This window comes from Mustela putorius, unplaced genomic scaffold (assembly GCF_011764305.1).
Source record: "Mustela putorius furo isolate JIRA1106 unplaced genomic scaffold, ASM1176430v1.1 tig00000224_pilon_pilon_pilon, whole genome shotgun sequence".
Classification (NCBI taxonomy): Eukaryota; Metazoa; Chordata; class Mammalia; order Carnivora; family Mustelidae; genus Mustela; species Mustela putorius.
The window spans coordinates 9,582,392-9,653,447 of NW_025421321.1; the positions used below are offsets into that span (position 1 = coordinate 9,582,392).

The 71,056-nt window shown below is 40.7% G+C and overlaps 2 protein-coding genes, 1 long non-coding RNA gene and 1 other non-coding gene across 7 annotated transcripts; 3 read left to right on the forward strand and 1 right to left on the reverse strand.

Annotated features, from left to right (window-relative positions):
* Window positions 1-3,515: 3,515 nt before the first annotated feature.
* On the forward strand, window positions 3,516-30,950 carry RNF149 (ring finger protein 149). 3 transcript variants are annotated; one of them, XR_006606002.1, is made up of 7 exons: window positions 3,516-4,117; window positions 14,835-15,085; window positions 15,965-16,033; window positions 20,145-20,227; window positions 22,931-23,027; window positions 25,357-25,520; window positions 26,666-26,760. XR_006606002.1 is itself a non-coding variant. In XM_004753045.3 (7 exons), exons 1-7 carry the CDS (start codon window positions 3,661-3,663, stop codon window positions 29,736-29,738), a joined length of 1,209 nt encoding a protein of 402 aa, XP_004753102.1. In that variant the 5' UTR covers window positions 3,519-3,660; the 3' UTR covers window positions 29,739-30,950. The 3 variants fall into 3 exon arrangements, 2 of the variants coding, with proteins under 2 accessions (XP_012911834.1, XP_004753102.1); XM_004753045.3 differs by lacking the exon at window positions 25,357-25,520 and adding an exon at window positions 29,683-30,950 and having other exon boundaries at window positions 3,519-4,117; window positions 26,666-26,861; XM_013056380.2 differs by lacking the exons at window positions 20,145-20,227; window positions 22,931-23,027; window positions 25,357-25,520 and adding an exon at window positions 29,683-30,950 and having other exon boundaries at window positions 3,517-4,117; window positions 26,666-26,861.
* A 600-nt stretch (window positions 30,951-31,550) lies between these two features.
* LOC106005832 lies at window positions 31,551-39,554 on the forward strand. Its single transcript, XR_001179498.2, has 4 exons — window positions 31,551-32,297; window positions 34,106-34,249; window positions 36,503-36,722; window positions 39,406-39,554. It is a non-coding gene; the product is annotated as an uncharacterized LOC106005832 (long non-coding RNA).
* On the forward strand, window positions 32,375-32,489 carry LOC123391434. The gene has a single exon (XR_006606114.1). It is a non-coding gene; the product is annotated as a small nucleolar RNA SNORD89 (small nucleolar RNA).
* On the reverse strand, window positions 34,531-54,473 carry CNOT11 (CCR4-NOT transcription complex subunit 11). Of its 2 annotated transcripts, none has more exons than XM_045077689.1 (7): window positions 53,865-54,473; window positions 50,885-51,049; window positions 41,214-41,366; window positions 39,562-39,764; window positions 38,208-38,410; window positions 36,759-36,855; window positions 34,531-35,514 (listed from the first exon to the last, which is right to left on the reverse strand). In XM_045077689.1, exons 1-7 carry the CDS (start codon window positions 54,382-54,384, stop codon window positions 35,476-35,478), a joined length of 1,380 nt encoding a protein of 459 aa, XP_044933624.1. In that variant the 5' UTR covers window positions 54,385-54,473; the 3' UTR covers window positions 34,531-35,475. The 2 variants fall into 2 exon arrangements, with proteins under 2 accessions (XP_044933624.1, XP_004753103.1); XM_004753046.3 differs by lacking the exon at window positions 34,531-35,514 and adding an exon at window positions 35,594-36,677.
* Window positions 54,474-71,056: the final 16,583 nt, after the last annotated feature.

Here is a 71,056-nt window from a genome sequence, read left to right on the forward strand (position 1 = left end):
TTATCTATACCTTCTGACTTTTTTTAAACAATGAACATGTATTATTATGATTAATGGAGGCGGGTGGAAAGCCAGGGCACAGATGTGGTCTCTAAAGAGCATTTCCTACTAAAAGGAAACAAGCGTCCTCAGAGAAATGGCTGATGCTCTGCTAACTACAGAAAGCAGGATAGCTATCAGAGGAGTCAAATGGATTTAGGAGCCGATCTAAAGAGGTTCCCGAGGGCTAGCGATAAGAGAATGAATATGGGCTTCAGTAAGAAGAATAACAGCAAAGGATTGAAACTCATCAAGTATGCATTAATGACGATTTTTTTTTTTTTTTTTTTTTTTTTTGTCAGAGAGAGTGAGCACAGGCAGACAGAGTGGCAGGCAGAGGCAGAGGGAGAAGCAGGCTCCCCGCTGAGCAAGGAGGCCAATGTGGTACTCCATCCCAAGACGGTGGGATCATGACCCGAGCCAAAGGCAGCAGCTCAACCAACTGAGCCACCCAGGCATCCCATTAGTGACGATTTTAAAAGAATTCTCTTGTCTGGCTCTATCATGCAGTGGACAGCACATTGAACTTCTAAAAATAATTCTCTTTGAGGGGAAGTTAGGGATTCATTATTCTGAAAACCGATAAGTAAAAGAAACATTTAATCTGGCTCTTCTAAATAAATAGGGTAACCCCTATTTGGTGAGGGGAGGTGTCTCTTTATAAAAGTATTTCAGTTGATAAAATGAAGAAGGAATGGGGTGCCTTTGTGGCCCAGTCAGTTGAGTGACCGACTCTTGGTTTTGGCTCAAGGTCATGATCTCAGGTTCCTGGCATCTAGAGCTCAGAGTCAGGCTCTGAGCTCAGCAGGTAGTTTGCTTTTCTCTTACTTCTCCCTGTCCCTCTCCCTGTGCCCCTCCCTGTGCTCATCCCTGTGCCCCTCTTCTCTCCACCCACGCTCAGTGCTGGCGCGTGCTCTCTCTCTCTCTCAAACAAATAAATCTTTAAAATGAAGAAGGAATGATAGAGTATCACCATTTTGCAAACAATGAAACAGTAGATTTCGGTAATGATAACATTAACAGCAACCAACATTGCAATAAAAGAAAAATCAAATCATCTAATTCTTTAAAAAGGTAAAAGAAAAAAAAATGATGAAAAAAAGAAACTTGAGAGACATTTCCAGCAAATGCAATGTGTGAATATTTGAACTTTGGTCCAAACAGACTGAATATAAGATACTATTCGGGAGACAATGAAAAAATTTATGCACTAACTGGATATTTGACATTAAAGTATGGTGATAATACTGTGATTAAGGTTTTACTTCTAAAGGTATATATGAAAATGTTTACAAATAAAATACAATGTCCAGGATTTCCTTTACAATAATCCAATAGGGCCCAGTGGAAGTGGCTTAAGGGTATACTTGAAATTAGTCATGGGTTGATCATTGTTGAATTGAAGTTATCAGTGCATAGAGCTTCATTACATTAGTCCCTCTACTTTTGGAAACATTCAAAATTTTCTGTAATAAAACAAAAGAAAAAATAATGAAAGTTGCACCCTATCCTCCTCCCCTCTAAAAAGTGTGGTGGGGATGAGGCCTGTCAGCTTTTCTTCTTAGGGCAGTAGGGAAGGGGCATTGAAGACACTGAGTAGCACTTGAACTAGTGTAGGGATGAAGGTCCTAAGGGTCTGACCCAGTGGCAGTAGCCTTGGAATCAGCTGCAGCCTGAAGCTGGTGATGAAGAAAGGAAAACCAAGAAGCTGGATTGAGCCTCAGGGGCTTAAAAGCTGCAGGGCCTTAACCTGTTTAACTTTTTTGAGCAACAAGCCTGTAAACAATCATAAGTCCTTAACTCTGCAACAGAAGAGAAAAAAAAAGAGCTGTTTTGCTCATTTAATAAACATGGGTTACACACACGACACTGTGCTCGCTGAGGTAGCAAAGACAAAGACAAAGCAAAGACACATCCTTGTGGTCATGAAACTTCCAGTATTGTAAGAAGACTAAAAAAACCCCTCGGTTTGGAAAGCAGTATTGCTGGTGTAACGTTAAGGTAGAAGCATAACATACACAAGCAACATGGAAAACAGGAGGGGAATCTAAGTTTGTCTTCAGGAACCAGAGACTTCAGAAGAAAGAGCTTTTGAGATAAAATTTGAAGACTAAGTTGGTGTTTGCCAGGACGAGAGCCAGGAGCAAGCAGATTTCAGAAAGAGGGAAAGGAATTTGCAAGACATAACATGAAACTACAAAGGCATATTCTGGGAACTACAAGTGCCTCTTTTGCTGGAGCACAATGTAAGTGTCCTAGGACCTGTTTTCCAGCCTGCCATGAAGAGGATAACTTATCTCCCTTATTCTAGACCTGGGACAAGGGGACCGCCTTAAGCATTCCTTTAAGTTTTTAAAACTGGTTTCCTGTTGGGAAAGGGAAAGGACATCCCACTTAGAGGGGAGCTATGGATTGTGGGCCTGGCTGCATTTTAGAGCAGTTTTAAAATGCAGTCCAAGAGAGGCTGATTAACAAAAAGGAAAAATGAGAAGGTGTTTTATTTTTTTAAGATTTTATTTATTTGAGAAAGAGAGCAAACGGTGGGGAGAAGCAGAGGGAGAGGGAGAAACATACTCCACGCTACTTGACTGGATCCCAGGAACCTGAGCCTCGGCAGAGCCTCAACTGAGCGCGCCGGAAATTCGAGAAGGTTTAAGGCCCAACAGAAACCCTTTCTGTGAGCTGGCAACATTCTACTTCCTTCAATTATAGATCCTTGTAGAAGGAGGAAGATGAGTCAGTCAGAAATTAATGGTCTCAACTTTTTCTGCAGTGGTAAGGCTTTGTATCCACGGCAGTTTTAAATGGCCTACCTACCACCCAGCATTCATTTCCAAACAAATCCCTTTCTCTTTATTTATTTATTGCTGTACAACGTAAGCGCTCATCTAAATAGGTAGTTTGATGCACGTATTTCAAAACTACTGATTATACATAAAATACCATAATAGAAAAGGTTGCTGTTGAGTACAGTGCTGGAGAGAAGTGACAAGAAATCAATTAGCATTACAAAATCGGTCCCAAAGCGTGTGCAGAAAACAGCAGTAGCTTGGTTCTAAACAAGCAAGGCCTGTGCCATGCGCCTGGAATTGCACTGTACATTCTTCATAAAGATCGGCTGAGCGACTTTACATAACCGTGCTCCCACGCCTCTCGACCCGCTCACGGAGGAGCTTCCCGTTTCTCCGACAGCCACTTCCCCTTACTTGGGAGGTGTGGGGGGGGGGCTCGAGGTCAGGTTACACAAGCTCGACCCCTGGCCACCGCGCCCTGCCTGGCTCGAAACGACGCGTGAGCGACTAGCACCCGGTCTCTGCGTCCGCTGGACCCTCGGGGTCGCGGACCGCCTGCCGGCGTAAGACGAGTAGAACACAGGCACCAGAGCCAGGGGGCAGTCTCCAGCCCGCGCACATAGCGCCGGAGGGGCCAAGGAAGGCCCCGCCCCACTCTCCGCCCCCTTCCTCGCTCCGCCAGGTGCGCGTGCGCCGCAGCCCCGCCCGCCGACCCGCCTGGCTCTTATCCCGCTCGGCGGCAAGCGCCTGGTTCTTAACTCCCTTCCGTGGCCTCGCACGCGCGCGGTTCCAGCCCCGGCCTCCTCCTCGTCTGGCCGGCGGGGGGGCCATGGCGTGTCGGCGGCGACCCGAGGCTGGCGTCGGGGCCCGCGGCGCGCTGGCGCTGCTGGCGCTGGCTCTGAACGTGCCCGGGGCCAGGGGCCGGGCGCTCGAGTGGTACTCGGCCGTGGTGAGCACGGAGTACGTGGACCCGCACACGAACCGCACCGTGTGGAGCGTCTCGGAGAGCGGCCGCTTCGGCGACAGCTCGCCCAAGGAGGGCGCGCAGGGCCTGGTGGGCGTCCCGCGCGCGGCGGACCGCGACCCCGAGGGCTGCGCGCCAGACACTCGCTTCCTCGTGCCAGCGCCCGGCGGCCAGGGGGACGCGCCCTGGGTGGCCCTGGTGGCGCGTGGGGGCTGCACCTTCAAGGACAAGGTGCTGGTGGCGGCGCGGAGGAACGCCTCGGCCGTGGTCCTCTACAACGGGGAGGGCCACGGGAACCTCACCACGCCCATGTCCCACGCGGGTGAGCGGAGGCCGGGGGACGCGGGGAGGCGGCGGGGGGGTCCTCTGTAGCTTAGTCAAGGGCGGCAGCCCTCTCGACCTCGGCCTTGATTCCCAGGGGGACGCCGCGAAGGGGCTTGGGGCGCGACTCTGATGGCTTCTGGAGGTCAGGAACTGGGAGGGAAGCTCGATGGGCGCGCCGTGACACCCTCGGGGCTTTTTGGGGCCTTAGGCGGGCCTGATTAGATCTTCGCCTTGGGCCCTTCAGGTGCAGGGGGGGTGCCCTCTGGAGGCCCTTCAGGTGTAGGGGAGAACGAAAGAAATAAACACCCACCCGAAGAGGATTGTGGTGGAAATTCTCATGATTGCTCAATCGTGGGTCCCTTTCCATTCATCGTTTTCACAAAGTCAAGTGAGGTAGGAATTGAAGCTCGCTCCTAGCTCACTCCCAAGGTCTGGCAGTCCCTTCACCAATGTCAAGTGGTGGTTTGGTCGGGCTCTGGTTTCTCCACTTTCATAAAACGTGTGTGTATTCTGAACTTCTGAGTCAGAAAAGCTGGATTTAAGTGCGGATATGCTTTCTCACTTTCTACATGTAAGGTTGTAATAACCGGCCCTACTGCTAGCCCTCGAGTCTTGAGTTTAGATGAAATTTTCCAGGTTGTGTTCATTCAGGAAAAGGTCTTGCTCTTTGCCAGGAGACGCTTCCCACACACCTATTCTCCAGGGCAACAGGTTGCGTCTTCAAGCCCTGGTGACAATTTGAGAATCTAATTTTGCAAGATGCCCTCCTCAGAACTGAAATCCGAGTGCTATGGGACCTGAACCCAGCAGAGTGAACATTTTTCTGTTACGATTTTTAAGATCATGACTCATTCTGAATTTATTGTGATTAAAGTCTTTTTTAAACGTTGCTGCTGCTGCAAGTCAGACATCCTATTTCCTGTACTTTTGTTTTTCATTCTGCTTTGACTTCTCAAAAGCAAGTTCGAACTTAACTCTGGTGACAGAAAAGAGACTTTGGATTTGGTCTGTTTTAGCTGCGATGGGAATAGAAATCAGTTGAGAGGTGAGAAAATGGAGAATGTTAGAACAATTCTTTCAAGAATTGAGAGAATTCAGTTCTTTCAAGCACAGCTCAAGATGTGCTGAGAAGTGTGCAGAAACTATGGGACAAGGGGGGGTTAGGGTGGATGATGGTAGGGCATATTGAAATTGGATGGTAGTGATGTGGTAGAGATCCAGCAGTGAGGAGAAGTAACCCCAAGAGTCCACTCTTAAGAAGGCCATGTCTAGGATACTTCGGAGGGGTTGGCCTTAGTAGAGGGAAATTCTCAGTTGCAACAGAAGGAAGTGGTTTTGGAAGAGGAAGTAGGAGCAGAGGCCTGTGTGGTGGCATTGGGTGAGGTGCCACCTTTGGTGCAGCTATTCCAGTGATTACAAGTCTACCAAATTGTCTTTGTACCCAAGCCGTGTTTCCATAAAACTACCATGAAAAGCCCTGTCAGATTTCAGAGACCATTCCTGATACATCCTATTGATGATGTTTTCCCAATTTTAGTAGTTCTTTTTTTTTTTTTTTAAGATTTTATTTATTTATTTGACCAAAAGAGACAGAAAGAGCACAAGCAGGCTGAGAGAGAGGGAGAAGCAGGATCTCTGAAGAGCAGGGAGCCCAATGCAGGGTTAATGCCCAGCACCCTGCGACCGTGATCCGAGCTGGAAGCAGATGCTTAACTGATCAAGCCACCCAGGTGCCCCCAATTTTAGTAGTTCTGTCAAAGAAAAGAGGTTAGTGTGTCAGGATTGTCTGAGTCTGGGTCCTTGCAGTCTCTTCTGAGTCTACAACATCTTCATTTGGACCTTTTCTTTTGAATGGCTGGCGCAGGGACTACAATTTCCTAAATCTGTTTACTGCATTTTTTGATAATGATGTTAGCATTTTTCCAGGGTACTAGCACTTGCTCTAATCATGGGTCAGCCACCTTGCTTATGTTATTTGACATAATTTAGCCAGGCCCCAAAAAAAACATCGTTGATGTTTATTTTAAATCCTCGTGAGTTTCTCTTCTGTTATCAACGTCCATTCTAGTCTTTTTACCCTGAGAATCATTCTGTTTGAGAAAAGAGATAAAAGTAACAGCTTTAGCAATTTTTTTTTAATGTGTGGAAGTTCCCCAGTGTGTAGGGAGTGTGCTCAATGCTCTCCATGCAGTGGTTCCCTTAATCCTCCTGACAGCCTTTTAACACAGGTGCTTTAACCCCATTCTTTGGATGAGGAAACTGGTCCATGGTAAGGGGAGGGGGGAGAGTATGCATTGCCAGATCATTCTTTGTTGTGGGAGGGGCTGGCTGTTCTGTGCATTAATGGGATGTTTAGCATCCCTGGTCTCTGCCTACTAGATTGCAACAGTACTTACCCAATTGTGACAACCAAAAATGTGTCCAGATAATACCAAGGGGGGGGCGGTTACTGATGACAAAGTCATCCAATGTTTTGAACCACTGACTTAAAGGGAGATTAATTTGGTAGCATTGTGACCAGCAGTTTAAACAGAGAAAAACCTGCAGAGACGCTAGTCCATTGGGCTGATCCACGGAGAAATAAAATTGACTCTTGAACAACACAAGGCTTAGAGGTACCAACCCCCTGTGCAGTGGAAAAGATTTTCTGTATAACTTTTGACTCCCCCAAAACTTAACCACTGATAGCCTCCTGTTGACTGGGCATTTTACCAATAACATAAACAGTAAACACGTTTTATATGTTATTATGTATTGCACATAATAATATAAGTTAGAGAGAAGGAAATATAATATAAGCTAGATTCTTATAAGCTAGAGAGAAGGAAATGTCATATTAAAATCAAAGAGAAAATACATTTACTATACTGTACTGTATTGGGGGGGAAAATCCTTGCATAATTTAACCCACACATTTCAAACCTGTGTTGTTCAAGGGTCAACTGTATAAGGGCCAATACTGTAGCAGTGACTATAGGAATGGAAAGGTATGACCTTCACAGAACTTGGCCCAACTGGGAAAAAAGGTACAGATGTATCATGACTTTTTGACAATGAAATAGCATTAAGAATTGGAATGAATTAAGTCAGAAGACAAACTGGCTTTGACATACTTGAATTTGAAATGTTACATAGAACCTTGAATGTAGCTCAAGTTAGGTTTCTTGGATTTTGTCAGAATGTGGCTGGCGGCAGGAAAGACCACAGATTTCAGTGGTTTTGATGTTCCTGTGTAGCACTCGTGTTCTGCAAAACAGATAAGAGATGGCTGCTTGTAAAATTGAATCATGAGTCTTTTCCCAAATCTCAGGGAGAATTTCTGCAGTTTTTCTTAAGCCTGTTGCTTGGCTGTACTAAATCCAGTACAAGATACTTTGGGTATAAATCAGTGTTTTATTGTGTTTCTAAAAATCATGATTTTAAGATAATCTGTGAGAACAACTATAAGGACTATTAATTAATCTTAGTTAATTCTCTTTACTTTAGCAGACAGAATAATGAGTAGCCACTTTGGGCTAAGTATTGTGCTTGCTCAGGTATAGAAGTACATGACACATGCCTGCCTTTGAGGAGTTTGTGACCTGGTGGGAGTGATAAACAACTTTCCAGACAATATGGTTTGAATATTGATGGAATTAACACACATGGTCGCTTAGGAAGCATAAAGGAAGGGCATCTAAAACACATACTGCAGGGATGACTAGAAGTTAGTTTGACTAAGATGAGTAAAAATTGATACAAGTCAAATCATTAAAACAAAAGTTCTTAGGGATCCCTGGGTGGCTCAGTTGGTTAAATGTCTGCCTTCAGCTCAGGTCATGATCCGAGTTCTGGGATAGAGTCCCTGCTCCTGAGCAGGGAGCCTGCTTCTCCCTCTGCCCTGCCACTCCCTCGCTTGTGTGCACTCTCTGTCTCTGACAAATAAATAAAATCTTTTTAAAAAAAGAAAGGAAAAGAAACTTGAAAAAAATAAAAGTTTTTTAGAGCCTTGGCCTTACTTAGTTTGATTATTGTTGGTTAACAAATAGGATGATCCTTTAGCTGAAATCTTGGCATGTCCTTTTAAGCATAGATTCATTCATTCACTCTGTGTATGTTAACTTCATTCATTCTGTTAATAGCTGTTTACTGAGTGCCAACTACTGGCAAGGCTTAGAGCTATGTTTGAAGAAGGGGCCAGAGTTGGGTGGAGGAAAATGACAAAAATGTAGAAGTCCCTAGTGTTATAGAAGATGTGCATTTTGCATTTGCAGGGCATGATAAATAGTTTATGAATAATAAATTTTTGACGTGTATTAACATGATGATGATGTGCTGTACTCAAAACGATCTAAAAATGTGGATTTTAATTATGTATTTTGGTGCTGTAGGAAAACAGAAATGGCACCTCACAACCACACGTAGAAGGTAGGTTTAACTAAGATGGTTCCCAGAAAGATCGAGTTTTGAAGGATATGTTGGTGGAGAGGGTGTGTCTGAGCGTGAAAGGGGGGGGGGGTTGGTCTATAGGCATTCTTGGTGGTGGGAATAGCATTGCAAGAGACTGAAGCCCTGAGATAAAGTAATGCATTTAGGAACCCTGCAAAGAGTTGTATATTCAACAAATACAAAATATTTTTGAGCAAGTCAAATTATCCAAAACATAATTTAAATTTCCAAGAAAAGAATTAAACATTTGTTTTTTGTGCCCTCCCAACACTCCCTAGTCAACCATAAAAACATTTCTGTTTCGCATAATAGCTTCAGATCTCAGAGACATTTGCATTCATATTGGGTGTACCATTTCTATTAATATTCTCTGTATTGGGGCATTTCAACTAGAATACAGCCAATTTTTCAGATAGATTCATGCATACAGAAACTCTTCTATGGGTCACCACTGCATGATACTTGGCTACAAAAACTAAGAAATAAGAACAGGTAGTACTTGTCTAGTGAGGGAGAGAAACCTATAAAGAAATTCTAGTAGGTGTATAAAACACCTACTAGAGCTGTATCTAAAAGGAACTGATGCATTGCAGGCACAAAGGGGTGGGTGGTGCTGAGAAGCCCTGTGTTGGGTTTGTGCTGAATCTTGAAGATTTGACCACAGTTTTTCCAGGTTTGGGGGCAGAAGGTGGAGAGGGCATGGAATTTATGAGAAAGAAAGAAAACCCAAAATTTAATGGGATTCTTTTGCCGGGACTCTTAACATGTATTTCTTGCTGCCTGAATTAGTTTTCTAGAGCAGAAATCTAATCCACCACTTTAAATATTTCAGTAGTTCCCACTCCCTTCAAAGAATGCTGAAATCTAAATAGTTTCCTTTGGGAGGAGAGAAATGGTACACTAGACTTACATGTAACCTCTAGAATTTTGAACCTATTGACCAAGACAGGATTTCTTACTTCTTTGTTTTTGAGCAAGTGGGAAGAGAAACACTGACATCTGAAAGGAAACAGAAATATATGCAGTTTTATTTCTGGCACGGAAGAGTTTTATATTACAGACAGTTTGGCTTGCTAAAGAGTACTATATTTGGTATTTATTATTTGACAAGTAGGTTTATGACCCTGTACTCTGTACACAGACATTGTGCTAAGTAAGACAAAAATAAACTGCCTTCGAGTTTTCCTGTCTAATGGTGAGAGGTATAGATTCTTTGGGGGAGGGAAAGGGATTGCACAAGATGACCATTTTTACAGAAGCATGACTGGTAACAGTGTTAAGGACTAGGGAAGAAAAGTCCTAAGAACTTTTTCTCTTCTCCCAAGTCTTTGCATATCTGTATGTCCTTTGAAGAAACTCAGCTGTGTAGTTGGGAAATAAGCTGTGATTTGCTCTCATGTGTACCTGAAGTTCTACAGGATTGGCCGGGGGAGGTGGCAATGCATGATGAAGTAAGGGCAGGGCCAGGTGAAGTGCCTGTACTTGGTATCCCTTCCAGTCATGCACATGGTGACCCCAAGCTAGTGCATTTTTACTCAGCTGCCGTATCTCCAGTTCATCCTTAAAAGATGTTCTAGAATATCAGTGAGTCTTCATCCTGCATTTTATTAATTTAAAGAAGTTAAAGAAGCAATCTTGCTGCTGTAATTAGTATAGCAAATGGTTTAGCTGTCATCCTAGACACAGTATTTTTTTTTATGATTTCTTTTAAATCAGCGAACTGTTTTAGTTTCCTAGGTGAAAAATTTCAAGTTAATATTGCAAGTGTTTTCAGTTCAGTGGATCCCTCTGACAATCACTGTGTCAGTTGCCCCTTCCTTTGAAAATTTTGGTGTTCAAGAACCTCTCTAGTCTCAATTCTCTTCCACCTCTCATTTATTCATTCATTTATTCAACAAATATTTATGGAACACTTCAGGTTCTAGGTAAGGCACTGGGGATAAAGAGATAAACAAGATACCTTTACATATACAGTAGTCACCCCCCTTATCATGGTTTCAGTTACCCAAGGTCAGCCTCGGTCAGGAAGTAGACCTTTCTTCCGACTTAGAGTCAGAAGGTTAGTAGTAACCTAACGTTAGGTCATAATGTCTACGTCATTCACCTCAATTCATCTGATCACATGGGCATTTTATCATCTCACATTGTCACAAGAAGGGTGAGTATAGTACAAAGTATTTTGAGAGACCACATTCATGACTCTTTTTGCAGCATGTTGTACAATTGCCCTACTTTATTATTAGTTGTTAATCTCTTATTGTACCTAATTTATAAGTTAAATTTTATCATAGGTATGTATAGGAAAAAACAGCATATATATAGCATCCGTTGCTATTTGCAATTTCAGGCAGTTCCTGGAGGTCTTGGGATGTATCCTTTGTGATAAGGGGGACAACTGTATTTTAGTCACTAACCAGATTGGACCTCACTATCCCAAATATGTCTTTATGATGATTTCACAGCCTAAAAAGCCTCCCTTTGTTTGCTTGGTAAACTTTTCCTGTCCTTCAACATGTAGCTCAAGTGTGCTTCCTAGGGAAAGCATTCTCTCCACCTAAGACAAAATTATCACTTCATTTCTGCAGCACTTTGTATTCCACTTTCTTAGTAAATAAGAAATAGTCCAAAATAGAAAAATTCTCATTCTCATTATATAGCTGAAGAAATACTCTCAGAGGGTAGTTTCTCCAGACTCAGACAGTGGATGACAGATCTGGACCGAGTCTGTGTGGTTCTGAAGATTGGGTCCCACATTAGGAGGCAGGACAGAGATAATGCATGGGTACTGGGTTTTCAGCCCCTAGAACTGGGTATATGACATTCAGCAGCTTTCCCAATTTCTGAGCCCTCATTTGTAAAATGGTAATTTGGCTTCTCTGCTTCAAGTGAGATGTAAATGTGAAAGTGCTCCGAAGTTGGTTTTCCCCGTTTAACACAAAGAACATTATGTCAGTACCGAAGTTTTATGTAGCTGTGACTGTGGCATGGAAACATTTATTTTCTGCGTATAACTTTTTAACTGAGACCAACACATGGGGTTCATTAAACCGTTCTTTCTACTTGAGTATGTGCTTGAAGTTTTCCACAAAAAGAGATTTATGAGAAAAGGCTTTCAGCTTATAAAGTGGCATGTAATTGTAAGTGGTATAATTATCCTAATAATTGTTTCTGTGCTTGTGTTTCTTAGCTTCTAGATGTTTGTTTTCCTGAAGGCAGGAAATGCCTTCCTCCTTATAGTGTCTCCCCAGTTGATGACATGGCAGACTGCGTGAGTAGGGAGACAAGTACAGTTTTTGCTAAGTGACACAAAGGACTGGCTTCCAGGCAGGAGCCACCTTAGAAGGGTGCCCTTCTGGTGTTTCAGTAACTAAATCCTGATGGCAGGGGGCCACAGTGGATTTGCTGCAGGTTAATGTTTCTCTCTGCAATAAAATTGTTAAAACACAGTTTTGAAGTGATGCCAGGGAACATTCTTTATGTGTATTTTATTTTTATTTATTATTTTTTAAAGATTTTATTTATTTGAGAGAGAACACAGCAGCAGGTAGAGGGAGAGGGAGAAGCGGGGGCTCCCTGCTCAGTGAGGAGCCTGACGTGGGCCTTGATCCCAGGACCCCAGGATCATAACCTGAGCTGAAGACAGGCGCTTAACCGACTGAGCCACCCAGGCACCCCTTTATGTGTATTTTTAAAATTAGTTTTTGAGTAGATAATATGTGCACATCGTACAGAATTTTTATTGTGTCCAGCTCCTCTCCCCAGATGCAGTCAGGGTCCCTAGGCTCTGGGTCGCCTTTCAGAGGCAGTCCAAATTGATGTGACATGCAGATCTTTCATCCACATAGCTTGACATGTTGCGCTTTCCCCTCAGTAGTCTTGCCTACTGTTCATTCTAATGGAGTCGCTGCCTCAATCTGTGTACACATACTATAGTGTATGTAACCCTTTTCCTATTGATGGATGTTTAGATTGTGATGGCAAAAACTTAAAGAAGATAAATTTGACAACAGATATCTTTACAGATAGCTCCTGTATACACATGCAAGTGTATTTGTGCATAAGTTCTTGGACATGGAATTGCTGTGCATTAAATTTCTTGGGAAAAATAAATAAAATTTTTTTGATAGCCATTGCCCTCCATGCAAGACTGTAATACTAAACTCCCCCTGCAGTGGGCAAGAATGCAGATTTGTGCTCATTCTTGCCATTATGGAGGATCAAAACTATTTGACCTTTGCCAGTCATATAGGTACAGATGGTCCCTGACTTATTGTGGTTTGACTTGGAATTTTTTGACTTTATGGTGGTACAAAAGCAGTACACATTTAGTGGAAACCATACTTCAAATTTTGAATTTGGATCCTTTCCAGAGCTAGTGATATGTCCTACAGGACTCTCTCATGATGCTGGGTTGTAGCGGCAGCCCCAGTTCCCAATCTGCGACATGATCACAAAGGTCAACAACCATTCTCTACCCAGATCACCATTTAATTTTTTTACTTTTGGTACTATATTCAGAAAATTACTTGAGCTAGCACTTTCCTGTAGGCATGGTGTTAGAGGATTTTGCCCAACAGTAGACTTACAAGTGTTCTGAGCATTTTAAGGTAGGCTAGGTTAAGCTGTGATGTTCAATATTAAGTACATTTTCTACTTAGGATATTTTCAACTTAGGATAGGTTTTCAGGATGCAATGCACATAAGTTGAAGATCTTTTTAATGTTTTCATTTGTACCATGACTTTTCATGAGTTTAAAATCTATTTGTTGGGGAATGACCACAGAGGTGTACAGGTTTTCTTTTTGGGGCAATGAAAATGTTAATTGAATTAGATTGTGGTGATGGTCACAGAACCTTTATGAGTATACTAAAAAACGGTGAATTGTATACTTTAAAAGGGTGAGTTTTATGCCATGTGAATTCTTATCTAACTAAAGCTGATACGTAAAAAAAGACTTTTTGTCTTTTCTGGAAACTGATTTCATTTCCTTTGTTTTTCTGTTGCTCTTTCTCTTACAGGAAATTGTTTTCTGTATTTGTTATATTAATGTGTTCGCCACCCCCACTTTGGCCATTTGCTTTTTTGCTCTTGATTCCTTGATTTTGCTCTTTTTCAGTCATGTGGAAATTTTTCATTTTTTAATTTCCTCTCTTTTATATATTTAAATCTTTGATTTACTTGGAACTTATTTTGCCATTAATTGTGAGAAAGGGATACAGCTTTTTTATTTTCCCTCAGATAAGACCCAATTATCCCCATACTATTTTAAAAAAATTATCCTGTATCCCATTGATTTAAGATTACAGTTTTATCATATACTAAGATTTTTTTTGTATTTGGGTCTAATTTCTGGACTTCGATTCTACCCCTTTTTTCTGGTTGTCTTCCTTAGCTACTACCACACTGTTTTAATTTCTTTAATTGTAAAGGTTAGTTCAGGTTTTACTTTTAAAAAGTTTTCCTGATCATTTGTGATTATTTTTCCCCTAGTGAACTTCAGAAACAGCATTTTTAAAGTTTAAAGAATTCAATTGATAATTTATGGTTATTATATTAATTTATGGATAGATTTGTATAAACTGTTTTACCCCTTTCCTAATTTTTTTTATATTATGTCTGCTCATTCCTTCAGACTAGTGTTAAATAATAGTGATCATAGAAGAAATTCTCAGATTGCCTCCCTCTGATTAATAAGCATACTTTAGGTATTATGAGGTTTTTTTTAAGATTTTATTTATTTGAGAGAGAGAGAACGTGGGAGGGAGAAGCAGACTTCCCGCTGAGTGGGGAGCCTCATGCTGGGCTTGATCCCGGGACCCCAGGATCATGACCTGGGTGGCAGATGCCACCCAGGCGTCCCTAGGTATTATGTATTAATATTCATAAGTGAAATTAGTCTGGTTCTTTGGTTTATTCCCATGTTTAGCTTTATTTTCTAGAAATAATTTTTTAAACTTCTTTTTTAACTTTATAATCTACTGTGGAATAATTTTAGTACCATCAGTGTTCAAGTTTTGGTAGTAGAATTCACCGTGGAATTGAGTGGGGCTCTTACCCTTGCGGGGGGAATAGTTATTAGAGAACTGTTATTTTTCTAATACAGTCAGTCTGTTTTCTGTTTTGGGGCCAGTTTTGGTAACTTATGTTTTTCTTGAAAATTAAATATTTTTTGTAAGTTTTTAGATATTACATATAGACAAGCTGTACTATTCTCGTATTTTTCTCTTACTTTCTCTGTATCTCATTTTTGTTCTTCATATTGACTTTTTTTTGTTCTTCCCCACAGGAACTGGAAATATAGTGGTCATTATGGTGAGCTACCCAAAAGGAAGAGAAATTTTGGATCTGGTGCAGAAAGGCATTGCAGTGAAAATGACCATAGGGGTTGGCACCCGTCATGTACAGGAGTTCATCAGTGGTCAGTCTGTGGTATTTGTGGCCATCGCCTTCATCACCATGATGATTATCTCATTAGCCTGGCTGATATTTTACTATATACAGCGTTTCCTATATACTGGCTCACAGTTTGGAAGTCAGGTAATTATGGGTAATTCTTTTTAACTTTGCTTTTTAAAAGATAGTTCATAAATATTTCTTAAATATTCCCTGCAACTATATTAGAGTTTTGTGGGGTTTTGGGTTTTCACTCGTACTATTTAATTAATATAACTTTTTAAAAATAATTTTTAATTAGACTGTATTAAATTTTCTGTTCTGTGGGAAATATCTTTAAATGGGGTCATTTTTGCATGTTTTGTTCCTCTGAATACCCTCTTTCTCTTTTTCAGATATAAAGGAATAATAAATAGGCCTGAGGTAGAGTAGATGTGGTTCTATGTTTAAAACAAGGAGAACCCTGGGCCTGAAGATGGGAGGGGCTTCCTGGCTTCTGCTGTGGGGCAACTTTTGAAGCCATTTATCTGCAGAGAGATAGTGTCTCTGTCACAGCAAAGAAGAGGGCACTTGAAGAGACAGAGGCTTCCACAGATAGGCCTTTGAATTTCACACTTACGTATTGTCTTGAAAAGCCACTCTTTTTGGCTTTGTAGGTAGTCCTTTCTGGTCATCTTGTACATGCTGACTTGTTGAAAACTTCTTTCTTTTTTAGGGACAGATATTAGTAGATGAATCAGTGGGACCCCTCTTCCCATCCTCAGCTTCCTACTCTATTGCCAATGTTTACACATAGGCATTGGTTTCTTCTTCAGGCATGGAATTGAAAATAAAGTCTTGATCAAACACCCCTAAGTTATATGTGGCTGTTTTATACATTAAGATGTAAATGGTAATTTTTGTTTTTTTCATTATAGTCAATTTAACTTTTTTTTTTTTAAGATTTTTTTCTGTAAGTTTAGGTGAATTTTTTAAAATAATGACTTAAAATTTTTAGTGATAATAATATTTTTCCTATCTAAGAGCCATAGGAAAGAAGCTAAGAAAATCATTGGCCAGCTTCCACTTCATACTGTAAAGCATGGAGAAAAGGTAACATTTTCATGGGGTTTTTTGTTTCTTTTAGAATAAAGTATGTATCTGTTTATATGTCTAACTAAAACTTTCCAGTCTATTAAATGCACATTGAACATGTGGGGTTTTGACTAGTTTGAGTTAGTACTAACTTGCATACTTGTATTCAGTGTAGAGAAGAGTTGACAGAAGTACTCAGTTGCACATGTGAAGAGCCACCTAAACTCCTTGGCACCAGAGAAGGTAGCCACTAGTTGTATACAGTTATTTTACTTTAAATGGATAAAATTGACCTTAAAATTCATTCCTGAGTCACACTAGCTACATTCCAAATGCTCAAAGGGCTTGGCTGGCTGCTGCCATACTGGATAGGACTGACATGTCCCTCACTTAAGAAGGCTCTACCTGTTGGTCAGACCAAGGTGACTCTAAGGAAGGTAAAGAACTTCCAAGTTCCCTTGGACCATAGACCTTTGATACTTTAAATTCATTTTTGTTAAATTTGAGGCTATTGGCTATAAGTCCATTCTCTCTGGTTCCCTTAAATACAGGGGGGGAAAAAACTGGGATTTATAGAGAAGGGGAGGGAAGATGTACTTAAAACTACTTTTGGGAAAAACGAAACATTTTGACATGGCCCACCTGGGACATAAAAGGTCAGAATCATACCAGAGTTTTAAAGCATTTTGGGAATGGGACATATCCTAAATCCAGAACCTCAGAATCTTAGAGGATCGATTCTTTAAGAGGAAAACAGTTGCTAATGCAGTAATAGTACTTTTTAAAAATGGTCTGTCTTCTTTGTCTTGAGATGTTGATAAGTGAGTTGACTTGTTAGGTATAGGTTCGTTCTGTTATTTTGATTTTTACTTCTTTTCACCAAATTGTTGAGACTTCATCTATTCCACCCTCCACTCCCCATTCAAAAACGAGAATAACTGCACTTATTTTATGTATCCCTTCTTTGGACCAACTTGAAAGCAGAAATAATACTCATTAAATTATAGATCTTTGATTTTTTAAAAAACTTTGGATTTTGATATTAATCATTTTAATATTTTAAGATACTCTTAAATTATATTCTTCAAGTGTACTTTAAGATGCTCTTTTAAGTATCTTAGATACTTAAAAGTTTAAGATACTCTTTTTAAGATACTCTTAGAATTATATTGTTGGTTTCCATTCTTTCCCTAATGCCTTATATAGAAAAAACAGTTGAATTTTTTTTTTTTTTTTTTTTTTTTTTTAAAGATTTTATTTATTTATTTGACAGAGAGAAATCACAAGTAGATGGAGAGGCAGGCAGAGAGAGAGAGAGAAGCAGGCTCCCTGCTGAGCAGAGAGCCCGGAATTTTTTTTTTTAAGATGTTATTTATTTGACAGGGATCACAAGTAGGTGAGAGAGAGAGAGAGAGAGAGGCAGGCAGAGAGAGAGAGAGAGAAGGAAGCATGCTCCCCACTGAGCAGAGAGTCTGATGTGAGGCTCTATCCCAGGACCCTGGGATCACGACCTGAGCTGAAGGCAGAGGCTTAACCCACTGAGCCACCCAGGTGCCCCATCAGTTGAATTTTAACAGTTTGTGCAGGATACTGGTTTCTTCCCATACAGATGTAGTGAACAAAAAAGTGAAACAAAACAAGTTTCTCATGTTACGGCTTGAGATTAGCACTTGAAGTACAGACCTCTGAGGGTCATTGGAGAGAGAGTCTCCACTGAATGCCTGTGACAAACTCTGCATGTATGGCACATAGCCAGTCACTTGATGTAAGCATGTAATTTTATGTTCCCCTTAGAATATGTCTTCTGTTCCATAGCAGGAAATCTCAGTCTATAAATATGAATAGAGATTTATATGTATAATATACTGAATTAAGTCTTTGAGAACACAAGTAAATTGATAGTATCCTCTTCATGTTCAGAGCGTTTGCTTTTTTTAGGATTTTTTAAAGATTTATTCATTTGAGGGGCACCTGAATGGCTCAGTCGTTAAGTGTCTGCCTTAGGCTCAAGTCATGATCCCAGGGTCTTAGGATTGAGCTTCGCAAATGCTTCTTCCTTTCCCACTCCCGCTGCTTGTGTTCCCTCTCTCACTATATCTCTCTCTCTGTCAAATAAATAAATAAATAAAATCTTAAAAAAAAAAATTATTCATCTGAGGGAGAGTGAGAGCACAAGCAGGGGGAGAGTTAGAGGCAGAGGAGAAGCAGACTCCTCACTGAGCAGGGAGCCAGACATGGGGCTCAATCCTAGGACCCCAGGATCATGGCCTGAGCTGAAAGCAGGCGCTTCACCAACTGAGCCTCCCAGGAGCCCCCAGAGTATTTCTTTTTACAGAACATTTTTGAAACTGTGATTCTACTGTTTTTGAAAATTGTCAAAATAATGGTTAAAAAAAAGATCCCTAAATGGTCTGTGAGATACATATGTGGATTTTTCTTATCTTTTCTTTTTTTTTAAGTTTTATTTAAGTATTCTCTGCACCCCATATGGGGCTCAGACTTATAACTCTGAGTGCAAGAGTCCCATGCTCCTTTGACCAATGCTAGCCAGGTTCCAACACATGGATTTTCTGATTATTTTGATTAAGTCTGTACAGAAAAATGTTGTTTTCTTAAATCTACATCTTGTGCAGTTCTAGAGAGGTGTTTGGTTTCTAGTTTTTCTTTTCTTATGGACTCATTCACTATAATGTATACACTTACAGACCATTAGGGACTTTAAAAATTATTTCATCAATTTTGTATGGCATACGATAAGAGATAATATTTACTTTAGCGGCAACATACAATTTTAAGTGTTACAGAACTCTAATATAGTCTCTGATAATAGTAATCAGTTTTTACTGCTTGCTTGCGAACAAGTAATGTACATGGCTCAGTGTATTTTTTAAAATAATTACATAAGGACAGGGTAGCTAACATTGGAGCTACATGCAGACATTGATTGGTAGTTCTTGAATCCATCCCAGAATCAAAGAGAGTCTCATTGACCTGTCTTGGGTTAGATGACCCTCTGGCTGTGCCTGCTTTGATGGGATGAGGCCAGTTGGATCAATGTGGGAGTTACCCAGGGAAATGGGGCAGGGCTGACACTACCAAAAGGGTCGATGACCCTGGGTGCTGGGTCACTCAGTCGGTTAAGTGGCTGCCTTTGGCTTGGGTCATGATCCTGGGGTCCTGGGATGAAGGCCTGCATCAGGTTCCCTGCTGATTGCTTCTCCCTCTTCTTCTGCTACTCCCCCTGCTTGTCCTCTCTTTCTGTCAAATAAATAAATACAGTCTTAAAAAAATAAATAAAATTTTTAAAAAAAGGTTGATGACCCATAGCTTCTTAGAAGTGGAGATTTTGTCACAACTTCCCCAGCAAGTTTTATTTCCTTTTACCTTTGTTAATTTGAAGGATGAAAAACAGTAATTTATTTTAATCTGTAATTCTTTTATTGCTAGTGAGGGGAATATTTTCAAATATTTAGCCATTTGTGTTTTCTCATTTGCAAGTTGTAACTATGTTCTTTAGCAAATTCTAGTGAAAGTGCTCCTGTTTTGTTTTTAATGATTCTAGAAACAAGTAGCTTATTGGATATTCTCTTTACAAGTTTTATATTTGAGGGCACCTGGGTGGCTCAGTGGGTTAAGTCTCTGCCTTTGGCTTAGGTCATGATCTCAGGGTCCTGGTATCGATCCCCGCATCGGGCTCTCTGCTCAGCAGGGAGCCTGCTTCCCCCTCTCTCTCTGCCTGCCCCTCTGCCTACTTGTGATCTCTGTCTGTCAAATAAATAAACAAATCTTAAAAAAAAAAAAGATGCATTACAAGTTTTATATTTGAAAAATAATTTTTATTACAGTAAAGTAAGTATTTGCATTTCTACAACCCTTAAAACATGAACACTACCCTAGTATCAAAACTGTTCATGTCTGATTAGGTACACAACGAAATTTTTTCCTTCTCAGCCAGATTCCTTAAATCTCTGGATAGTGGTAAAAAGTAAATACTGAGTAGAGATTGTGTTTAGCTTCTGGTTGTACCCTGGTATTATTAAGTTTGTCATTGTTTTACCCAGGATGCTGTGAGTTTTATCAAGACCATGTAGCAATGATACAGTGAACTCTTTTCTTTTCCTTTTTATAGGGAATTGATGTTGATGCTGAAAATTGTGCAGTGTGTATTGAAAATTTTAAAGTAAAGGATGTTATCAGAATTCTGCCATGCAAGTATGTTTTTTTTATCTTTCCTGAGATGCTAAAAATTACTGGATAGATTTCTTTCTTTTTCTTTTTTTTTTTTTAAAGATTTTATTTATTTAACAGACAGAGATCACAAGCAGGCAGAGAAGCAGGCAGAGAGAGAGGGAGAAGCAGGCTCCCCGCAGAGCAGAGAGTCCGACGTGGGGCTCAATCCCAGGACCCTGAGATCATGACCGGAGCTGAAGGCAGAGGCTTAACCCACTGAGCTACCCAGGCGCCCCCTGGATAGATTTCTGACAAAAGTGTTAATGTTTCTTTTTTGATGCTGTCACATGATCTTGTGATCAGCTCCTCCTTTAGGAAGCAAGCTTCAAGCCTTCTAGGCTTCTGGATTATATTACTTTAGAATTTCTTAGCAGACCTCAGGCCCTAAGGCAGACCCATTATATATCTTTGCACAGATTGGCTTTTAGTCTTAAGCAAGATTTCATTAGAATCCTGAGCATTCTGTCATACATCTAGCCGTTCAAAACGTACATTATGTGGGAGCAGGGAAACTGAAGCATGACAGGTGAAGGCCCCAGGGGGGAGGGCCAGAAATGGTTAGCAGAAAGTCAAGGAGGATAGTAGTTTGTTGTTATTTGCACCCTGGCTTTTAGTTCTTCTGGGGTAACTGCAAAATAAATATTTCTCACTTTAGGTACACGAGGGGCTTTGCTTTAGCAATGGGAAGTTGTGATTTCCTTTTTTTTTTTTTTTAAATAATCAGATACTTTAACTGATAACTGTTTAGAAGAAATGGCTGTAACCAGAAGTGTATCTAAAAATATGTTTTCAGTCAGACTAATTTGAATTATGCTTCCCACCTATTAGGTCAGAAATTAATAATATATAATTACGGTTTCCTTTATGTTTACAAAGTAGTATATATATAAATATAGTAGATTAAATTCTCAGTAATTCTATAGTGAAAACAAATGAATATCAGAGTAACAAAATCGTCCAGAATAAAGATAGCTAACTTTTGTCTACAGGCATTTATATGAGGTTGGTGTGGTGGGTAGTTAATGAATTACTGTCAATATATCCTTTGGAAAGTTTTTTGTTTTTTTTTTAAGATTTTATTCATTTATTTGGCACAGAGAGAGAGAGAGACAGTGAGAGCAGGAACACAAGCAATGGGAGTAGAAGAGGGAAAGCAGGTTTCCTGCCAAGCAGGGAGCCCAACGTGGGGCTTGATCCCAGGACCCTGGGATGGTGACCTGAGCCAAAGACACACTTAATGACTGAGCCACCCAGACGCCCCTCCTGTGGAAAGTTATTAAAATAGGAAAGAATTTTCATCTAAGATGGTTTAGGGCAAGTCTTTCTGACTTAAAATGATGCGTGGAATGCAGCATAAATGAGTGGCCTGTGGCTCACTTCTTTGTTACACCAGATACGTCCTCATGGCTGAGCTGGGTTTTGTCCTACACCCTCACAAGCAGACATGTTGCTTGCGCACATTTCATGGTCTTCTGATCTAGGGTTTTTACTTAATTTTCTTCTGTGCTTTAACAGATTTCCCAGTAAAGCCAACATGTGCATTTTTGTTAAAATTATTCCATTGGGTTAGTCAGTTTCAGTTTCAGTTTGAGGATAGAAAGGTCAGAAGACTAGCTAGGCTAGACTATGTTACGTAATTAAATAGTGTTATTTTTTTTTTTTTAAGATTTTATTTATTTATTTGACAGAGAGAGATCACAAGGAGGCAGAGAGGCAGGCAGAGAGAGAGTGAGGAGGAAGCAGGCTCCCTGCTGAGCAGAGAGCCCGATGCGGGACTTGATCCCAGAACCCTGAGATCATGACCTGAGCCGAAAGCAGCGGCCTAACCCACTGAGCCACCCAGGCACCCCAAATAGTGTTATTTTTAACTGCATTAGCAGATTTCAGTATGAAGAAGAGGTCTTCACACAACAGCATGAATAGCGAACAGTTGCTGGGTGTTTACTGTGTCCTGCACCGTTGTAAGCATGTTACGTATTTGCTGCTGAGAACTGGAGTGGAGGTGCAGAGGTTAAGCAACTAGTTCAGAATTCCAGTGTCACGTCACACAGCTGGTGTGGGAGCCATGGGTCCTATACCCACTCTGCCTGACTCCTTATCTTCATCCTGTGGGAAACAGATTCACTATACAGGAGGCAAAGTTAGCTGACTAAGACAAGTCAGTAAAAAGAAAATACAAAGGCAATTTTTACTTCTTCAATTCTGAAAAGTTATCATTATATAAGAATGTGGAATATACAAAAATATGTTGAGACAGAAAATAAGTGGTTTTTTTTAAGCCTGAGGCCCAGAGATAATCTGTTGCTGTACTTCCATTTGATTCATTTTGTGAACTTACATAAGATACTCTCAGTTTATTATTATTAGTTAGCTGTTGGTTTATTTATGCCACATTTATTCCTAAGCAGCTTTTAAGTAAGTTACAAAGGCACAGAAAAATACAACCTAGCATGAAGCGAAAATAACCATGCTATTTTCATGGCAAGAAGGGAAAATTTCCCTGTTAAGTTCCAGACTCTGTTTAACTTGGAAAGTAGAATAGGTAATTACATAGAGTAAGTGAATAGAATGTTGATATGAAGTCGTTTAACTTGTACTGAGAAGATGAGTTAGCAGAATGTGTTATTTCCTTTATAAGATACAATCATTTATTTTAAAAAATTAACACATACTTAATCTTTTTAGGCATATTTTTCATAGAATATGCATTGACCCATGGCTTTTGGATCACCGCACGTGTCCAATGTGTAAACTTGATGTCATCAAAGCCCTGGGATATTGGGTTTGTTACATTTTTGTTTATATTTAATCTCTGCCCCAATTCTTCTAAGTGATTCAGTTTCAGTACTGACCAGAGGCAAGAGGAGTGGACTGAGTGCTCCTTCGAACATCTTTGTGGTTCCCTGAAGAAATTTTCCTCTTGATTAAAAATGAATATTTAAGAAATCCCAAAAAGTTAATGAACTCTACTGCTTTTGTGATTATAGACTGATACGTCATATGTTTCCCCCGAGTATTTGTAATTGCTTAGTGCAGTATATTGTTATGCTGCCCTGTAGAAGGTATAAATACTCCTCAGTTTCATATAAACAAGAATTACAAATCTTTGAAATGAAAGGAGCCTCATACATTTTCTGGCTCAAGATGCATATTTTACATATGAGGAAACTGAAGCCAACACTTCTCGACACCAGGTCTCAAATTTCTGGGTTTGGAAATCATATCTTACTGGGGAAATTGGTCCTGTATGGAATTTGTTCCATTGGTTTGTGGTACTTAGGTGGTCATAGGACCTTCCTCCAAAAATGAAGACATGAGGGCAGAGCGAAAGAGAGTTCTTCATAGTAGCCAGCCAGGTGCTAAGGGCCTTACACACATTATTGCATCATACCCTCATAGCCAGTCTGGGAGGTAAGTACTGCTTCTCTCCCTATATTTACTAATTAGGAACTTGAGCTTAGAAAAGCCGAGTAGCTCACCGAAGGTCACACAGCTAGTACTTGGGAATCTATTTTCAGATACAGGTTTGCTTAATTCAAGGGTACAAGCTTTTAACCAGTAGTCCCACCCAAAAGGGGAAGACATAGAGGTGAAAAAAGCCAGATTTTTCTAGATTGTTATTTTTTATTGTTTTTAGAATTTTCATAAAATCTTTTAACGTCTTAAAAGATTCCTGATTAAATAGCAAATAGTTTTGAACTAATGATCTTATTACTTTAGAAAAAGTAATTTAAATGTCACATACTTTTCTTATTGCTAAACATATTTTTTTAGGGTTTTTTTAAATAATTACAATAGAGTTAGAAACCTCAAGGAGTTTTTTCTGTGGTAAGCATTTCATGCACCTTATAGCCCCAGTAGCCCTCAAGGAGTCCTCTCATATTCTAGCTTGGCGGGTGTTGGAAAGATAGTTGAGCAACTGCCTTGATTACCACTGTCATTTTCCATGAATCATATATTTTTTTTTTTTTGGTAAGATGTATTTATTTTAGAGTGCGCACATGCATGCACGAGTGGGGGAGAGGGACAGAGAGAGAGAGAGAACGTTCAAGCAGACTCCCCACTGAGCACAGAGCCCAACACAGGGCTCAATCTCATGACCTAAGCTGAAACCCAAGAGTCTAAAGGGTGCTCAACCAACTGAGCCACCTAGGCTAGGCGTCCCTGTGAATTATATTTCTCAAGTATGAGTTCCAGAATGCCTCCACCATAGGTACAGGAAAGGAGGAAGGTCAGCATTCAAGAACTCTTACTGAAAAAAAACTGTCTTGCTTTGATGTCTAGAAAATTTGTCTTTCCTCTAGAATTTCAAACATTTGTTTGTAGTTTTTAATAATGATGGCTCTGTTTAGCAGGGGCATAACAGTGAATTTGAGACTTAGTGAACTGAGCCTTTGTCTTGGACCCCCTTCCTGGAATTTGAAGCATTTTAAACAGTACAATACAGGGAGAACGACAGATGTTTTTTTTTTGCCAAAGTTTTCCTTTTTCCTCTTCTCCTTTCTCTTTTCTTTCATTAGGTAGATCATTTTAAGATATTTTATGATCTAAAGATCATTTTAAGTTATTTTCTTTATGGTCAGTAGTTTTAAACCTGCTTTTCATTTCTAGAAATTTTTGTAAGGGTATTTCACTAAACCTTAGCACTGAGACTAATCCTCATGAGTTTTGTTTTTGGAGCTACATATACCATACATATATTTCACACATTAAAAATGAAGATTTATTTTGCATCAGGTTGGATTGATTTTTTTATTAGAATAGTAATTTCAGAAAGCTTGACTATGTCCTAGAAGTGTGATTTCTTTTTTGAAGAACAGAAACCTGTAGTAACTTTAAATCAAACTCTAAGAAATTAACTTGTCTTGCCCTTAATTGTTTTTACAATTTTTGATGAGTGTGCCATTTTATTTACTCCCTTTGCCCCTCCTGCATTGGATTTTGTAGACAGTGATGATACACTGTCGTATGACAACTAGTTCTTGTTCCCAAGGAAACAGCTGTGGTGAGAGGGCTGCCATCAGTCCTTCATGTGGACTTGAGAGGTGGTCCTTGTGTTAGCAGCTACAACCTTCTTGATGTGCCATTTGTCGTTGTTTTCATTCATTCAGCATATTCATTCAGCATGTATCAAAGGAGTGCTCTCTCAGGTGCTAGATTGGACCTTGACTTGGGGAGACAAAGATGAGTAAGACGCAGCCCTTCTGGTTGTGGACTTTCACTTTCTGGACTGTGAGGGCCAGGGCATACACCCACGCACAACGCTGCAAAGGAGGTATGTTTGAAGTGCCGAGGAGCACGGAGAAAGGAAATTACCCTGCCAGGTAGAGTGGGAAGATAAGAGGGTGGTTTTTTAAGAGGGGAGTCTGAGCTGGGTGTTAAAGGATTTGCCTGCCAGATCAGTATATTGCAGATGAGGGTGTGACCATGTTTGGCTTTGAGACTGGCAGGTGGTTAAGTTTGGCGGGTATTTTGGTAACTATCTGGGAAAACAGATGGGGTAGGCTGGGTGGGATTTTGGACATTAAGGCTACTCAGTAGGATTTGTGGTTTGATGTGTCTGGAGTCTGTTCTGAGGGTGTTCAGTTACTTAGCAGTGAGAAGGAGGCAGCGTTACTATGTGGTTCAGGAGGAGGGCTGTTCTAGAACTGGGTGGGGCGGCAGCGGGAGGAGCCATATGGTGTGCCCTCACCCGGAAGCCTGGGGAGGAAGGTGGAACCAGCACCATGTTCTTGGCGTGAGCCTCAGGCTCAATGTGAACAGACAGCCACCCCTCCTTTACCAGGTTACCTCACAAGTGGTTTCCTCTCACAGCATGACTCTGGCTCTGGCATTACTCAGAAAGGTATCTGGATAAACCTCTGAGACTGGGCTGTCACTTTCCTTACCCTGTTTTTTTATTTAACACAGCAAATGGGGGAGTTGCAGGTACACTGACAACGGATAGACACTGTCTTGAGCTGATAGAATCCACAACGGATTCTTCTAAAGTGAATCAAACGCAGTCTGAAGCCCTCTGTTGTCAGACACTGTGTTCTTCTGAAACCCTGGTGCCCAGTAAGACAGTAGGGCAGTTTGAGGCAATCATCCAAGATCACAGCCACAGCCAGGCTAATTCACACCCCCTGTTCAGGAAGCAAGGAAAGTGTGTCTGACAACGGTTTAGAGTTTAAAAGGTGGCATTCCTTTCATCAAGGGGAAAAGCAGTTTTTCAAATGAACAGTGTTTAGGTCTTGGAAAGCTGCCTATTGAGAAGTAATTCATTTTCTGATGTTGCTAAATAAAGAAGACATTAGTGTTTTTGCCCTATATTGTGTATAAAAGTAAATACTTTATAGGAATTATGAGTAATGATTATGAAATGATAGACAAGCTTTGACTGTGTTATTCAGACAAGGTATTTTCTTTTGTTCTCTCAAGGGAGAGCTTGAAGATGTGCCCGAGACGTCTGCTCCAGAACCTACCCCTGGGAGTGTTTTGGTGGCAAATTTGAGTATCAGTTTACAAGATGACAGAAGTGAGGGGAGCAGTTTGCCCTCGTCTTCCACTAGTGATTCTGCACCACCGTGTGACGCTAGTTTCAAAGAAGATGCAGGTGAAAACACAGCCTTACTAGGTAAGTGCCTTGCACGTTCTAAAACAAAATGATGTTAGCAGTGGGGAAAATAATGCAGAAAAGCATAAAGGACAAAAAACCCCATAATCCCACACCTGTGAATACCATTTTAACATTTTGGTAAATACCTTTTCAGATGTTTTCTGTGTTTAAGGATGGGAAGAGTATCATATATGTGCTGTTAGGTAACCTGTTTTCCCCTTAACATGTGAAGCTCTTTATGTGGTAGGTGCGTGATTCTGTGTGGTACGTAGTGTCACAGCTCCAGTTCACTAGAATTTCTTTAAACTGCACCCTTTTGGTGGACTTCAGCACTTTGAAATCATGTGTATACCTACCACTTATCCGATTGCTTCTTGTCATTCTGAGAGATAAAATAGAGTGAATTGCCTTTTTTATTATTATTACCGAGAGAGTACCTTTTCATAATTGTTTGTTGTTTTTATTCCCTTAGGAGTAGCCTGTTTCATGTTTACCTTGTTTTGCTCTGGAGAAACTAATTTTTTCATGTCTTTGTCGAATGTATTGTATATTTCTCCCCCAATTTTGGTATCCTTTGGTTGATATATTTTGTAGACAGAAATGTTTCATTTTTCTCTAGTCCAACATATTGTCTCATGATTCTGCCTTTGATAGCATGCTAACTTGGAAGGCCTTCCTCATCTCAGGATCTAAGTATATTAACCCATATCTTACTAATATTTGTGGTTCTGTATTTTATTACCTTTAAATCTTTAATCCACATGGTTGAAGAGAAGATTTAACCTACTTTTCCCCAAATGCTTAATCAGTTCTCCCAATATTTAGTGAATTGTAATTATTTTAGTGACTAATAATCTAGTGAATAAGACATATCAACGTTTTGATATTGCCAAGGCAAATCCCTTCATCTTGAGTTAAAAAAAAAACTCTGTACTAGTCTGCATTTTTTAAAAAAGGTTTTATTTCTTTATTTGACAGAGACAGCGAGAGAGGGAATACAAATGGGAGGCAGTGGGAAAGGGCTCAGCTTTCTGCTGAGCCTGATGCGGGGCTCAGTCCCAGGACCCTGGGATTGTGATCTGAGCCAAAGGAAGATGTTTAACGACTGAGCTACCCAGGCGCCCGTATTCTACATTTTCTAAAAAAAAAAAAAAGTAATCAAATTATTTGCTAAGTGAAAGAAAATCCCATTAGAATTTTTATATTACTTTAGCTGGGAAGAACTAATGCTTCTAATTTTGAATTTTGTCATTACGGGAAGAGGACACATAATTTCCAAATCAGTGACACTCAAACTGAATCACTTTTGTATTTGACATGTTTAAGCTGTCAGGCAAAGATAGCTAGAAATATTAGAACTGGGGTTTTAAACTGGTATCAGAGGGAAAAGACCACATTGTGAAAGAGAAGGGGAGCATTCATTTCATAACCCTGGAAGGTGGCAAGGGCATTCTCCTAATTAGCTCCCTGGCCTCCTGCTGGGCTTGAACCACCTCAGGGATTCCATCAAATTGAGCTCAAGTACATGCCAGTGTGGTTTTTGCCATTGCCTTCAGTCTCCAGAAAAGAAACTAAATTTCCTTTCTTTTGTACTTGACCACCCTTGAGATAATTAAATGCTGCTGAGGACTCTTATCCTGACAAAATGTCTTTCAAAAGCAGTCTCCCATGTTTCCTGTGTTCTTGTTACCTGTCGTGCATTAGTTTATCAGCATCTCTCCTCTCAGCTAAGATGATATCATGTGAAGTAGTGCATAGAAATAAAGGTGGAAAAAGAAGCTAGGCTATAGAACAACAGAATGTTAGATGCCTTCTGAAGAAGCTGGGCCCCCTCATACTTTCATGTGCTCGCGCACGTGTGTGTGTATGTGAGTACGTATGTGTGCCATGCATGTGTGTGTGCATGTGCACTTGGTTTCTATTTTTTTGCCCCCCCCACCTTTTAAAAAATATTTCCAAGTATTTGTTAACCAGTAAGTTGACAGGTAATTTTAAATGATAATGTTCTTTCTACTTTATCACCATACCAATATAATTTGAGAAATGTTAAATTGGAGAAATCAGTTCTTTTAAGCAGACATTAGTACTTCCAAAATAAAATATGGCTTCACTTAAAGTTGAGAAAACATTTGCTGGGGTCTTAGGAGCAACCAGAAATAAAACATGGAAATTATTAATAGTAGACTACTTGCCGAAGGGTGTTTCCCTGGCGAGTGCTCCTTCTGTTGTCCAGTTGACCTTCTTGGCTCTGACTGTAGGTGAGTTCAAGTATTCTGAGTTTAAGGAGTATTCTGTTCCTGTAAGAAACCTTTGTGCTTAAATTATTTTGTCTTACTCTTCCTAGTAATAACAGTCTGTCCAGAGTTAAATACCTGTTCCTCTTCCAAGATAGATTAACCTCACTGTGCCTGTGCTTAATCATCTGTAAAATGAGTATAATAATATCCTAGTCCTCATTGGGTCACATACATAATCCAGTAAATGCTCGCTGTTTTCATGGGCAGTGGTGACACCATCATCATTGTCGTTGTCACAGCTCTCTGGCTTACTTTTGAAAACATACACTAATACCACCAACCAAGACTTGTCATTTCTTTATAGCCCCATGCTGATCAGAGTAATGTTGGTTAGACTAATACTAGAAAACCTCTCATAATATATATGTGAAGAAGATGCTTGTATATTTTTCATGACTTTCTGAAATGAGTTGCCATTTTTACATGTAAGTTTTGTTTAAATTTTTCTGTTGTTTCTTGAGTTAGAGCCTCTAAAGGATCTGTTTATGTAATTACAGTTTAGAATATGCGAAGTTACATTGGGTTTTATTGCTTTGTTGTAGAAGCGGGCAGGAGTGACCTGCAACGTGGAGGACCCATCTCCTCACGCACATCCTGATGACCACATCATGGATAGAGCTTTGGCTTGAATCAAAGGACTTTTTTTTTTTTTTTTTTAAACTTCAGCACATAGTTTGTATATTTGAAAATAATGTACATTCTTTTACCTTTCAGATTCTGATTTGATATCCAAAGGGCTATTTTATTCTTAAAGAGACGTTTTGATTAGTTTTAATATATTTATCTACTAAAATGTATCATTTATGATAAACAGTATGTTGCTTTGGACTATTACAGAGACCACTAGGAAGGCACTCTAAAGGTCAGGGTATGTTTCTGAATAGTAGTCTAGCTGCTACGGTACCGTAAAAACAGGATTAATTTTGCTTCTCAAGGATGATTTTAGACTGAGCAACTGAATTTAGACCAATGGAAATGCAATTGTATAATTCAGTGATTGATCATGAGTTTTCCCTGGAGGAAAGATTTTTCTAGAACATTAAACCTGTGAATGAGATGAGAGAAATCTATAGCTTTCTTGAACCGCCATGTCATCATCCAGAGACTTCGAAATCTAAGAAGACTTCTTCATGATTTTCTCTTGGAATTATAGGAAAAGCACTAGATGGACTTTATTTTAGGCTTTGCAGTTTTCCTTTTTAATTTCTAATTTCTTATGACACCTTAAAGGAGAGGGAAATTTGTCCATTTTTTCCACAAATAAAAAAAGCTAAGATTCTGTCTGCATCACACTTAAGCAATAAATTTTTCATTGCCTTAAAATTTAAAAAAAATTTTTTTTCATTGCCTTAAGGGAAATCGAGTAGGCAGAATTATTTTTAGTAAATGATGACTGTATTAGTCCCAAGTGCTATTTAATCTTTACAACTAAAAAGGTAATAGATGGAGAATTTTGATTGTCACTACAAAAGAAACAAGCAACCAGTTTTCTTGATTGGTTTAAAGCAGACTTAATGATGACCTTGTGTCATCTATCCTTTTTTTTTTTTTTTTTTTCCATCTATCCTTTTTAAAATCTTGGCTGTTCTTGTAGGTGAAAGGGTCAGGTTAATGTAAAGCTTTTGGAGATTGTGCTCTTTAAGTTTTCTAAAATGATTAAGCACACACATAGTCTTCTCCCTCTTGGAGGTGGAAGTGGAGGAGGGTGAGGGAGAGTTACCTCTTAACTGTTGTCCTTTGTTCCTTCTAAGCTAGTTGCTGTGTATATCTTTATTTTGTGAGTAAAAAATAAATGTTGAGAAAAATATAACTTTTAAAAATCTAAAGAATTTATTCTTAAAGCTGCATCTAATTGTATATAGTTTATTTTTTTAAACTGTTTGTTGCACCTGGATTCTAGCCATAGTGAAACACTTGGTGAGTTTTACTTTTTCTTTATTTCCATTTTACTGAAGTAAACTCTGGCCAGGTTCAATTTGAGGAGCTGATGAAATAGAAAATTTGTCTTTGAGCTCTCATTTTAACAGCCTCAAAGTAGGTTTCCATAATAGCCATTATCTTTGAAATCTGCCTTCTGTGGTTTTTTGAGAATAGGAAGGTATGTCCTTGATTCTGTACCAAGTAGACTTTTTGCTCTTTGTATTTTAAGATACATACTTGGGAAAAATGCTTTAATTAATGATTCTCTATAGTATCCAATAAAGCAGACTTCTAAAAAGAATACTATGACGGATCAAGGTAAATTGTTTTTGATAATTACACAAGTGAGATTTCTTTTTTTTTTTTAAAGATTTTATTTATTTATTTGACAGACAGAGATCACAAGTAGGCAGAGAGGCAGGCAGAGAGTGAGAGAGAGGAGGAAGCAGGCTCCCCGCGGAGCAGAGAGCCGGATGTGGGGCTCGATCCCAGGACCCTGGGATCATGACCTGAGCCGAAGGCAGGACCCTGGGATCATGACCTGAGCCGAAGGCAGAGGCTTTAACCCACTGAGCCACCCAGGCGCCCCCAAGTGAGATTTCTTTGTTAGCAGCTATCAGACATAGCTTTCCTTAATTAAAGAGTTTGAACACTAAACTACAAATAGAAGAGATTGGAGGAATTGTGGTCTGGTCTCATCTCTAGAAATATGTCTTCAATAGCAGAGAAAGGAATTATCAAGAGAAAATAGAAAACTGCAATACTTTGAAAGTTCCATTAGCCTTTTTTTTTTTTAAGATAGAAATAAATGATAGAGAAGGGTCTCCCATCCAAGTACTAACCAGGCCTGACCCAGTTTAGCTTCTGAGATAAAATATTAGCAGAATTTTTGCTGAGACATAAAATTGATGAAATGCTACTCAGAATAATGGGGAATGTAAGGAAGGATGAATAAACCAGAGAGGTTTGGTTAAGGTTAGTCATACTATTTATGGGAGTAATTTTCCTTTTAACAGTTGTCATAAAAGTTTTTTGTTTTTTTTTTAAACAAATAGTGTAGAAACAACATATTTTTTTTTAACTTTCAAAGTCACAGGCAGTGTGTGAAGGAAGCAGCTTGGCTGTGAACTTGAAGCACTCCGTCATCTGCTGCCTGCTGGTGCTGCTTCTGGGTTTTCCCTCCAGAAAACCACAAAGGCGAGGATTGGTGCAAAAAAAAACAGAGCATCTTCAGCAGGTAAACCTCCTTGCTTGGTGACTTTTTGGGGATCTTCAACATATAAAACCTTCCCTGAGAGATTGTTTCCTGCAGTCACTGAGGAGTGATGACAGTAAAAGGCCGAATTGCAGTGTGCCCATCAGCAGTTTGCTCTCTGTGGGGTGCACGATGACAAAATCTCCGGAAGCGAACCACTGGTCTGACCTCAGTAACATCAGGATTGAAGTTTTGCACTTGGGCAGGCTTTCCAAGAGGGGTCTTCCCCACCACCCCCCCAAAAAAAATCTCAGGTAGTTTTAAGAAAAAATAATCAGTGAATCTAAGCCATCAGCCCTTAAATGAGTAGTAGATACCTTTCTACATACTTTACAGTATACTTGCTAAATCAAGGACTGCTGGAACCATAAAGAACAGGTGTGTTCCCACTTGGATGAAATACCTAGTATAACCAAACTCCCTAAGAGGATAGCTTAATTGGCAAGTCTCTTCCTTTGAGAACATTAACGTTTATTTGCTCAGTGAAGGCTGAGATTAAATCAGTATGTGTATGTTACTGACTAGAACTTGAGATAATTACATGTTTGGTCAAAAGGAGTTCCTTTGAGCTCAGCACAAACCATATTTTGTGATTTACAAAGCACAGGATGCTGGCCTGAACCAAAGTGAGTCTTGTATATGACATACGTTATGCTTCTGTGATGCAACAACCAATTAGAAAAGCCACCTACGCCTTTCCCAGTTAATTTCATTTTTGAAGTTTTAAAAAGACAAGCATTTCACTTTAAAAAATGCTAACATGTAATTGTTAGGAAAGTGAAGTTTCTACAATATCATTATCAGCCATGCAGCTAGAGATTTGCTCTTATTCTAAGAGCAAAGTATAAAATAAGTTATAAATTGAAAAAGATATGTGCATCCCATTAAGAATAAAAGTCAATCCCTTCTTCTTGATGAGGTGTAAGCTTGTATATTATGGGCTAATGAGAAACCTGGGAACACCAGTACTTCCTGTGGGCTTGACTGCACAGGTATTGGATCCCAGGATTTAAGTGCTTTTGGAAGCATCTTAGGGATTTTCTGCTAAGAACAGTAGTGATTGCATTAAAAAAAAAAAAAAAAAGATTAAAGTGAAACCAGCAAAATGTTTTAGTAGGTAGAGGGTGCAAGAATTTTAAAGAATATGTAAAAAGTTCTTCCCATGCATTAATTTTCTAGGTATCTTTAAAATGTTAAAGTGCTATTACTCAAAGTATTTAAAATAGGTACATGAGGGGCGCCTGCGTGGCTCAGTTGGTTAAGTGTCCAACTCTTGATCTCAGCTCAGGTCTCAGTCTCACAGCTGTGAGTTCAAGCTCCACACCTGGTGTGGAGCCTACTTTTAAAAAATTGTTTAAATTTTTAAAATTTAAATACAGGATCCATTGTTTTTCATGGGAATGAATCATTACAAAATGTATTAAAGTGGTACATGCTGCTTAAAAGTTTGTGGAAATGGGGGTGCCTGTATGGCTGTCGGTTGAGTATCTTGCTCTTGATTTCAGGATTGTGAAATCTAGCTCCATGTCTGGCTCCCTATCAGTGGGGAGTCTGCTTAAGACTTTCTGCCCCTCCCCTGATCTCTCTCAAAATAAATCTTTAAGGGGAAAAAAAAGATTGTGGGGGTGTATACTCTGTAAGAAAGGTGATAACCATTTCTTTAAAGTTGTTTAAATTATAAACACTATTAAGAGAATTATTTGAAATAGTTATAGTTTAGGATCCCTAAATTATTTTTTGAAGTATCTTTTATCTCTACTCTAAGATGTAACTTAGTGCTGTCTTAACAGGTGATCTGAAGATTTTACAGCTAGAAACCGGAGCTAGAAAATCCAGAGAATTCAAGCTGTGTTGTTTTAAACATGGTGGTATCTTGAGCTACACTTAAAAGCTGATTACAGTTAACTGAATTCCCAGATTGTAATTTATTTCAGGTAAACTTTCTTCTACCTTTAAACATGTTTAAGAACCTTTTGCTGGTGTTGTAAATGTAAACCTGACATTTTCTTTTTAAATTGTTCCCCTGGGGTGCCTGGGTGGCTCAGTGGGTTAAGTGTCTGCCTTCCGCTCAGGTCATGATCTCAGGGTCCTGGGATCAAGCCCCACATCCAGCTCTCTGCTCAGCAGGCAGTCTGCTTCCCCTCTGTCTCTGCCTGCCTCTGCCTACTTGTGGTCTCTCTCTCTCTCTCTCTCTCTCTAAGAAATAAATAAATAAAATCTTTAAAAAAAAATGTTCCCCTAAATATTACTAGCTATTCTTTATAGGCCGGAGTTAAAAATCTTCCCTCTTTCAACACCAATAGTCTGATCTTGAAATGATTAGCAGTAGTCCATCTCTTTATTTGCAGAGTCCATGTTTGTAAATTTGCCTACTGAAATTTATCTGTAACCCCCAAATCAGGATGTGTATGACATACGCTATGCTTCTGTGATGTGTGGTGCTTTGGCAGTTGTGGTGGACACATACCCATGCAGTGTGGTGAAAATTTTGAGGCACCAAACACACTTTTCCAGTGGAGGTTGAAGAAGAGGATGCTTTGCCTTCTTCTTTCAGCTCTCAGACTGTCAATACTGTGTCTCTTCCACAGTCTGTTTAGTACATGTTTTCTAAAATTTTGTACCTTGGTGATTTCAGTTTAAAATGGCACCCAAGTATAGTGTTATCTACTGTTCTGGGCACATGGAGGCTGTGAAGTGCCTTATAGAGAAAATACATCTTAGATAATCTTTGTTCAGGCATGAGTTACAGTGCTGTTAGCCACCCATTCAGTGTTACCAGAAAATCAGTAGGTTCTGGAGCTTGAGTTTGGGTTGCTTCTGCAGTGGTCCAAACCTTGCCATTCCAAAAAGTTATCTGCATAATGAACGGTTTCTTTTCCCAAACCAAGTATGTAAAACAGTGATGTCCACTTTTAGGTATGGACAGAAATCAAGGTTGCTAAAATTTTGCATGTTTAAAGGCATTCCTCTTGTTACACTGGTTTGGGTTCTTTTTTCCTTTAAGTGTATTACAAATATCTTACTTTCATAAGAATAGCTAACATAAAATTTCTTATAAATCTAGTGGGAGTAAGCACTTTTGCCAATAATAAAAGACTGAAACTTATTTTTACTCATTTTAAAGGACACCATACCTAGTGGTTTTAACTTTTGCTGAGGGTTAAACTGGAAGGTAATTCTTGTTGAATAGATGATTTCCCTATAAAGAATATAGAGAGGCACCTCAGTAAATTAGGAATTTTTCACGGTTTCTTTAAGTAAAAAAACACATCAGATGATACAGTTCATAAAAAACTTTAATGTAAGGCACTGTTGTCCAAAGTTAAGTGAAGAGTAACAGCCCACACGATGCCACCTTGTTCTACGTTGCAAACAGGCCATCTGCCCTACCATAGGCAGCAGGTACAGTTCCCACTCAGGGAGGTTTTACCTGAGTAAAACCTCAGTAGTGATATCTCCCAAAGCATGGACTAATACTTTTCCTTAAAACAAAAAAAATAACTATCTTAGACTTATAACTGAAGAACAAACATCTCAAGAGGAAAAAAACAAAACTTAGACCAGCTATCGTAGTCTCAAAAAAAGGTTTCTAAGAGTTCCCATGTTTATAAGAGGCCCAAGAAATGCATGTATTTTTGTGGTCTGTTAAGTCCCCATGATAAGAAAGGATCAAGTTAGAAGCATGTCCTTAGTTCAAACTGTCCTTCATGAGAAATTAAGGGCTATACGCACAAATGGGTTTCAGGACCAAACTTCTATTTGCCACTTGATTCAAAAACATTCAGCTGATTTCATCTCAAGGGCAGTATGACAAATTCTTAAGAAAACTAGATTCTCAATTTATCAGTAGCCTGTAACTTGTATTTGAAACAAAAACAGGCACTTTGCTCTACAGTGCTTAAACCGCATCTACTTGTTTGCAGTAACTTCTTGTAGATAACCGTTACTCCTGATTATCAGCAAGACATCTAAGAGACACATTTTTCCAAGTTCTTACCAAAAATCCATCTCAAGGAAAAAGTCATCTAGGAAAGGAAACTTTTGCTTTAAGTAGATAAAGGGGTGTTTATATGCATTAGGCCAAACGATCCACTCAAGGTTCTAACAGTTTTAAAAATTAAGTCACAATACAGCTGAACAAAGAATGTGGTTCTGATGATGTTATTATTTCGACATTTTGGTCTCAGAAGGTGTTTCTCCAGTATCCAGTGTCTTCAACAAACGAAAAAGGCCAGCAGCTTCTCGTATCCTACTGAACTCAATACAGAATGCCTGCACTTCTATAAACAAGTCCTGCACATTAATAATTTTGTTACGGATCAAGGACTGGAGAAAGACACACACAAGACGCACCAAACGATTCTGGGGGGAAAAAAAAATAAGTTAGTGTACCCGTTTTCTTGGCAGGTATGTATAAAATTTACCAAAATTTCTGTTACTTACCTGCATATATTTATCCTTAATTTGTTCACAAGTAGAGATGCAATTTGATATATAAAGGTGAATAAATTCAGGAGGTAGATCAACAGCTGTAGTTAGTCTGTTTCATAAAGTTAAAAAGTTAGGGCTATTAAATACTGTTAACCAAAGAGAAATTTTAGATTTTATGGTTATTTAGTGAAAATTTCTGATTTATGATCAGTTACCTAGTTTTAAACATATTTATGCAAATAAGCCTGAGCCTGTCACCCTGGTTGTTAATAAAGGACACTAACATTTTTTAAGTCTATACTTAGCATTATACATGGTAATTACTCATTTTTTTTTGCACACCACATTTCTATGTGATTTTGGTTGAATCAGAGTTCACACTCTCATAAGTAACATTTACTAAACCCCAATTACACGTAAGTGCTATGGAAGGTGGCATATCTGAGAAGAAGGTATAGTTTAGTAAGTTGATAGTATACTATCTAACTTAAATGCTTAAAAAAAAAGTGGGGGGGGGGTTGTAAGAAGCAGTGTAAATGAAAAGATGGGAAAAGCCTTGAGAGGTCAAGTGGCTTAAACTGAAACCTTTAAGTGTTCCTAATAACCTAGTGAATGATCAGATGAAAAACTTGGAATCTGGGATTAATATGGTGTATTTAGGAACACAGTGGTAGAGAGCTGGAAAGAATGTGACAGAAGGTAGAGTAGCATATTGGAGTCTTAAAAAGGAAAGTTGGTATTTTCCAAAGGATTCTGTGGAACGTTTAAGGAAAACAAAAAGATGGGATGGGAATTCCATTTTCAGATAAAGAGATGCAATGCTAACTATACACTGTGCATTTCCAAAAGAAATATGAAATTTGACTGTAAAACCTTCCATAAGGCACTGAGGAACCATGGCTCTGAGGAATAGTGCTGTGGTCTCTTGAGAGGAGGAAAGATAGGGGTGGGGGGCACAAGGAATAGAAATTATTCTCTAGAAAGAATAATAAACTGATAAAAAGATGTGGTTATTCTTGGACTAAATACCAAGTATCTGGTGAAGACAATAATGCTGTTAAGAATGTAGTGAAGGGGGAGCAGTGGTAGGTCAGAGGTAGGTCAATCCAAGGACTGGAGTCGAAGGAAGCCCCTGAAGGAAGTAGGAGGCTACAGAGGGGAAAGGTTTGTGCAGAATGCAGAAATGAGGTAGTATATTTTCAACAAGCAGCTAACGAGTTTTGCCAGTGACAGAAAAAAAAGTTGAAAACCTCCTGCTTCCTCCCTCTCCCACTCTAGAAAGAACACTCTTAGACATGTTACTTGTGATCATCTGGCTTTAAGCCAGGGTTTTTCTCACTGGCTGATTAGCTTAAAAGCACAGAGTCTTTAGTACAATTTCAAGAAGGTTAAAAAAAAACCACAACCCTTAAAATTTGTTACAAGCCCCCCTCCCCCACCCGACTGAGTATAAAAACTTACCGATTTACAACTTCCATTGAATGCAAAGACATGTCCATGTTGACCAGGACGGAAAAATACTCCGTGATCTGGCTTGACTGCATTAACTTTAGCAGCATTTCTATAGCAACCAGAGGGTTGTTTTCCACCAGGTCAGGAAGTTTGGCTGGAGTGAGGCCAATATGGTAAACGAGTTTGGGGTCTTTTTCCAGCTCACCCAAGAGCTAAATACAACAAAATTTTTAAAAAGAGGTTATTGAGTCAAATACCCTCTTTCCTGCCTATAAAAACAAGCTATAAAATTGTCTGCATTGAACCAACTTCATAAATTTCTTCCCTCAAGCCATTAAAATCATGTCTTGATTTTCAAATTTATAACTAAACTGTAAAGACTGTTTATAAACATGCTAGTGAGCCCTCCTGGGCGTTAAACCGGACTGAGTACTGCCTGGTTGGATAGAATACTGTCTGGATTATAACAATATCACCCTTAAGATCTCTGTAGACTTTTTCTGTCATCTGTTAGAACCTAAAGTAGTTTAATTGCCAACCGGCTCTCCAGAAAAGCACACACCACAGACAGCTGAGGGACATGAGAAACAAGAGCACAAATCCTTGAGGAGAGAAGCGGGACAGGAAGACGGAGAGCTGCTCTCTGTACAGTTACAGTGCACAGTTCAGGTCCTGCTCACACTCTGCAACCTAAATAGGTATCTTCAAAAACATTTCTGCCAAATAAGTGCTTTTGCTTACAAATTGTCTACACTGTTTCCCCTGCCTACTTGCAAATACCACAGTGGACTGTGTTTCAGAATGGCCTAGCAAACAAGAACTGTGAACACAGCTATTACTTGACTTTGAGAAATACCATTTTTTTGGTGTAAACTGGATTAGAAGTGTCAGTATATCCTCACAAGTTCTAATGTGAAAGAATGCAAGATGGATAATAAAATTCACCAAAGCACACACCAGGTGTCCTTGCCTTCCCCCACAAGGGGAGTCTTCCATGTGGGCAGCAGGAGCTACTCTCAATCTCAGATCCAACACTACTAACCAGATGTGTGATGGAGGCTAGTTTACATTCCCTGGATCTCAATTTTCTTTCTCCTTAATGGAATGTTAATAATCTCAGGTACCCTCAGTAGAGTTATTGTCCAGCTTAAATGTAACAATGTATATACAGTGTGCCAAAAATGTGAAATCTGTCTTTCCCCTCCAGAGTAAAATGACCAAAGCTGGAAAAGCAGAACAAAGATCCAGAGAGCCAAGACTCCTTGGATCTAAAACACTTCCTACTGCTGGCTCCTGTTGACAGGATCATTTATTGTTTATCATGTGGAATATTAAAGACAAAATGTTTACAATAAATATATACCTGTGTTTGTTGAGGAGAAGATAAGGGGCTTTTGAAGGCTTTGGCCATTATTCGCTTGATCTCCACACCAGTGCTGTTCTTGACACACATTGATTTGTCCCACTGAATTGCATGGTCAGGCTCTGTTGGATTCAGCCAAGCCAGCTCATCTTCGCAAATGTGGAGTGGAGGTGGTGGACGAATAAACTCTGGGCGGAAATGGCCTGTAATAAGAATAGGAAATTTTTTTGTTTTTTTTTATCAGTAAGCTAACACCTACACACATCTACATATAACTCTCAGACTTCAAAATCCAAAGCAGAGATGATACAGAAAGTCAGGGTTTTTATTCAGAATACCAGCAGAATAAAACACTGACCTAACGTTACCATGCTAGAGACCAAATCTATTTTTCAAGAGAGAAAGACAAAACACCATGATCTGATCATCTTTAATTCAAGCATGATCACCACTCAGAAGCAAAGGATACAACTTCACATACTGGTAAAAGTTCTGATGGGAAAAATTAAATGCTATTTGATATTCATCCTACTCTTATTTACCACAATTTTACTCAGAGACCACTATTATTTGTACTGATTATTTTCTTTGCATAAATCCCTAAATCCACAAATCCCATATTCATTTTCATAAGAGACAATAAAAGTACAATCAGAAAATGCAGTGACTCAATACCTCAACTATTTTTGATATAAGATTGATCTCTAAGTTATAACCCACTAAAATAAATGCTGGCTGAGATTTTCACTGAATAAATTTCACAGGGCCTAAAATGGCCTATTCTGATCATGGATCCTAGCCCCTGCCAAATGTGAGATTAGTTTATTGATTAAGATTTTCTGGCTAAGAATCATCAGTCATTCTTCACTCTCATCACTAGGACTAGCATCTCAATCTTTTCAGACCATTTACAGGAAAAAACAAAATTATTAACATTTCCTCATAAGTACTACTAATATGATAAGGAAAACATTCCCACAAGGTAGCCTGATGTTTAGCTAGACTCAGTATCTAACTGATTTGCTTTTCACATATATTTCTGGTGGCTCATGCAACACAAAGTTGTGCCTAAGCAAGTACTAAGAAAAAATCAGTATGTGCCATTGGCTGAGACTTCAGATATTAAGCCCATTTATGACAAAGATCTGATAATGACAGTAAAGTCATGTAAGTTTTAAACTCCTGGTAACACTGTAATTTGGTGAACATTTTCTTATTTTTAAGCATAAAGCATGCCTTCATCATTAAAACATAAAAGCCTGTGAAACCAAAAGATACAGCTGTATTATTTCAAGTTCAAGTGTTTTCTTTGAATTAAAGTAAAATAAGAACTATAAGATCAGTAAAATTTTATAAGGGAGAAGGTAATGAGAGTGATAAGATTAATAAAGCACTATAAAAATATACAGAAGACTCATTTTAGTAAAATCAGAATTTATATCTTCAGGAATGCTACTGATAATAGAAAACTTGGTGGTAATTGTATTAAAGAAGAAACTAACTTAACTGACCACCTCTACTATGTTCTAGTAGACACTAGGGCCTTTCTTACTGAATTCAAGTTTAAGGAGCAACAATAACACCATGTTTTAAAAAAACAAGCCTCAGGATGCTGGTAAAATAAAACCCAAGTACATAAAATATATACCTACTTTCAATAGGTGGCTTTGGTCCACTGACTAAAGCTTCTGTGATTTGAGAGGCAACCGAGCTGTCAAATCCAGAATTAGAAGAGTCTGGGTCTGGGTCACTGAGAATACTAGGGAAGCTAGCTTTACTTTGGGTTGGCAATTCAGACTGGCGTTCTGTAAAAAGATTAAAGTAAGAGACATTTTTAAATTGAGGGTATCACATGGAGAGAGAAAAGACAAGCTACTTACTGGAAAAAGCTGCTTGCAACACATACAAAAAAAGGGCAATTCAGTATAAATACGTTTTTTTGTTTTTTGTTTTTCTTTTTTTTTTTCAAAAACTACAAATCTACCAAGAGCTATCATCACCCACCAGCAAGCCAGCAGCAGCTATATGCAGTCAGGCCTCTCAGCTAGTTGTGCTGGGGTCCAGTCCCATCCATCAGAGCACCCTTCACCATTACAGACCAGTCACAACAGGAAGGTACATACAGCCCACACAGGGGATACCCCTGCAGTGCCTGGTACTGGAGACCAGGGAGGGCTGAGGTACTGGGCTCCTCAGGTCCTTTTCTAAATAAGGCCACTACTTTTAAGTCCAGGAGATGCAACTGACATACCTAATGTATAGAAACAAACATAGAGAGTCAGACAAAATGAGGAGACAGAGGAAGTTCTGAATAACCACCACCACAACAAAAACACAAAACCTCAGAAAAAGAACTAAAGGAAACGAGGTAAGAAATCCACCTGATGAAGAGTTCGGGTGACAGTCATAAAGGTCCTCACTAGACTTGAGAAAAAAGTAAATGAACTAAGAATGAAGTTGAAGAATACAGTAATTGAAATGAAAACTACACTAGAGGATCAAAAGCAGATTAGCAGATGATGAAAGGATCAATGATCGAGAAGACAGGGTAATGGAAAGCACTCAAGCTGAATGACAAAAAGAAAAAAAAAATTTTTTTAATGAGGATAAGTTAAACTTCTGTGACAAAATCAAGCATAATGTTTGCATTATAGGGAGTCCCAAAAGAAGAAAGGGGCAGAAAACTTATTTGAAGAGAGTCACTGAAAACTTCCCTAACCAAGGGAAGGAAACAGTCAGCCATGTCCAGGAAGCAGAGAGCCTTAAACAAGATGAACCCAAGAAGCTCCATACCAAGATACATAATGAAAACATCAAAAATTAAAGGGGATCTTACAAACAAGCGAAAAGCACAGTTAATGGGAAACCTCATACGGCTATCATATAGCCTTACTGAAAGAACATAAAAATGTTCTTTGAGCAGGAACTGCAGGCCAAAAGGGCTAGTGGCATGATCTATTCAAAGGGCTGAGAAAAAAACAATAGTACTTGCCCCAGCAAGGTTATCACTCAGAACTGAAGAACAGATAGAGTTTGCCAGACAGACAAAAGTTTAAGGAGTTTGCCACCACTAAACTAGCCTTACAAGAAATGCTAAAAGGACTTCTATAAGCAGAAAGAAAAAGCCATAATTAGAAGAAAAACTATGAAAAGAAAAAAATTTGCTGGTAAAAACAAACACATACTAAAGGTAGTAGATCACTTATAAAGCTAGTATGAAGGTTAAAAGACAAAAGCAGTAAAATCAATTTTATCTGTAATAAATGGCACAAAATAAAAAGGTAGAAAATAGGACAATATGTACATAAAATGTGGGGTGGGAGAATAAAAATAAGGTGCTTTCAGAATGTGTTCAAACTTACCCAACCATCAACTTAATTTAGACTAGTGTATACAAAGAATATTATATATGAACCTCAGTAACCACCAACCAAAAACCTATAACAGATTCACAAAAAATAGAAGTGAACCGAAGCATAACACTAAATAAAGTCATCAAATCATAAGGGAAGAGATCAAGAGAACAGAAAACTACAAAAACAAACAGGAAACTAACAAAATGACAAAAAGTACCTATCAATGAATACTTTAAATGAACTAAGTGCACATTTAAATCAAATGACACAGGGTGACTGAATGGATAAAAAGACAAAGTTATTTATATGCTTCCTACAAGAGACAAAAACATCAGCCCCAAAGACAGACTGAAAGTAAAGGTAGGGAAAAGATATTCCCTGCAAATGGATGGGGGGAAAAAAAAAAGTTGGGTGGCAATATTTATAGTGGACAAACTAAATAAAACTGGTTGGCCCAGTTGGTAAAGCGTGGGACTCTTGATCTCAGGGTCGTGAGTTAAAACCCCATGTTGGGCATGGAGCCTACTTACAAGCATACATAAAAAAGGGCACCTAGGTGGCTCAGTTGGTTAAGCATCTGACTTTGGCTCAGGTAACGATCTCAGGGCTCATAATCTCATAATCTCAGGGTCCTGGGATTCAGACTGCATTCAGTAGGGAGTCTGCTTCTCCCTCTCTCCCTTTGACCCTCCCTCTACTAGTGCACATGTCTCTCAAAACAAAACAAAAACCTTAAATAAGTGTACAGACTAACAAAAGGTAAAGAAGGACACTATAAACTCATAAGAGGGACAATCCAACAAGATCTAACACTTGTGAATATTTACACACCCAACAGAGAAGCACCCAAATATATAAAACAAGTTCAAAAAGACATGAAGTCATACCATGCATCTTTTCTGACAATACCTGACATTAGAAGAAGATAAAACAACAACAAAAAAGACAAACGTATGGAGATTAAGTAACAAACGACTAAACAATGAATGGGTCAACCAGGAAATAAAAAGAAATTAAAAAGTACATGGAAACAAATGAAAATGAAAACACAACAGTTCAAAACCTTTGGGATGCAGCAAAAGTGATTCCAAGAGGGAAGTTTAGCAATACAGACCTACCTCAAGCAAAAAAAATCTCAAACAACATACCCCTACACCCAAATGAACTAGAGAAAGACCAAAACCTAAAATCAGTAGAAGAAAGCAAATAATAAAGATTAGAACAGAAATATCAGGTGGAATTTATTCCTGGATTGAAAGTTTCCAGGAATCATCAAATCCACAAATCATCCAACATGGTAATACCACATTAACAAAGGATACAATGGACATAGTTATCTCAATAGATGCAGAAAAAGCATATGCCAAAATTCAACATCTGTTCATGATAAAAACTCTTAACAATGTGGGTATATTGGGAACATACCCCAGCCTAATAAAGGCCATATATGACAAATCCATAACTAACATCCCAATGGTGAAAAGCTGAAAGCTTTCCGACTAAGGTCACCCATTTTTATTCAGCACAATCCTGTCCTAGCCAGAGCAGTCAGACAAAAAAAAATAAATAGAAAGACTGGTAAGGAAGAAGTAAAACTTTTACTATTTGCTAATGACATGATACTATATAGAGAAAACCTGAAGGACCACCAAGAAACTGCTAGAACTGATAAAGTAATTCACTAAAGTTCCAGAATACAAAATCAATGTGCAGAAGTCTGCTGCATTTCAATACACTAATAACAAAGCAGTGGAAAGAGAAATCAAGAAAGCCATTCCATTTACAACTGCACTAAAAATAGTAACATACCCAGGAATAATTTTAACCGAAAAGCTAAAAGATCTGTAAACTCTAAAAGAACTCTGAGGAAAGAAAGTGAAGACGACACAAAGAAATGGAAATACCTTCCCTGCTCAAGAATTGGAAGGATAGGGTGGCTCAGTGGTTTGGGCTGCTGCCTTCGGCTCGGGTCATGATCTCAGGGTCCTGGGATCGAGCCCCACATCGGGCTCCCTGCTCCGCAGGAAGCCTGCTTCCCTCTCTCTCTCTCTCTCTCTCTCTGCCTGCCTCTCTGCCTACTTGTGATCTCTGTCTGTCAAATAAATAAATAAAATCTTTAAAAAAAAAAAAAGAATTGGAAGGATAAATATTGTTAAAATGTCCATACTACCCAAAGCAATCTACAGATTCAGTGTAATCCCTATCAAAATGCTGCTAGCATTTTTCACAGAACTAGTACAGATAATCCTAAAATTAGTATGGAACCACAAAAGGTCCCTGAATAGCCAAAGCAATCTTCTGAAAGAACAAAGCTGGAAGTATCACAATCTTGGATTTCAGACTACTACAAAGCTATCATAATCAAAATGTGTAATATCAGGACAAAACAGAATGCCCAGAAATATGCCCATGCTTAAATGACCAATTAATCTACCATAAAGGAGTTAAGAACGTACAATTGGAGGAAAGGATAGTTTCTTCAATAACTGGTGCTGGGAAAACTAAGTAGCTACATGCAAAAGAATGAAACTAGACCACTTTCTTATACCATACACAAAAATAAACTCAAAATGGATAAAACCCTACATATTAGGACTTGATACCATAAACCTTTTCTTTTAAGATTTTTTTATTAGAGAGAGGAAGTGAGCATGTGCACAGAGGGAGAGGGAGAAGCAGACTCCCTGATGAGCAGGGGGCCTGAGGTGGGTCTTGATCCCAGGACCTGGAGATCATGACCTGAGTCAAATGCAGATGCCTAACAGACTGAGTCACTCAGGCACCCCAAAACCGTACAACTTCTAAAATAAAACACAGGCAGTAAACTCTTGGATTGGCCTTAGCAACTTATTTATGGATAAGTCTCCCCAGGCAAGGGAAACAAAAGCAAAAATAAACAACTGGTGCTACATCAAAATAAAAGCTTTTGTATGGCAAAGAAAATCATTAAATGAAAACCTACTGAATGAGAGAAGCTAGTTGCAAGTGATTTATATAAGGGGTTATTATCCAAAATAAATAAAGAACTCCTACAACACATACACACAAATTAGACTTAAAAATGGGCAGAGGACCAGAACAGACATTTCTCTAAAGATGATACATAGATGACCAACAGACACATGACAAGATTTTCAACATCACTAATCACCAGGGAAATGCAAATCAAAACCACAGTGAGATACCACCTCACGCCAGTCAGAAAAAAATACCAAGTCTTGGTAAGGATGTGAAGAGAAGGAAGCCCTTAAGCATTGTTGGCAGAGAATGCAAACTGGGAAATAGTATGGAGATTCCTCTAAACTAAAAACAGAAGTACCACAGGATCCAGTAATTCTACTTCTGGATATTTACCCAAAGAAAACAAAAATACGGGGCCCCTGGGTGGCTCAGTGGATTAAAGCCTCTGCCTTCAGCTCAGGTCATGATCCCAGGGTCCTGGGATCGAGCCCCGCATCGGGCTCTCTGCTCAGCGGGAAGCCTGCTTCCTCCTCTCTCTCTCTGCTTGCCTCTCTGCCTAATTGTGATCTCTGTCTGTCAAATAAATAAATAAATCTTAAAAAAAAAAAAAAAAAAAAAGAAAACAAAAATACTATTTCAAAAAGACAACAGCCAAGATATGGAAGCAACCTAAGTATAGATGGATAGATGAATAAAGATGTGGTGTGTGTAGGTGTATGCATATATGTATGATATATACATATATATGTTACGTATTATATATACATATATATGTATGTATCTCATATATATGCGCGCGCGCACACACGTACACACACACAAAATGGAATATTGTGAAAAAATATAAAACAAAAGAATGAAATCTTGCCATCTGTGACAATATGGATGGACCTAGAAGGTATTGTCCTAAATGAAGTTCAACACAGAAAGACAAATACCATATGATTTCACATCTATGTGGAATCTAATAAGCACAACAAAAAACAAAAACAGACTCCTCAATAGAGAACACACTGGTGGTTGCCAGAGGGGACGGAAGGAGGAAGATGGTTAAAATAGGTGAAGTGGAGGGGTGCCTGGGTGGCTCAGTGGGTTAAAGCCTCTGCCTTCGGCTCAGGGCATGATCCCAGGGTCCTGGGATCGAGCCCTGTATTGGGCTCTCTACTCTGCTGGGAGCCTGCTTCCTCCTCTCTCTCTGCCTGCCTCTCTGCCTACTTGTGATCTCTGTCTGTCAAATAAATAAATAAAATATTAAAAAAAAATAGGTGAAGGGGATTAAGAGGTACAAACCTGTAGTTATAACTAAATCATGAGAATTAAAAGTACAGCATAGGTAATATAGTTAATAATACAATAACTGTGTATAGTGACAGATGGTAACTACACTTAATGTGATTGAGCACTAAATAAAAGCATAGAGCTGTCAAATCACTGTGTTGTAAACCTGAAACCAATGTTGTCGACTGTACTTCAGTTTTTAAAAAACAAAAACAAAAACAAAAACTCCTAAAAATCAATTTTTTTTTTTAATTTATTTGACAGAGATCACAAGTAGGCAGAGAGGCAGGCAGAGAGAGAGAGGAGGAAGCAGGCTCCCCGCTGAGCAGAGAACCTGATGTGGGGCTCGATCCCAGGACCCTGGGATCGTGACCTGAGTGGAAGGCAGAGACTTTAACCCACTGAGCAACTCAGGTGCCCCCAAATCAATTTTTTAATAAAGAAAAAATGGGCTGACTTTTATTTTTTAAAAAAAGTATTTTATTTAAAAAAAAAAAAGGGGCACCTGGGTGGCTCAGTCGGTAAAGCATCTGCCTTTGCCTCAGGTCATGATCCCAGGGTCCTGGGATTGAGTACTGTATCAGGTTTCTTGCTGGGGGGGGGGGGGGTCTGCTTCTCCCTCTGCCTGTTCTGCCTAATGCTTCCCCTGCTTGTGTTCTCTCTCTGACAAATAAAATCTTTACTTAAAAAAAAAAAAAGCTTGAATGGCCAATAAACATCTGAAAAGATGTTCAACCTCACTGAGAAAGGGAAGCAGGGGAGAATCAGTCAAAACATAAGATACTATTACACACCCTACATGACAAAAATTAACAAGCCTGAAATTATCAGATGCAGAGAATGTCATATAACTTGCACACTGCTAATGGGAATGAAACATGGCACAGCAACTCTGAAAAGTAGTGTACTATTAGCTAGTCAAGTTTTACATAGGCTTATCTCTCTAGAAGAAACACATATGTACACCAGGAGAATGTACCAAAATGTTCACAGCAACACTATGTCCATCAATAGTAAAATGGATGAAGAACTTGGTATTACATTGTATGAATGTCACAACGAAAAGCAAGCCCTACAATTCATCAACATGGATTCACCTTACAACTAACACCCAAAAGAACACAGTATGATTCCACATATACATCAAGTTTAAGAACATCCAAAGTTAAACTACAGGCACGTACCGAGGGCGGACTATAAAGTAAATTATGAATGATTATTACCACAAAAGTGAGCTTAGTGATGGAGGAGGTGGGAAGTAGCTAGTAAGAGAAACACACAGGGAGCCTCCGGTTCCTTAAACTTTTCCACTTCTTAACCTAGAGGATGGCTGCTCCAGGGTCACTCTGTAATTCCTTAAAACATGCAGGTTTTAGAACTGCATGTTTCAGATTTTATAATTCTGAAAACACAGCTGGACTCCTGATTCCTTAAAGAACTACCCATGTTCATAAAAAAACCATCAATCCAATGGAAAAATGGCCAGACATGAAAGATGCCTTAGAACTATAACATGTTCAGATGCATTCATTTAATACGAAAAATGCTAATTAAAATTATCCTGAGATGCTGTTTTCTGATTGCTAAAATACAAAAAATTAACATACTCTCTACCAAAATGTGGAAGAATGTTTAAATTGGCACAGTGAGTGGTAAACTAGTAAGTGCAGGTTGTTTGTCAGGATTTTTTTTTTAAAGATTTTATTTATTTATTTATTTGAGAGAGAAAAATCACAAGTGGGCAGAGAGAGAGGGGAATCTGGCTCCCCACTGCACAGACAGCCCGATGCGGGGTTCAATCCTAGCACCCTGAGATCATGACCTGAGCCGCAGGCAGAGGTTTAACCCACTGAGCCACCCAGGCGCCCCCAGGAACTTTTAATAAAACCTCTGAAATGAATACTGACATTATTAACAGGGTAAAAGTGCCTTTTGTGATTACTTTTGTTTGACCTGCTTGTTTATTTTATTTAAAATTTTAAAAAATGCAACTGCATTCTCCATAAATAACTTCTGGTCCATGGATCCTACTACAAGATATGAACTGCAGGTCCCTGCAAAGGCGATCTGTGGTAGCCAGCTCCAGAGAAGAACGGTCTATCACTTTTTTTCCCTGGTACTTGTGAAAATGAATGGATTAGGGCATCTTCAGTCTGGGGGAATAGCAAACAGCAAGCTTAGCCACTTTGCCAAGCTCTTCCTAGACAAACTCTAGCACATGCTGCTTTCCGGGCTTGATATACTTTAAAACTTTCTCACAGACTAACTCAAGTCATTGTAAGTTGCAAGGGAGGTCAGACCTGATTCTCACAAAGCTAGAACCCTCAGAATATATATCCCTTCCAAGGGTAAGGTGACTGAAACTGCTTGTCACCTCTGTACCCAGCTTCATACAATCTGTAAAGAATTTATTTATTCCTTATTTCATACAATCTGTAAAGAAACTGTTTTATTTCCATGAATAGATTGTATCTAGCACTAGAGACTAATGATTATTTCTACAAACCTTCAATCTTAAAAGTCTTAAAAAGATTTCTCTTGGGACACCTGGGTGGAGTTGGTTAAGTGTCTGTCTACCTTTGATTCAGGAGATGATCCCAGGGTCCTGGGACTGAGTCCCACATCCCCCTCCTTGCTCAACTAGGAGCTGGCTTCCTCTGCCTGTTGCTCTCCTTCTCCCTGACAATAAAGTCTTAAAATTTTTTTTTTTCTTGGTCTCAGATAATAACCATTGTTAGTTATATTGTTGATACCCAGGAGTTAAAAAGTGAGGTTCAAAGGTTCAGAATGCTCCAAGGAAAGAGTAGTTTATTGAACAATGTCACCTTATGTAAGAAACCAAATACCACAGATGCATTAAGTCTAAGAAGGATGGGGAACTGTCAAAGTTAGTATTGCAGCTCAATCACAAGGTCGAGGGTTCACAAATTTGCCTATATATTAGAATTTCCCTAATGAATCACTCTCAAGTGGTAAGACCCATTCATCCATATTTATACTCAAAGAATAGTCAAGTGAAAGGTGCCTCTTACCTTCCCTACTCAGAGAGGCTCTGTCTGGCCATCCAAGTCAAGAAAGTCCCTCTATTTTCTATCACAACACATTCTGCTTCAAGAGAACCCATTCATTCATTTATACGTGCCAAAGCAATCTTGAAATGTAGGACACAGGGGAGTTTTAACACATCCTGACTTCAAAAGGTACTACAAAGTTACTGTAATAAAACATGGGGAAGTGGAATACAGACAGACAAAGCAATGATCATAGAATAGAGAGCCCAGAAAGAAACCCTTCCATTTATGGTCAAATAATTTTCAACAAGGGTACCAAGAGAAATCATTTTGACTATTCAGGGTCCCTTGGGATTCTGTATGAATTTTATGATGGGTTTTTCTATGTCTGCAAAACACATTGTTGGGATTTTAATAGAAATTGCATTGAATTTGTAGATCACTTTGACATCAGGAAATTTTTTTTAAGCCTACTTAATTTTATCCAGCATTTTTCTTAAACTGGAAAAGCAATCAATTCAAATGAAAACTCAAAATGAATTTATATGCCATATTAGCAAGGATCCAGTACTGAAGTTAGCTTTTCATGGAAGTTACCAAGCTTTTAGCACATTTACAAAGATCTTCATTTTAACTAGAGAACCTCCCTTAAAAAGGGGGGGGGGGGCAGGGCCTAATGTTACTACACAAGAATACCCAAGCCCACCAATTCCTTACCAGCCAAGGCTAGCTGAAGCCCACTAATATCCACAGACTGGCCCATGTTTCCAACATCCATCAGTGCAATCTGTCGAGGTGTCTTTTTGAAGAGTTCTCTTGGGGGTGCCAGCATCAGCTGGGAAAGAAAAAACTTTTCTGGTGGAGTTATAGGAGGCAAAAATCCTGTAAACAAAAACGTATAACAATTTCTCCAATGGTTATTTTTAAAAATTGATTTGACTCTGATAAAATTAACATATGCTACTTGCCATCTCTACTCACATATTTTAAAGACAAAATTATAATGAAATTTCAGGTAATCAAATATATACATTTATGAAAATGTAAACACGCCATTTGAAATTCTCTGATTTGTGGCAATATCAGTGAGATTTAAGTTTTTTTTTTAAATGTGAAAAACTTTGTTGCAAGGGCGCCTAGGTGGCTCAGTTGGTTGAGTGGCTGCCCTTGGCTCGGGTCATGATCCTGGAGTCCTAGGATCGAGCCCCTGGTCCAGCTCCCTGCTCAGTGAGGAGCCTGCTTCTCCTGCCTGCTGCTCCCCTTGCTTGGACGCTCTCTCCCACACTCTCTCAAATAAATAGATAAATAAAACCTTAAAAAACAAAACAAACCAAAAAACTTTGTTTCCAACATGCAAAGGCTGAAGCTTACACATGCAAGCAAAAACAAATAAAAAACCTAGTGCTCAGAAATGCTTCTCTTTCTCCTCCAACACTGTGAGCAACTGTACCAGCAGAAGAGACAAGGAAGCCTCAGCAGCACAAATACGCATCTCATACCTGCTTCAATGCACAGTGCAGCTACAAAATTCCCACAGTGCCGAATGCTGTTCTCTTCTGTCCCACATTCAGTTGCTCACCAAGCCTCATCCATCCCACAGCAGCATTGTCACTAGATTCTGTTCCCTCACCTCCATCCCCTCCCCTCCTCTCTGGCCAGGACTCTAGGCCAGCCTTCTTAATTTCCCCAGCTCCCAGTTTTGATTCCTACCCACCAATCCCTCACCCACAGTCCACATTCCACTACTACTTAGTTATACTATTTCTAGGTACAAATCTGCACGTTACTTAACTTGTTTACACAGAATTAAACCCCAAATTCTGCACCATTATAAAACCCTTTATAATCTAGTCCTGATCCACTTTCCTAATCTTATCTCTTGAACTCCATTCCAACCCACATATCCTACATTCCGGTTGCAGAGAATCTCCCAGCTTCTCGATATTCCTGATTTCAAAACATCCAATATACCCAGTTTTTTAAGAATACCTGACAGGGCCACACACTTCGCTCACACATCCCCTACCTCATCTCTAATCAATATCCAGCAAAAACATTACTCCCTCTGAGAATGTCTGCAGCCAAAGGTAGCTGTTCATCTATGCCACTGAGCATTTCGTATGTGACATCTAGTACAAAGCTTACTACATCAGCTTATGGCTACATTTATGTCTCCCCAACCAGACCACAAGCTTGAGTGCAGGGAAGCCAACTTATTTACATCTAGATACAGTCTCAATCCTACCTCTGCATCAGAATCACCTGAGAAACTTAATAATGGTTAGCAATTATTATAAATACTTTCATTCCTCATAATAACCCTGTAAGCTATTATTATCTGCATTTTATAAACAAAGAAACTGAGGCAAAGAGAGGTAAAATAACCTATCCATGGAGTCTTTCTCTGGCAAATTTCTGCTTACAATGCGTCTATGGTCTGAATCGAGGTTTAGACTCATGGCATTGGAGAATTACCATAAGTCATCTTCCCTTTGCCTATAGGCTCTCTAAGTAAATCCCACACTGTCCCCATTCTCTGCTAAGGGTCCCCTAGGATGGTGGATTGGGTTCTGACTTCCCATGACATGTTCCATTACTTTCTGGGCATTCTTAAACTTCCCGAAGGCCTAGTTCAGTACTAGTACCCTAAGGGCATCTTATCCAACATGAAGTTTGCCCCTCTTACATAAGAGCAGTGCAGGAAACCAACCAGAAGATACTTTAGATCCAAAAGGGGTGCCAAGCATGAACACCAACTAGCTTACAAAGAAGCCTCCTGTGCTATGAAAAACTTGGTATTATCTCAAAATCCACTGCCTTCACCTTTTAACTCTGTATAGTGGCTCCTACCTATACAGTGCTCTTTTTCCCACTGGTTTAGTACTATGAGGTCAAACTGTTCCCTGCCTCTACCTACTTCCCCCAGTACACTGGTCTTTGTCTTAGTTTTCCATGTACTCTATCACTAATCACCATCCCTTCTGTGCCTTTCTCCTTTCCTGGCTCAGTTGTTCTCCCAAAGTCAAGTCTCAAAGAATCTCTTTGAGTTTAAAAAAAAAAAAAAAGGCAGCCTCGAATGAAATCCACTGATCTGACCTCACCAATACTGCACAAATATACATTTTACGTAACGTCCAGTAGTCATGCCTTTCCTGAGTTAGGCCATGAACTTGAGACTACCTTATAACCTCTCCCTATCACATCATTCAAAAACACGCATCAGACCAAGGAAGGTGGCTGCAAAGTCCTTAAACACCGTATAATGTCTATTTCCGTACAACAACTTCTTCGGGTTCTGAACTTTTATTTACTCTATTTACTTCTACTTACTCGACTGAGACTTAAAACCCGGGCAGAGTGTCATTAGTTACAACGTCACACACCTGAGATGGGCTCTACATTAACTGAAACTGAGTTGCTAAAGCTGTCAAGCTCCACTCAGCTGCGTGACTTTACGGCCCGTACAGTGGAGAGGAATAATTTGCGGTGCCCTTTCTCCATACTTTGTAATTAAGCTACCCCTTCTCCATACTTTGCGGGGGTGGGGGGGATTAGATAATTTCAAAAAGAGACAATTTCACTTAGGGATGAACTCTCGCACAAGCTCAGGCGTTAAGTACCCAGTCTATCCACAGCGCACACCTGTCTTCGGGAGGGAGGGGCTGCAAGGACCAGGGGCGGCGCGCCTCGGGCGTACCTGAGAGCGGCGGCCTGTCTGGCTCCTGGCCGCCGCGGGCCGGTGGCGCGGGGTTGAGCAGGTGCGCGAAGCTGGCGGCAAAGGGGTTGGCGGCGAGCGGCTCCGTGCGGTACATCTCCCAGAGCAGGTAGAGCGCGGTGAGGCGTTGCGCCGCGCTGGGCAGCAGGTCCGGCTGCTGCAGCAGCATGACGAGCACCGAGCCCAGGCGGAAGTGGTCGGCCTTGCTGAAGTAGTGGTGAAAGGCGGTGGACAGGCCCTCGAAGGTGCTGCCGCCGCCCGCCTCCTCAGAAATGATGCTCAGCAGGCTCGAGAGCTCCTTCGGGGTCAGGCTCATCCTGCCCGTGGGCCCCCCCGGGCCTCCACTGCCCAGCCCGGGGCCGCCTGCTCCGCTTCTGCCGCCGCCCCCGACGGAGCCCCCCGCACCGCTCCTGAACGCCGACCCCGCCGCTTCCCGGGCACCCCTTTGCTCCGCGGCGGTGAGTAGCCGGCCAGACGCCGAGCTCACCCCGCCACCGGGCATCAACCTCACCCGCCTGCCCTGCTTCCCGGCCGCAGTAGCCCTGGCGCCTGCTCGTCCCGTCCCCACGGCCGTAAAGCGCGCTGTTACACGACAGCGTCGCAAACAGAACACGTCGGGGAAGCCAGACCGCCGCAGAGCGAAGAGGCAGCTCAGAGCGTACGCGAGGCGGCTGGAACGAGACCAGGGAAATCTCTAGAGGCTGGGTGGGCAGAGTGAAGCGGCCGGAAGTGGGGTGGGAGCCTGCGAGGTTCTGGCCTCGCGGGGCGGAGGTCCCGCCGCGAGACCTGCCGGCACTGGGGGTGGGGTCTGCACCTCGGCGACCCCAGGCGGACCTCCTAGGTGTTCCCCAGGCACCGCCTGGCACCGGACGACGGTCCGAGTCAATGTGGGCCACGGTATTGTCTGGAAGAATGTCTTAAATTCTAAATAGTTTTTTCAATATCTATACGTGACTGTTGGTGATTTTTAAACTGTTTAAATGCGAGTCACCGAACAAGAACATTTCTCATAACCTAATTTCCAGTTTTACAGTCCTTTTGCACAAATGGGATCATATTGCACTTGAGGGTTTTGTATATGGTTATTTTAACAGGATTTTGAGAAAAGGTTTCCAATAAACACTCATTTACAAAATTGTTGTGCAGCTTTTTACTTTCTCTGCCCTAAGACACTGATTCTGGGCCTTGACTGTGGTTGGAAGCCCCCCAAGAACCTTTAGCAATAGTAAAGCCAGCCCTCAAAGATGGCGGCTTCGGTATTAAAAAATACCTAACACCTCCCCAGGTGACTCTAATGGGAACGCTGGGCTGAATCCCGAGTGGGTTTCCCCAGACTTGTCCAGTTCTTCCCTAAGCTTCTAAAGGAACTTGGGGAATTTCTCCAGCGATTTCCACAAGGCAAGTTGGGGAAATCCATCTGCGCTGAACATTGCTGGCAGCTCAAGAATCATTTAGTTAGGAGCCACCTTCATTCTAAAGTAAAACTGAAAGGAGAGAACTGGCTGGATCACTAGTATGAAAATTATGAAGTCTTCAACTTACTGCTAGATTACCCATTAGTAAGGTCTTGCCAAAACTACTTTTTTTTTTTTTTTTTAAACTGGAGCCCAACAATGGCCTTGAACTCAGGAACCTGAATCAAGACTAGCTGACATCAACAGTTGGAGGCCCAACTGACTGAGCCACTCAGGTAGCCCCAAAACAACATTTCTTTTCTTTCTTTTTTTTTTTTTTTTAAGATTTATTTATTTATTTGACAGACAGAAATCACAAGGAGGCAGAGAGAGAGGAGGAAGCAGGCTCCCCGCTGAGCAGAGAGCCGGACACGGGGCTCAATCCCAGGACCCTGGGCTTTAACCCACTGAGCCACCCAGGCACCCCCAAAACAACATTTCTAACAGCCAGTACAATTTGGTAATGCCTGGACTGTTGGGCCCAGTCCAACCTTTTAACACTATATAGTGGGCCCTACAATTAGCTTGAAAATATTCTCATTTTGGGGCACCTGGGTGGCTCAGTTGTTAAGAGTCTGCCTTTGGCTTGGGTAGTGATACCAGGGTCTTGGAATAGAACCCCAAATTGGGCTCCCTGCTGCGGAAAGCCTGCTTCTCCCTCTCCCACTCCCACTGCTTGTGTTCCTTCTCCTATTGTCTCTGTCAAATAAATAAATAAAATCCCTTAAAAAAATTCTTATTTTTTTCCTATGGTAAATAAACACTGTGTTTGAGTCATTTTACATTGTGGGTTCTATTTGTAATAGCAATATATATATAATGTATTAAGTGTGTTTTACTGTTTTTTGAAGATATTTCAAAATATTTGAACATATGACCCACCGCCACCAAAAGAACTAAATACTTTTCTTTTTGTAGGACCATTTTCAAAATTGAGATGATATCCAGAGTTTCCTACTTGTTCCCTGAAAACAACTCTCAGGTCCTGCATTAGTTTCCTGATAGCAGCCACGAACTTGGTAGTTTAACACAACAGAAATTTGTTTTCTCACAGTCCTGGAGGCCAAAAGTCCAAAATGAAGGTGTTGGTGGGCAGGGCTATCTACGTTCCCTCTGAAGGCTCTAGGGAAGAATTCTCCCTTGTCCACTAGGTTCTGGTGGTTGCCAGAGTCTCTGGCATCCTTTGGCACCACTTCTGTCTCTGCCTCTGTAGTCACATGGCCTTCTTTCCTGTGTGTCTGGGTGTCACATGGCCTTCTTATGTGGACACCAGGGAGAAAGGGACAGGCGGGGCTAGATAGGGAGAGATAGGTGAGGGGGCTACTGGATCAGGCTCACAGAAATCCCCAAAATGTGGAGGTGTAAGGAAATGAGAGATAAGGGAACATTCTAGAGCACCCTTGCTCTTGCTGTCCGAGGGAGGAGTTTTATTTATCACGGTCTCCTGTGGTCAACTGAAAATAATCAGACCCTAAAAGGAAGTAAGCCATTAAAGATGTTATCACTAGGGTGCCTGGATGGCTCAGTTGGTTGGGCGACTGCCTTCGGCTCAGGTCATGATCCCGGAGTCCCGGGATCGAGTCCTGCATCGGGCTCCCAGCTCCATGCGGAGTCTGCTTGTCCCTCTGACCTTCTCCCCTCTCATGCTCTCGCTCGCTCGCTCGCTCGCTCTCTCAAATAAATAAATAAAAATCTTAAAAAAAAAATAAAGATGTTATCACTAGTCCTTAATCAATGGTGCTGCCAGTAGAGAAGTCAGAAAGATTTAAGTTCTCTGGTTAGCTTTCTAAATAAAAGACCAACCGTAAAAGCCCTCAGTGGCGGCTCTGTCGGGACCCCTCTCCTGAAAGCTTATTTTTTTCCCTGGACTCTTGCTTAATAAAAACTCCTATCGCTTTACTCACTCTCCTTTGTCCTTGACATTCATTCTTCAACTCTGGGAGACAAGAACCTAGCTCTACCACCTCACCAGTCAGTGGACGGAGGGTCCCCCCTAATCCCGTAGAATCTCACCTTCATTGTTATCAGAAACCCACCTTCGTACTTTGGGGCCAACAATAACTCGAAGGCAGAGTCTGCGCTAAAGACTATTGCGCTTTTTTTTTTTTTTTTTAAGATTTTGTTTATTTATTTGACAGAAATCGCAAGTAGGCAGAGAGAGGCAGGTAGGGAGAGAGAAGGGGAAGCAGGCTCTCCCTGCTGAGCAGAGAGCCGATGTGGGGCTTGACGCAGGACCCTGAGATCATGACCTGAGCTGAAGGCAGAGGCTTAACCCACTGAGCCACCCAGGCACCCCATGCAGTTTCAATGACATCTACAAAGACTCCATTTCCAAATAAGAACACGATCTACGGTTCCAAGTGGACATGAATTTTGGGGAGACACTATTCAACCCAGCAGAGGCCAAGGGGAGAAAAACATTTTCCTTGGTAAAAGGTTCTTCCAACTAGATTAATAATTAGATTTATAGGAGACAGATTAAAAGGAGGAAAAAAACCCAAATTTTTATTACATGGGCAGAGCGGTCCAATAATAAAATTGAAACCTCAAGAAATGGCCAAGGCAGGAAGTTTTCATACTTTATAGACAAAGAGAAATAAATCTGTGAGGAACTGACAGGACAAAGAAAACAACTTTGGAAGCTTCCATGAGTAAGGAATTCTATGCAGAATTTGGGCTGGGGTAGGAAATTAGTAAGAGGTAACAGGGGTGTTTGTACAGGTTTTTCTGCTCTAAATTTCCCATCTCTGATGATGAGGGTTTTTCTTTACCTCTGAGTACAGGGAGGTTACTGCTCGCAAGGAAGATTTCAGGGGGGCAGAGGAGGGTCTGAGTGTCCTTCTTACCCAGGCTGCCTCTTAAGAAGTTTTATTTTATGGGGCACGTGGGTGGCTCAGTTGGCTAAGTTGGTTAACCCCTGCCTTTGGCTCAGGTCAGGATCTGAGTCCTGGGATCAAGCCCTGTGTCAGTTTCCCTGCCCAACTGGAAGCCTGCTTTTCCCTCAGCCTGCCACTCCCCCTGCTTGTGTTCTCTGGCTTGCTCTCTCTCTCAAATCAAAAAATAAAATCTTTTTAAAAAAGAAATTTTATTTTAAATAATCAATATGCCAAAATGGCACACCTTGAGTAGCTTATCCTCAGCCTCCTGAGGGCCCTAAGCTCTCCTTAGCTTATGCCTTGGTATCCATCCTTCACATTCATCTCACCTCTGTATCCTTAGACTTGAAATCAGCATTTGGGGATTAATGAATACTGTTTTGAGCTCCCAGTATGTGTCAGTGTTGTAGGCACTGTCGAAAGGCAGTGAACAACAGATCAAGCCCTGCTCTCATAATGTCAGGAGAGCTTGGTGACCTCTTGGTCAGCCCCACAGCAACTTTTCTAATAGTTAATTAACTATTAATTAACTAATTCTCCCCTCCCCCACATTGGATAATCACTTTATCCTTTATGATAACTGACATTACCATATAGTCAAAACATCCTGCTGAAATGGATTTAAATTCTTTCTAGATCTTGTTTCCCTTTCTTCAGATAGAGTGTGCAGACACAGTTTAATGCTCCTCTGAGACAGTAATGACAAGGGCCAATTAGGCATAAAGAACTATTTGCTCTGTACAAAGTGTCCTCTAGTTGTTATACTTTTTTTGAATTCTTGGGGTCTGTCTTTAGTTTTTCTTTCTTTCTTTTTTTTTTTTTTTAGGATTTTATTATTTATTTGACAGACAGAGATCACAAGTAGGCAGAGAGGCAGGCAGAGAGAGGGGGAAGCAGGCTTCCTGCTGAGCAGAGAGCCCAATGTGGGGCTCCATCCCAGGAACCTGAGATCACAACCTGAGCGGAAAGCAGAAAATTTAGCCCACTGAACCACCCAGGGACCCCTGTCTTTTGTAGTTTTTCTACTTCTCTCATCCCTGTTCAGTTGTCGTTATTCTTCCCCGAGAATGAGACTTGCAGCTGGGGTTCACAGGAGTGGTGCGGAGAGAGGGTATGTAGTTGCTAGAAATTGGATCCTGTGACCCTGGTTCAGAAACTTCTCAGAACACTTGCTGCTCCCTTGCTGAGCTTTGGGTAGCCAAGGTCGAAGGACATTTGGCTTTCATATCTGAGCTAAACTCTTGTCTGATGTTTGCTTTTGTTTTCATCCTTTTGTAGACATTCTTGTGCTTTGGGGGCACTTGTGTAGTTCACTGGGTTAAGCGTCTGCCTTCAGCTCAGGTCGTGATCTCAGGGTCCTGGATGGAGCCTCAAGGCAGGCTCCCTGCTCAGCAGGGAGTCTGCTTCTCCCTTTCCCTCTGCCTCTGCCTCTGCTCTGCTTTTCTCTCTCTCAAAAAATAAAATTTAAAAAAAAATTTTTTTAAAGAAATCCTCATGCTTTTTTCTCATTGTTCTCTTTTCTGAGCATTTATTTCCCTTTCAAAGGTAGCTGGAAATGTCCATGAATTGGCTCAGGCTTCTGTAACAAAGTACCCCCAACGAGGCTTAAACAACAGAAATTTAAACAGAAATTTATTTCTCGCAGTTCAGGAGGCTAGAAGTCTGAGATCAAGGTAATCAATAGGGTTGATTTCCTCTCAGACCTCTCTCCTTGGCTCATAGATGGCCATCTTCTCTTGGCATCTTCCAATGGTTTTCTATCTAATGTCCTCTTCTTACAAGGACACGAGTCATAGTGGATTACGGCCCACATAAACTCATAAACTCACTTCTTTAAAGACCCTCTACAGGGTGCCTGGGTGGCTCAGTGGGTTAAGCCACTGCCTTCAGCTCAGGTCATGATCTCAGAGTCCTGGGATCGAGTCCCGCATCGGGCTCTCTGCTGAGCAGAGAGCCTGCTTCCCTCTCTCTCTCTCTGCCTGCCTCTCCATCTACTTGTGATTTCTCTCTGTCAAATAAATAAATAAAATCTTTAAAAAAGAAAAAAAGACCCTCTACAAATACAGTTACATCCTAACTGGGAGGTTAGAATTTAGCGTGTGAATTTGGGAGAGGTGGACCCCAACTCAACCCATAACAGAGAGTGAACTTAATTTTGGCAGGAGGCAAGGAAATGTTTCCTTGTCTCTCAAGTGGCTGCCGGAATCCCAGGAAACTCGGAGCAAAAGGGAGACAATCAAATAGCTCAGACCACGGTTACACGCAGGGAGCAGAGGAACTGGGACCACCTCAGTCCTGAGTGTGGGTCCAAGCAATGCTGAGCGTGTATCCAGTTGCTGCCTTCTGTAGCTACACATGTTAACATCAGGGGAGATGAGGTCAAAGGGTCTGTATATGCTAGTGGACCCATCCCTTCCCAGCTCATAACCTTTGCTCATGCATGTTGCAGTAGCTTCCGTGAGCTGAACCACAAATCGTAATTCCTCAGTTCTTTCCCCTCTCTAGATCCAACTGGATCTCTTGGGCTTCTAGGAAGCCTAACTCTGGATGTCCAACTCTGGTGAGAACCACTGCCTCTTTAAGCAGAGATGACCAGGAGACCTTGGTCCTGTCTATTCCCCTGCTGGGACCAGGATTTGAGTTCACCAGGCTCTCTCAGGTCTGGCTCTAGATTATAGTTGCCTGTAGAGTTGGTCACTTTTCCCCTAGGTAGCTCGAGGTTCTGGCGGGTGAGAGCCCATTGCATTTCCTTGGACTAGAGCCATCAGTATGTCCTATGTTGAGGCTGGGACTGCTTGTGACACTGAACATATGACGGTAGGACACATAGCATCTTTGGCCAAAATTTTTGAGTTATTAATCCTAGAAGGAATGTCAGTGTTTCAGAGATCTTTGCACGATGTGAATGAAGCAACTTTAGGATTTGATTCTTACTCATAGGTTAGCTGATTAATGTCACTAATGATACAGCAAGGGTCGATTTCACTGAAGCTGCTCATCAGTCATGAAGATAGAGCTCCCAGCTAGTCGCTGCCATTGGTGGGCTCAACGTGCCAGTGGTGTGCACACCCCTGTCAGTCACTTGTCCTCTCAGACCTGAGATTTTGTGATTTTTTTCACTTTTCCTTCTTTACTTCCAGGGATCAGCCTCTTTGAGGTATCCAGCATAATTCAGAGAAGGCACGGTTCAGAGCGTGGACAGGCCCTCTGGCCACTGCCATACCAGTCATGTCAGCCACAGTAGGCGGCAACCACAAGACCAAGATAACTCTAGGATATGCATGCCAAACCAAGTACATCTTGGACATAACAGGCCCATTAACTTCTCCTGTGGAGTTGGCTTTTGCAGAAAGCAAGTTACACCTTTGTTATTCAGCCTGTAACTTGGGGAGACCTCTTTTCTTTGTCTCTAAATGGCCAGTGGGGTCGTAAACATAGTGCACCTTTTGGAAAAGTCATTTGGTAATGTGCAGTAAGAGTCTGACAGACATTAATAGCCTATGTCTAAATAACTCCACCTCTGAAAGCCCATCTTAAAGAAATCAGAATCAGGAGACCCTTTCTTGGACAAGATATCCAGTAGCAGTTATTTTCATCACTAATCCCTAAATGTCTAATGATAAGGGAATAGCTAGGAAATCTAGAGCATCTCTACCAGCTGGATGCTATGTGGTCGTTATCCAATTTTGTTTACTGACCAGTTAAAAGTATATGGTAAATCTTGGGGTGCCTGGGTGGCTCAGTGGGTTAAAGCCTCTGCTTTCTGCTCAGGTCATGATCCCAGGGTCCTGGGATCGAGCCCCGCATTGGGCTCTCTGCTCAGCAGGGAGCCTGCTTCCACCTTTCTCTCTCTGCCTGCCTCTCTGCCTACTTGTGATCTCTGCCTGTCAAATAAATAAATAAAATCTTTAAAAATAAATAAATTAATTAAATAAAGTATATGGTAAATCTATACAGCAATGAAAAACGAAGGCATTTATTGATACACATAACAACTTGGATGGATCTCAAGGGAATTACACTAGGTGGAGAAAACCAATCTTAAAAAGTTACATGCTTATGATTCCATTTACATAACTGCCTTGAAATAATAAAATTCTAGGGCTAAAAAATAGATGAATGGTTTCCAGAGATTGGGGTGGTGGGAGGGGCAGAGGGGCAGAGCGTGATGTGACTCTAACAGAACAGATCTGTATGGTGATTGTGCAGGTAGCTACACGACACAGGTGTCCATGTGAGATAAAACTACATAGAACCACACGCATATGTTGCAACTGCTTGCTTCCTAACTGATTGTATTTCATTGTCATGCAAGATGTTACCGCTAAGGAAAACTGGTGAAGAGTACATGGGAGCTCTCCTTATGTGGTTTTTGTTGTTGTTGTTTTTTTTTTTTTTGCAATTTCCTGTGACTCAGCAATTATTTCTTTTTTTCCTTTTTTTATTTAAGTAGGTTCCACGCCCAGTGTGGGGCTTGAACCTATGACCCTGAGATCAAGGTCACGTGCTCTACCAGCTGAACCAGCCAGGCACCCTTCTTTCTTTTTCTTCTTCTTCTTCCCTTTTTTTTTTTTTTTGAAGTAGGATTGCAGTGATTTCAAAATAAAGTTAAAAAATATATAGCGACATTCCTACAGTATAATGGAGAATGCCAAAAGCAAACAAAGGTGATACATATGTATACACACACACACACACACACACACTCACGTACACACACACACATATTTAAAGCTGTAAACAGTGGCTGTCTTTAGATGGATACCTGTTTTTCTTTTTACATTCATGTGACTTCCAAATCAACATGTGTTATTTTCGGTGGAATAAATCTTACTGAAAGACAAAAAACATGGTTTGTAAGCGTATGATTGGAATTTATTCTTTTTACTCACACACCTGCCTATGTGTTCTTCCTGGAGTCTCTCCCGTTTTCCAAACTAAAAGGAAGGCCAGATGTCCCCTTCTCCTTTGTTCCGCCTGCAGGGACTCCAGCAGCTCTGTCCCAGACTGCCGACAGCAGCTTCCATCCACTTGCCATGTGGACACATGAAGCACAAGGCAAAACAGTGTAAGTCTCCCTGCAGCACGGTCTAACTGCTCTCGTGGTTAATTTTTCTTATCTCTTCCCATGGTTCTTTCAGAAAAAACGGAGAGGCAAAAAGAAAGGCAGAGTCAATGGGAACTTGGTTCTCTGCCCATCAGCTGAATAGCCATCTCCTGTGAATACATTAGCATCAGAAAGCTCTTTCCATTTTTTTTTTTTTATTCTCCCTCAAAGCTGTCCCATATTCCCATATTCTGCCTGTGGTCCTAGATCATTTGGGGTTCCTTCTCAATTCAGGGCACTCAGACCACTTGACCAACAATGTCAGAAGAGTAGGAAGCCAGGTAGGTAGCCTTGAGCTTGAGTCAAGTTCACAGGGCTTGGGGCTGGGGATCAGCTCAGCAGACACCTGCCATGCCCATTTGCCAGCCCCCTTGCCCTGGCTGGGGCTACCATGTGAGTGAGACCTAGTCCCTGCCCTTGAGGAACCTTTATGCTAGATGAGAAGAAGCTTAGTCTTTCCTCTGTTTTGTACCTTTGGGCAGGTTGTTGACACCTCTGAACCTCAGTTTCCTCTTCTAGATAACAAAGAAAACCCACAGGGAGAGAAGCTGTTCTCTGGGGCTCCCCCTGTGCCCTCTTACCTATCTTGAAAACAAAGGGGAAAAATTGTTTATTTAAAAAAATATATTTTATTTATTTATCGAGAAACAGAGCACAAGCCCACACAAGCAGAAGGAGGGACAGAGGAAGAGGGAGAGAATCTCAGAGAGACTCCACACTGAGCACTGAGCCCAATGTGGGGCTTGATCTCACCACCCAGAGACCCTCATGACCCCAGCCGAAATCAAGAGTCAGACGCTTAACCCAATGAGCTACCCAGGCATCCCAAGTTGGGTTTATTTTTAAAGGATTACTCTTTGTGGATTTTTAAGCATGAAATTGGCTTCAGGGGTTCCCCTTCTCCAGTAAAACTTTCATTTTAGCCTTTCAATGACCTCAACACAATCCATCTGACATGAAATTGATTTCAAGCATTTCTAAATCCTCCCAATGAAAAAGACCAAACTTATCCCTTTTGTTCCTTCAGCAATGAATGATCCTGCTAAAGAGAACTGGTAGGTCCATTCATTTGCTGCAACAACAGAACTGAAAATAGCCACTCATTGTAAACTGTGAATTAAGAACTCAGAAGGGGAAACAAATGAAAAACCAAGTGGTTATTGCTCTCATTTCCCTGTGGCAGGGTTTGCCTCTGTTTGCATATAATTGTACTGGAGCTCATTATGCGTGCCCCAAGATAATTTAGTGCAAGCTACAGGGCGGGTCCTTTGGCATTTGGAGGGTGAAAGTGAGATGGGATTTTCATGAACTATTTCATTCTGTTGGAAAAGCAACATAAAGGAAACAGCCTTGTGTCCAGGGTAGCATGGAGTCATGGTTCTCAACACAGGACCCCAAGCCAGCTGGCTGAGCTTGAGTCCCCACCTGTCACTAGCCTCGTGAAGTGAGATCTAAGTCTGTTTCCTCATTTGGAAGTGACAAGTTTAATAGAACCAACTTTCAAAGGATTCTTGCAAGTAAGATAATGACCACAGAAGTTTGGCACAGTGCCCAGCACACAAAAACTTGGCTCCCATGATATTTAAAATCATGCCCATCCACAGGCAAACCATAAAAGACTCTTAACTACAGGGAACAGACTGAGGGTAGCAGGAGCAGAGGTGGGCGGGTGGAGAGGTTAACTAGGTGATGGCCATTAAGGAGGCACCTGATGGAACGAGCACTGGATGTTACATACAACTGATGAATCACTAAATTCTACTTCTGAAGCTAATAAATAGTATATGTTAACTACAGTGAATTTAAATAAAAATTTTTAAAAAATTATGCCCATACATGGGGTTCATGGATTGCCCAGTGTCTCCACCTCCTGAATGTCTCCTTACTGCCCAAGGACATCCAGACCTCCCTCTCACAGACAAGCAGTTCTCAGATTTACCAGACTCAGAAATCCTGTATTCTCTTAAAAATGAACAATGATGGGGTGCCTGGGTGGCTCACTGGGTTAAAGCCTCTGCCTTCAGCTCAGGTCATGATCCCAGCATCCTAGGATCAAGCCCCACATCGGGTTCTCTGCTCAGCAGGGAGTCTGCTTCCCCCTCCCCTCTCTCTCTCTGCCTGCCTTTCTGCCTACTTGTGATCTCTGTCTGTCAAATAAATGAATAAAATCTTAAAAAAAAAAAAAGATCGATGAGCCCAAAAAGCTTTTGTTTATATGGGTTATATCTCTCAAAAGTTACTGTATTAAAAAATAAGACAGATAAAATGTTTAAATATTTATTCACTTAAAAATAAGAATGAGGGGCACCTGGGTGGCTCAGTGGGTTAAGCATCTGCCTTCGGCTCGGGTCATGGTCCGGGGGTCCTGGGATCGAGTCCCGCATCGGGCTCTCTGCTCAGCAGGGAGCCAACTTCCCTTCCTCTCTCTCTGCCTGCCTCTCGGCCTACTTGTGATCTCTCTCTGTCAAATAAATAAATAAAATAAAATAAAAAATAAGAATGAAAATAAAACACATGTGAGAAGAGAGGGTAGTGTTATGTACCCTGAATGTCTAGCTCAATGGAAGGGAGCTCAATTTTCATATCTGTTTCCATATTTAATCTGTTGGGTATGTTTTGTTTGTTCTATAGGAAGACAATCCAGACTCAGACACTTAGTTGAAAAGGGAATAGCCTTTTTACATAACTCTGGCTATTCTTCAATACATCACCCAAACTCAACAAGTTAATAGTTTCTTAAAGGTTTCAGATCAGTATCTGAAACTGTATCAATGAGTTTTTATGGTCATTTACATTAAAATCTGTCAGTCCAGCTTACATACTGTGGACGTCTTTTACCATGGATAATTTCTGGATGCTCACACATTAGTCATTTGGAAAATATGCTCCCTGCGATATGCAGATCTTCTGAATGTTGAGACATTTCACTGCACAATATTAAAAAGATCACATTAATATCATTACTGATCTCATCAGAAAAGTATTTTAAGTACTGGAAAGCTCTGAAGCGCACAGTGGCAGAGACAAGTTTTTCAAAATTCTCATTTTCACATGAACCCTCAGATTTTGGCAACAAATACTACCAGTAGTTTTCCTTGACGTGACAGATTTACTTCATTCATTTTCAGGAAAACATTTGCTACGTGCCTGACTCTGAATAGCCATCATTTGCCTGCTAATTGTGCTTGCAAGTAAAAATGGTGTTCTGTGGGGGTTGGGGGGGATAATTCAGTTCATAATTATCCCAGCAAAGTGCAGAAGCATTTTTCTTTGAAATGACTATGGATGCAGCAGAACGGCCTTCTGTGTACTTCCTATTTGTTAGAATATTAAAAAGGGATGTGCTTAAGGGATGAGATTTAATACAATTACTAACGTTTACTGCTTTATTAAGGCCATTATTTTTTTCTTTTTAAGATTTTATTTATTTGACAGAGAGAGAGAGGACAGCAGGGGGAGTAGCAGGCAGAGTGAGAGGGAGAAGCAGGGTTGCTGAGCAGGAAGCCCAAGGAAGGGCTTGATCCCAGGACCCCAGGATCAGGCCCTGAGCTAAAGGCAGATGCTTAAGCAGCTGAGCCACCCAGGCATCCGTGTTGATGGGCTTTTGAATCATAAGATGACTGCCTGTTAATGTCACATCAGCCAATCAAGTCAGAACTCAGCAAAATTGACCCACTGTTCTGTCTCACACCACCTCTTCTACACACCCTCATAACAAGATATACTCTACTCTGTGCTAGGCTCTGCGCCTGTCCTAACATTGCACTTGTCAGAGTTGCAAGGTCCCAACAGAAGACAGATGTCATGTTCAAATGACATAACTTTAGGGGAGCTTGGGTGGGATGTAGGGAGTCACAGCAATAGTGCAACTCCCCAGGACATCTCCAGCTCCGAAGAAACAAATGGAAGGAAGGATTGTCAGAAGCCAGAAGGAAAGAGTCATATAGGATTGCTGCCCTTCATATGTGCTCGGGAAAGAAATGCCCTAAACATCCTACTCTTCTGCCCACTCAGATTTCGCGCTGGAGCAAACCCGACCAAAGACAGGGGGCTTAAGGAAGCTGTTGACGTGGCCCTCAGGGGGGTGGGCTTCCTACAGTAGAGAGCAGAAACGTGGACAGTGTCTGTAGGGGAGGCAGATGAAACAGGTGGTATAACAGTGTTCTAGAACTGCCTGTATCATCAAGTAGCCTGCCCACTGTGAAGTCAGGTGCATGTCCTTCTTCACTCCTGGATACCCAGCTCCCCGCCAGTGCCTGGCCACTGTAGCGTTCAGTTAATGTTTGCTGACAAAGAACGGCGGAGAGTCCCAGTGTTTTGACCAGGAAGCCCTAGAGAGCCATAATCCCTTGCTCCCGTGCTCACCTGCAATTTTTTTTTTTTTTTTAACAGAGAGAGAGAGATCACAAGTAGACAAGGAGGCAGGCAGAGAGAGAAGCAGGAAAATCAGGCTCCCTGCTGAGCAGAGAGCCCGATACAGGGCTCGATCCCAGGACCCTGAGACCATGACCTGAACTGAAGGCAGAGGCTTAACCCATTGAGCCACCCAAGCACCCTTGCTCACCTATAATCTGACCATTTGAACCTGCTAACCTAGGAGACCACCAGCACCCAAACGTCCAACACCTGAACTGCAACTGCTGCTGCGCTGGTGCTTCAGCAGACCAGATCCCTTTGCCCAAATCTAGCACAAGCTGTCCAGATAAAGAGCTCAGTGCCTAGAGATGCAGTGATCTGAGCTATTTCTGAATTAATTTAAGGATAGAATCCTTCCTCAAGCACAGGATCACTGCAGGTCTGGACTCTGGCAGTACTTTCAGAGCTTTACCAGCAGAGGTCGCCCCTCTCATAAGAAATCCCAGAGAGGCCACAACTAGGTAAATCAGACTAAAGGAGAGCCCTTCCCACTGAAGTGGGGGCTCCTAGAGCCCCACTCACTTGGCCTCCTCTGAACTAACCCTCTAGGTTGCCTGGATGTGCCTCCGTCTTCCCACAGGCTCTAGGGGAACAACCTGGAACCCACTGCCTTTTGCAAAAAAGGAAGGGCCTCATGTTGCAAAGGAACCCAGAAAAGCCCTTGCACATTTTTTCAAGTTCATAAACATAACATTTAAAAATCACACTCAAAGGCATCTGGGTGGCTCAGTGGGTTAAGCCTCTGCCTTCAGCATATCGGGCTCTCGGCTGAGCAGGGAGTCTGCTTCCTCCTCTATCTCTGCCTGCGTCTCTGCCTACTTGCGATCTCTCTGTGTCAAGTGAGTAAATAAAATCTTTAAAAAAAAAATTGCACTCAAAACGATGCTGGAACTTCTCCGTCACATAGATACTACCTGTTTCCATTTGTCACTGTTTTCCTTCCTAGAACATTTTCTGGATATATCTTCCAACATTCCTTACATTTTCTAAAACATTAAGTATGGTTTATTGTTACAATCCTTTTATGATTTTAAAAAACGTGACTGACTTTTCACCATCTTTTTAATTTGTTAAAACGTTAGTTAATTTTTATTTTACCAAATCGAGAGTAGCGAGATGGAATAGTTCTAACAGGCTCGTCATGGAGTAACAGTGTTCTCCTGGCATGCTCCTCCCCAGATGTTCTTCTACAGGGAGACAACCACTTTTGACAGTTTCCGAGGCTTCTTCTGGTCTTTAATAACCTCGTGTCTTTTTTTTTTCCTCGTGTCTTATGTAAGTAATACATTGATACCGTCCTTTTTTCAATACTTTTGGTAATAAGAGGTGCCTGGTTGGCAATACAGCATGTCCCGCCCCTGTTCCCAGGAGGAGCAGGTGGCCTGCACACGTGTGATGGGACAGACACGCGGAACCTTGCACATGCTGTCCCCTGGACACATGTGCCTCTTTCCTCTGCTGATGTTAATCTGTAATCCCTTCTCTGTAAAAAACCATGACTGGGAGTATAGCCACTTTTTTTGAGTTCTAGGAGTCCTTCTAGCAAATTACTGGGCCTGAGCCTGGTATTGGAGACCTCTGCATTATAACGCTGTTTTTAAGTTAAAAGTAATAAAGATAGAATACTCAACTCCTGTCTTCTGCCCATTTCTTGATTGGATTATTTGTTCTTTGGGTGTTGAGTTTGATAAGTTCTTTATAGATTTTTGGATACTTGCCCTTTTTCTGATAAGACATTTGCAAATACCTTCTCCCATTCTGTCAGTTGTCTTTTGGTTTTGTCAACTGTTTCCTTTGCTGTGCAAAAGCTTTTTACCTTGATGAAGTCCCAATAGTTCATTTTTGCCTTTGTTTTCCTTGCCTTTGGAGACATGTCTAGGAAGAAGTTGCTGTGGCCAAGGTCACAGAGGTTGCTGCCTATGTTCTCCTCTAGGATTTTGATGGATTCCTGTCTCATATTGTGGTCTTTCATATATTTTGAGTCTATTTTTGTATATGGTGTAAGGAAATGGTCCAGTTTCATTCTTTTGCACGTGGTTGTCCAATTTTCCCAACAGCATTTGTTGAGGAGACTGTCTTTTTCCCACTGGATATTCTTTCCTGACTTGTTGAAGATTAGTTGACCTATTTTTATTTTTTAAAAGATTTTAAAAATTTATTTGAGTGCACATGAGCAGGGATAGGGGAAGGAGAGAAAGCAGAAGGAGAGGCAGACTCCCACTGAGCAGGGAGACCAACGTGGGGCTGGATCCCAGAATGCTGGCGTCATGACCTGAGCCACCCAGGTTCTCCCTGCTACCTTTTATTTTAAAATTAAGGGAAACCACAAGATCAACTGTATTTAAAAATTATATAATTACTTCCAATATAAACACCAACCCAAATCTAATGAAAGAAATATAAATCTACAGTATGTGAAATTATTTTTCTGAATTTTCCATTTTCCATTAAAGAATAAAACACATTAGGCACATAGCACATTACCATACTAAGCACTATCTGCCTGTCACCTCGACTAAGAAATAAAAAAATACAGATATAACTGTAATCCCCTGGGTCCCCAGGTATGTTTCTCCTCTCCCTATCCCACCCTTCCTTTTCTGAAAAGCCTAAATCTATGAATATGCTTGTACATCCTTAGAATCTCTTTAGAGACACCATAGATACACCGAAGAAACATAAGCCTATGTCTGGTTTTTCTTTTTATTTTTTTTTAAAGATTTTATTTATTTATTTGAAAGACAGAGATCACAAGTAGGCTGAGAGGCAGGCAGAGAGAGACAGAGGAGGAAGCAGGCTCCCCGCCGAGCAGAGAGCCCGATGTGGGACTCGATCCCAGGACCCTAGGATCATGACCCAAGCTGAAGGCAGCGGCTCAACCACTGAGCCACCCAGGCGCCCCTATGTCTGGGTTTTAAAAGAATTCTCTTTTCTTTTTACTAACCTGAGTTGGCTTGGAATATTTTTTTTAAATAACAGTTTTATTGAAGTATAATTCAAATACCATACAACTGACCCATTTCAAGTGCACAATTCAATGGTTTTAAGTATGGAATCCATCTCTTTTAGGGTCTACTTTCTAAGATGGGCTCTGGATTTTTCAGAAATGTTTTCTGATCCCCTCTTAAGTGGTCATGTGAGAGGCTCCCACCTGCTTCCCTAGCTTTATTTTGGAGCCACCAATATCCTCTCTCATATACACATTTTCCCCATCCCCTGATGGGCAAAGAAGAAGGCCTGATGGGACACCCAGCAAACTGAGGGGTGCAGGCGAGAATTTAGCAGGTGCGTTCGATGAGCTTCTATATTGTTGGAAAGGTA

Bases quoted from the DNA above. Each gene is read 5' to 3' on its own strand.
- CNOT11 (XM_004753046.3), bottom strand. From the start codon at position 54,384: ATGCCCGGTGGCGGGGTGAGCTCGGCGTCTGGCCGGCTACTCACCGCC. The intron at 51,050-53,864 runs GTACGCCCGAGG...TTTTGTTTACAG, and splicing joins AGACAGGCCGCCGCTCTCAG to GATTTTTGCCTCCTATAACT. The intron at 36,856-38,207 runs GTAAGTTTTTAT...TTTATGAAACAG, and splicing joins TCAATGGAAGTTGTAAATCG to ACTAACTACAGCTGTTGATC.
- RNF149 (XM_004753045.3), top strand. From the start codon at position 3,661: ATGGCGTGTCGGCGGCGACCCGAGGCTGGCGTCGGGGCCCGCGGCGCG. The intron at 4,118-14,834 runs GTGAGCGGAGGC...TCTTCCCCACAG, and splicing joins CACGCCCATGTCCCACGCGG to GAACTGGAAATATAGTGGTC. The intron at 26,862-29,682 runs GTAAGTGCCTTG...GCTTTGTTGTAG, and splicing joins TGAAAACACAGCCTTACTAG to AAGCGGGCAGGAGTGACCTG.